The 60,948-nt window shown below is 40.7% G+C and overlaps 1 pseudogene; it reads left to right on the forward strand.

The window, feature by feature from the left end:
- Positions 1-43,777: 43,777 nt before the first annotated feature.
- On the forward strand, positions 43,778-59,539 carry LOC136126455 (pre-mRNA-splicing factor 38B pseudogene; annotated as a pseudogene).
- Positions 59,540-60,948: the final 1,409 nt, after the last annotated feature.

Below are 60,948 nucleotides of genomic sequence, written 5' to 3' on the forward strand. Positions count from 1 at the left end.
GTCTCCTTGACTTCGAGAAGGAGAAATATGTGGTCTCTTATCTTCTATCTGGGCAGGTCCCAGTCCCCCCTCTCTGTTGTCCTGCTATTCTCTAGGAGTATTGGTCCACAGGGAACGAATCTCCAACTGCTTACCCTGGGGGCGGGGGGGCGCCCATCTGCCTCCTGCCTCAGTCCCAAGGTCAGAACAGACTCCCTTTTAGCTGTCGACCCCACTGCTCCCTGTCTTGGTCCTCTTGTCTCTCTGCCCCTTGCTCTGGCCTCTGGCTTCCTCTTCAGGCTCCTTTGGCTGGCTTGTGATCCTTGCCTCTCTGTATCTGCATGCCGTCTCTGTTTGGCATTACTCACAATTCTCTGTGGAAGACTCCTTCCTTCATCCATTCTCCTTCCTGTGGATCTACCAGTGGTGTGACTACGTCCTCAATCCCTCGTCAGAGGAAGGGAATCCAGACCAACCACACTTTAAGCCCCAACTCTCTGTGAATTGACACAGAACAGTAGAAAACAATTGGAGTATTTGCTTAAAAATACTGACCTTCTAGAGCTAGAGCCTTTGGTCCTTACTCCATTTTATGAAAGCCTTTGTATTTCCTTTTAAACTCCATTCCACTCTTTTGCTTTTCAAAGCCGAAAAGTGGGTCTGTGCTGAGCCTTTTCAGGAAGGAAGGTAGGCTTGGTAGAGTGTGTGAGAACAATTAAAACAGCATTGTAAGCAAAACAGCTTCCAACCTAAGGAGGCGGTTATTAACTGCTCAAAGCTTGAAATGCTAACTACGTGTGGGTGGGTGGTGATGATCTCTTTCTCTTTTTCTTCTTATAATTGTGAAGCTTCAGCGATTGGGTACCCTTCCCAAGACAGCAGTATAGAAAAGAAACATCTCCAGCAAAGTTGTCCTTCCTCAATGGTTGAGTGAAAATCCAAACGATATAAAAGGAGCCTGAAGTACTAACGTCTTCATTGAATCTCAAAACCCCAACTGTAAATGAATTCATTCTTATGCCTTTGTGATGGAAGGAGTCAGAAAATATTTCTGTCCTTGGTGTCCAGGTGTGAGATGGAAGGAATGGAAGCATTCAGTCATTTCCCCAAGGTTGCCCTGTGAGTCTCTGGTGGAAAGAGAACTTTAGTAACAGCAGCAATTAGCACTTAAGTACCTGGCAGGCTTTGACATTGCTGACCCTCAGTCTCTGGAGATGGCCGCCACTTCTCATGAGAAATAACTCTTTCTCTTTCACACACACACACACACACACTCGCTCACACACAAACACACACAGTTGCACAGAAACAGGAAACTTCACTTCTCCTTAGGCTCTGCCTTTTACAGAGTAACCAGTATATTCTGATCACACACCTCAGAGACACACTGATTGGGACATGTGAATAAGAAGAACTATACCATCTCCGTGGGGATCAGAATGCACCAGTCCGGAATTCTGGAGATCACTGATCATAGTTCTGCTGCTTGGAAGTGAAATAAAAAGCGAGGTCTCGGGTTAATTCACTGACTATGCAGTAATGAAGACAGACTCTAAGGTAAATAGATTTACATTTGCAGAAAACCAATATAAGAAATATGAGAATAAAATTAATGAGTATCTGGATCAGGTATTAAGGGAATAAGCCAAGACTGAGTGCATTTCCTATACTAAACTAAATTTAGGTAGCAATTAGTACCAGATAGCATTAACTGTGTTACCAACTGCTCAAGGATTTTAGTCAATTAAAAAGTACAACCTGAGTGGACTTTGGAACTTTTCTGGTTTGATCAGTCAAAACTTGGGGCTAAGGCCTGAGCCAGGAACCCAGCTTTGAGGTCCTTCTCAGGAATTCCCAAAGAGAGGTTTAAGTTGGAAAGCGTTTAAGAAGCACCTCTCCTGGCACTCTCACTTTTTTTTTTAAATTGTATCTAAATTCATTTTTTTTAATTAATTTTTTTGGCTGTGTTGGGTCTTCATTGCTGTGCATGGGCTTTCTCTAGTTGCGGAGAGCGGGGGCTACTCTTCGTTGTGGTGCGAGGGCTTCTCATTGCAGTGGCTTCTTTTGTTGTGGAGCACGGGCTGTAGGTGTGTGGGCTTCAGCAGTTGTGGCGTGAGGGCTCAGTAGTCGTGGCTCACGGGCTCTAGAGCACAGGCTAAGTAGTTGTGGCGCATGGACGTAGTTGCTCCGTGGCATGTGGGATCTTCCCGGACCAGGGCTCGAACCTATGTCCCCAGCATTGCCAGGCATATTCTTAACCACTGCGCCACCAGGGAAGCCCCAGTCTCACTTTTTAGCTAGACAAAATCCTTAAGCCAATGGCAGAGGCACTGAGCATGGGATTCTAGGCATCAGCTAGTAGGTGAGGGAAGACTTCAGACTCTCATGGGTCCATGATGTGCACACACTTTTAACATCAAAGATGACCCATCAGCCACTGCCAGTTTAGAGCAAAGAATCACAACCCTAGAAATATCCAACAGCAAGAGAATCTTAGAGGAAGTAGGTTTTGGACAGATGATCATATAAAAACAATGTAGATAAATATTTATCAACATGGAAAGTGAAAAAACTTGTTAAAGAAAAAAGCAGATTGCACACATTATTTTCAATATGATCTGTTAAAATTTTTCTATATAGCCATGTTTATAAAGATATGTAAGAGAAATGTACCAAAATCTTAATAGGGAATATCTCTGAACTGAAGAATTATGGATTTTTCCATTTTTTCTTTTTAAAAATTAAAAAAAATTTTTTGGCTGCATTTGTTGCTGTGCACAGGCTTTCTCTAGTTGCGGTGAGTTATGGGCTAGTTGCGGCGAGCGGGGGCTACTCTTCATTGTGGTGCGCAGGCTTCTCATTGCGGTGGCCTCTTTTGTTGCGGAGCACGGGTTCTAGGTGCGTGGGCTTCAGTAGTTGTGGCTCACGGGCTCACTAGTTGTGGCTCGCGGGCTCTAGAGCTCAGGCTAAATAGTTGTGGCGCACGGGCTTAGTTGCTCCGCAGTGTGTGGGATCTTCCCAGACCAGGGCTTGAACCTGTGTCCCCTGCATTGGCAGGCAGATTCTTAACCACTGCGCCACCAGGAGAGTCCCTTCTGTTTTTTTCTGCCATTCTAATTTTTAAACAATGAGTTTGTATTGTTTTATCTTTTTAAAAAATCTTTGTTTTTTCAAATATAGGACACTCCCCAGAATGTTCCTGAATAACAATACCATTTTTATTTAAAATAAGCACCAAGGCCCATATTTCCTTTCGCCTCCTCAAGTAAGGAGAGATTCATGGGCAGCTTGGTAATCAATCATTCATGTCTCCATTCATGATCCAGGTGTCGAGTATAGGAATTCAGGCTAAATAAAACTGTGCTGCATCCCGAGTTCCTACCTAGAGAAGGCAGGAAATTTCCATGGTGTGGGCTAGCAGGCAGAGTCTCCAATGGCAGTAGGCTACGGTAGCTTCTTTAATTTCACCCCAGACACATCTAGAAGAGCAAGATATTCTTTGAGGTAGGACAGTTCAGGTCACCTCCTTGGGTTCCTGTTATTGCCCCATGAGGGTGGTCTCTGACTCTTTAAAGTGATTCCCTGACATAAACTCCTAGAAGCATAGTCTGCTATATAAAAGTAATTTCTGAGAAACAAAGTTCACTTCAGTCTGAAGACCCGGTTTAGAGGCTGTGCATCAGTGGACGACAGTTACATAACAGTTTGTCTTTGTTCCTCCGGCCATCTGTGACCTCTCCACTCCTTCCTGCTGACACGATCCCCAACAGAAAAATAAAATCTGTGTAGCCTAATGTACCTCCTTCCCTCCTGAGCCTTCACGGAGAATAATAACAGCAGCTGCATGACTTTTACTTAATGTAAATACTTTATTTACTTTTGTATTTAATTTATGCATCGGTCCAGTGTTTGCACAGCTGTTTGATGTCTGTGTGCCCATAGATTAGCCTTTGCTGATTTGATCCAGCTTAAACTCTAAGCATTGAGAAACGGAGAGGGCTCCCTGTTCACTTTTCTTTACCCAGCCTCCAGCATGATACCGTACAGATGAAAACTTAATTAAGAATTCCAAGATTTAGACATCTCCTTGAAGATATCTTTCTCCCTTGATAAAAAGAAAGACCAAAATTTCCTGATCTGCTCAGGGAAAACATGAAGGTTGACTTTGTTTTCCTTGTAAAAGGACACCATTGTCGTATCAAGGTGACATTGTGGAGGTCTTTTCTCTCCCCAAAAGTGTACCAAATGATTTGGGGAGGCGTGGGATGTGAGAGCCAGCCTGGATGCAGGGCTAGTAATTAAGGGATGGGTTGGGATGGAAAAATTGCTCTTACTGAGGTTTACTTGCCCATCAAAAAACCAAGAAAGGACTGGGTAGTGAAATGGCAATGGCTTGGTTAACCCATGTACTGGAACTTAGTTTGCACCCCAGTACCTGAATGCGGATTTGTTTTTGATGCTGTCTTCTGGGAAGAGCCATGGTCAGCTGCACCAGGTATGGTTACCAGAGCCAGTGGTGGGAATGCAAGGGCAAGGACCCCTCAGTCTTCTCCCCTCCGGTAGGAGAGAGGAGGATAAAGGGTGGACAGGGGTTTTTCTGTTTGGCTGGGCTCTCTCTTGTAACGTACAGATAACATTATCCTTCAATAACATTTTTGTCAGTTTTATGTGACCTGGGCATCATCAACTGTTTTTTTTAAAAAAGAGGAATAATAAAGATCAAGTACAGGGACTTCCCTGGCGGTCCAGTGGTTCAGACTCCACGCTTCCACTTCCACTGCAGAGGGCACAGGTTCGATCCCTGGTCAGGGAGCTAAGATCCTGCATGCTGCACGGCGTGGCCAAAAATAAGAGATCAAGTACAGGTTGAATTTTAGGCAGAGTTTGAATCTTTCTGTGCCTCAGTTTCTCTCAATATTAATAGTGCCTCATACCTGTTGATAATACCTTAGATCTTTTAATAAAAGGTGAATCGCACAGCACAGAAAACTCTGAATTACCTAAAGTATAACTTTCAGCTGCTTGACCTTCTCTGTCACTGTTGCCGTATTCTTTTTTTTTTTTTTTGGCTGTGTTGGGTCTCCATTGCTGTGGGCAGGCTTTCTCTCTAGTTGTGTTGATCGGGGGCTCCTCTTCATTGTGCTGTACGGGCTTCTCATTGCGGTGGCTTCTCTTGTTGTGGAGCACAGGCTCTAGGCGCGTGGGCTTCAGTGGTCGCGGCACGCGGACTCAGTAGTTGTGGCTCGCGCGCTCTAGAGCGCAGGCTCAGTAGTTGGGGCGCACGGGTTTAGTTGCTCCGCGGCACGTGGGGTCTTCCCGGACCAGGGCTCGAACCCGTGTCCCCTGCATTGGCAGGCGGATTCTTAACCAGTGCGTCACCAGGGAAGTCCCTGTAGTACTCCTTAACGAAGTATGTTTTTTTTTTTTGCCATGAGTAAGATGGTTGTCATTGCTTTTTTGTTAAAACTCATCAAGAACTAAAGAGAAATAGTTTTAAAATTAGATCATGACTCAGGAAAGAAGGAGTGAACTGGTAAGTTTGAGTCTGTTATCAGCTTTGCTTGAGACTGGCCTTTTTTATCACTCTGAGGAGTAACGCTGTTTGTTTTCAGCATGAAATCCCTAAGAGAAAAAATTGAGATGGGAACAGGGAAATAATATTTTGATAGGGTAGTTTTATTGTTTTGTCTGATGTATTAAGATCCCTAACCCCCAATGTATTTAGGGATGATTCATATTTAAATACAAAATACCTTCCAAAGCCAAGTGCAAGTGGTTTTATAAAAACAGTAAAATGGCATATTGGATGATTCTTCTCAAGTTGCCCAGGAAACTTAGCAATGACTGCATTAAGGTTCAGAAACATAGGTACATTCTCAGCCAACATGTATTTTGAATATAGCAGAGAAACACAGATGGTTTAGACCTTCTGAGATGCATTAAGCTCTGGAAACTGGAAGCCATAAAAGACAAAATCGTGGGAGGGGAATTGCAGGGAGCATCCTGGGGAAGAAGCAGCCCTGGAGTTGAATGACCTCCCTTTGAACTCTAGCTTTCCCAAGTCACTTTCCCATGCACTTCCTCAACACTGGCTTCAGTTCTTTAGATCTCACAAAAGCCTGTGGGCCTGGGAGCATCACCACACAGCTGAGAGGAGTGCTGATTCAGCCAGAACTGGGAGGGAGGGCTGGAGCACGCGGTGTGTTTACAGTGAAATATTGTGTGAGCTTGAGTGACATGTGTGAGTGTGTGTGACTGTGTGTGCGTGCATGTGTGTGTGTGTTTTCTCATGAGGAGTAGCGACATCTCACCACTGTCACAGCCGTCAATGGGAGATTTAATTTCCTCCAAGTCACCTCAATTAAACATACATTTTAAATAAAGCAGCATGTTTGCTTGAGAGATGCAGCTTCAAAAGCTCCCCGAGACCTGATTCCCCTTCCAAACATTTCACTGCCCCTTAAGGATCTCATATATAGAAATATTTGAGTTGCTTCTTTGTTCATTCTTTCATGAGCCGCCACGTAATTTTGCTTGATAAGAAGTGGAATTAATACTTCTACAAAAGCTTACATTTCAATGCAATTCCTTTCACTTCCGGGTCTAAGTTCACATCTGACTATAAAATGGATTCTGTAGAGCTCAGACAGTGGGTGATATACTCAGGTGACTGTATCTTGCTTTGCTACCTCAGAATGCTTTTTTTCTGATCAATTTAGAAATGTTGAGTGATTTTCATGAGTCTTTAGTTGTATTTTAAAAATACATTCATTTCTTCCTCATTTCAAAATATTAGACAAAGAAGTTTGGGAAACATAATAATCATGGATAATTTCCAAATTTCCTTTCTTCCAAAACTTTTCCATGATAATTAAATTATTCTACTTTTATGATACCCAACTAAAGAAGAAATCGAGTAGGCCCATTTTGCAGATGGAAAAAGAGATGTTAGTTGACTTGTTCAAGGTTACATAGTGGGACAAGATAAAAAATGAAAGGGACAACTAGCCTCTCCTTAAATTTACCACATTCCTTTTCAAAATGGTGATTATTTCAGTTGGAAGTGAAAAGGCACTTCATTTAATTTGCCTTTGATTTTCTGTGCCTCTTGATATGTAACTTCTACATTTCAAAACCTAATTGCAAGGTTAGACTATGATTTTGCCTTTTAGAAATTAGATTATTCATTAATGCCCCTCTCCATTGAATCTTTATATAATCTTAGATTTCCAGTATAATTTGTTTTGATTTTATTTGCAGTGAATTGAAAATGATATAATTTTATAATTTGCGCTTGTTCCCACTTGTAATAAAGATACATCCATAGCAATAAAGAATGGCAGAAAATAAGTGAGGATACAGATCCTGTATTCTGACAGTACCATTTATTCATGTATTAGGCAACATGGATACAATGGTGAATAAACAAAGTCCTGCCCTGTGGGATGTTCATTTTAGTGAAAGAGGCAAATAATAAATAATCAATTTCAAAACACAATCATGGGGACTCTCCTGGTGGTGCAGTGGTTAAGAATCCGCCTGCCAATGCAGGGGACACGGGTTCGAGCCCTGTCCGGGAAGTTCCCACATGCCACGGAGCAACAAAGCCCGTGCGCCACAACTACTGAGCCTGCACTCTAGAGCCTGTGCTCCACAACAAAGAGTAGCCCCCACTTGCTACAACTAGGGAAAGCCCGCACAAAGGAATGAAGACCCAATGCAGCCAAAAATAAATAAATAAATTAAAACAAACAAACAAACACAATCATTGATAAGTGCTGTTAAAAAAAAAAATAGCAGAGGAAGGGGACAGAGAAGGCAGAACTATTTTAGAAAGTAGTTGAGAAGGTTAATTTAAAAGCTAGGAAGAGGGACTTCCCTGGTGGTCCAGTGGTTAAGACTCCACCGTTCCAACGCAGGTGGCCCGGGTTCGATCCCTGGTAGGGGAATAAGATCCTACGTGCCGCCCGGCTCAGCCAAAAGATTAAAAAAAAAAAAGCCAGGAAGAGGTGGGTCTCCCTGGTTTAAAGACCACGTAGCTGGAACAGAGTGAATGGAGAGGTGAGTGTTGGCTGAAGGGATTTGCAAGGCTGGGGAAAGGACTTTGGGTTTTATTGTAGTGTTATTACACTGAAGAGCTTTGAGCAAAGAGAATGACTTCTTACTCATATTTTAAAAGAAATTCTCTGGTTGCTGAGTTGAGACTGGACCATGGAGGGGTAAGAATAGAGGTAGGAGACCACTTAGTCACCCAGAGGAGAGATTGTAGGGGGCAGACGTGGGTGTTAGCAGTTAGGAGGGAGGGAAGAGATTGGATTCAGAATATGTTTTGCAGGTAGAAGTGGAAGGATTTCCTGCTAAAATGAATGTGGTGTTTGAGAGAAACGGTTGTTTTTGTCCTGAGATGGGGAAGACTTGAAGGAAGCAATTTTGGGTGTTGGTTTTAATACAGAAAGTCCAGTGTTCTGCTTTGGACACATGAAGTTTGAGTTATTCAAATAGAGAGGTCATGGAGGCAGCTGGGTATAGGAGCCCAGAGTGCTGGAGAGAGGTCATGGTTAAAGATATACATCAGAGAATGGAGGCTATTAAAGGGCAATGGCTGGGAGAGACTGCCTTGGGAGGGCGGTGGAAAGAGAAGAGGAAAGGCCCAAGGTCAGAGCCGTGGGGGCAGTGGACATTTAGAATTCTGGAAGTGGAGAAGGACTCAGTGGAGGAGAAAGCAGTAGAGCTAGTATCTGGCTAAACATTCAAAAGCAGATATTAGATAGGTACAGCTGGTGTTAAGGTTTAGCATCTGGAAGAAAAAAAAACCTTTGTGGGAGAACAGCCAAAAGTTCTAAATTACTGTGATAGAGGTTAATGAACCAAAATGTGACCGGGAGAGGACAGAAGAGGGGAAGTTTATCATTTTAATGACGCCCTGGGGATTCAGCACTACTGACCACTTCCTAAGATGTTGCCCAATAGTAGTTTCTTGTGGTAAAGGGTTCAACGTTTAGAGAGGCTACTCCGTGTGCATCCAGCTTAGCTAGGAGGATGCTATACACAGACAACACACCTTTTTCAAAAATCTGTTTTGTTGTCCTGTTTAATGGGGACACAACATGGAGCTGGCCCTTTGGCCAGGAAGAAAATAAATAAACAAGGCAATGTCAAATGTCAGTTTGGGAAAATTCTCTCTTAAGCCTGGATGGCTTTCAGCAACTAATTTTTCTCAAGTCAGCTGTTGAGCCTTCAGTCTGGGGATGAGAATAAGCTTTCTCTCTCTCCCTTGCTCAAATTTCCAGGTTCTCTCTAAAATTCAAGGTTGGACAAGCAATGCGGTCGTCTCTGTGGCAGCCCTCTCTGTGGCAGCCCTCTGTGCTGGCTCGACTTGTCTGAACCATGACGCTGCTTCAGTGCCTGGAGGGGACTGCAGTGCAACAGAACTGAGATGCCAGGAGTGAGCCCAGATGCTACTGTCAGGAAGATGACAGTGTCAAGGCCGAGAAAGGAGGCCAGGAGGAGGCCTCTGACAGCTTCAGAGACAGAGGGAATTTGCCTTCTCCCTGGCTCCCCCCGACCACTCACCTTGAGAATACTGAATCAAACTATAACAAATGCAGTTATTTACCGTTTTACATCCAGACAGGCTTTTTCTGTTTTTAGGGAATGTTGCAATTATTGGAATACATGTATTGAATAACTAAAGGTGTTATTAGGACAGAGGCAATTGGATACAGACTCTGAAGCACCAAGTTCAGATGGCTGCAGAGTTGCCCAGAAATCACAGCCTTCTGTTTATCTGCAGGTATAGCAAGAATAACTACTTATCTGTAGGCTATCTGGATGCTTCCTTCCAAGGAGGGGAAGTGCTGGCTGAGAACGAGAGTAAGGAGCATAGCACCCTTGAGCTCGCTCAAACACCCTTGACATCGGGAATACACAGAAGGAATCCATTTCTTCTTTCTCTGAACTAGACAATACCAAAGGGGGGAAAGTTACCAAGATGTTTTGAGACCCTGGAATAGAGTATCTGTGTCATTCAATGTATGTAGAGATTCCAGTTCCTGTAGGTATTATTCACCTTTTCCACCAGTTGAGCATAAACCATTTAACATTCGGTCAGTACAGCTGAATTTGGCGGTGTGATGGCCAAACTCTGGGATGTGAAGTCTTTCTGAAAGAATACAGAATGTCATTATCTTAGCTGAGAGTAGCCAAGGGATGAAAGCCTTGGGCAAAACTCCATTCTCACGGTGACTTGGTTAAATGTCCCATCCTGACCTCCTTTGACATCACAGGAGATTTTATGTTTCATGCTCACCAATCCCTGGGAACAACACAAGTTATTAAATCCCTCTCTGCACACTCTTCTCTCTCTGGCAGAGATGGCTCTCTGTGGCCAAAAGGTGAACCCATGGAACTCCTGCAGTTTGGAGAAAGAGTAATTTTTAAGCTATGTGTTTGTGTGAAGCTGCAGGTCTCTAGTTTTCTTCATTCACCTGGCTGTTTCTCCAGCACTTAGGAAGTACCCATTAAGACCATTACAGATCCTAAGTGTACCAGTTTCAAGTAGATGGCTACCATACCGGGATACATTTCTTTAAAGTACACATCTTTAAAGTTTCCCGTCCAACCCTGTGCTTCTATGGGAACCTCATTCAATCCCTTCCCTCCTTCTCTGCTAGAAAACATCTAGAATTTTGGTCTTTAGAAAAAGACCAAAATTATACTGAAGTTGGCAAGAGTGAGATTATTATGCATGTTCACTCCCTAATTTCTCTCCAGGATGTGGTGAAATCCTGCTTCACGTCCATGCCCTTGAAATTCTGCTGTGGTCAAGGCCACGTTTTATATTCAGTGACGCCCACTGAAATGACTAAACGCTGAGTGGACCCGAATCTCTGCAGTGACATTAGATGATGCAGTATTTGGCAAGGGTGGGTTTGGGTACTGGGTTAAATTATGTAGGTTAACCCCGTCCCCAACATTTAGATTCCAAAGGCGTCAGAAGGAGGGTAAGGTACAAATATAAAAGAAAAAGATCGAAACAGAAAAGGGAGAATGTCAAGATCTGTTCTGTTACACAGACGCTTGTTGCAGGTCGAAGTGCTGCGCAGCCTTCAGAGGCTGAACAAAAGGAGCAGGGGGAGAAGCAAGGGCAGTGCCATCTACGGGCAGGGGTTCACTTGTCTCCTGGCCATGCACCTTCGGGGGTTGCTGCTCTTTCACCCTTTCTTGTCCTTCCTCTCCCCCGCCAGGTCACTTCCAATCTTCTGGTCCATAACTCTGAATGAAGAAGACAACCAAAGGAACTTTTAGGCCCAGATTCCAAATAATAACCGATGCGAGTTGATTTTACACCAAAATGCTTAAGAGATGGAGAGACGAGGAGCTTCCCGACTTGCGGCAACGCCCCCTCTCCTCCGCCGCGCGGTGACAGTACCCAGGGGTCAGCTGGCAGTGGAGAGGAGTCACTGCCATAGTCTCGGAGGAAGTCTCTTCCTGCTGCTGCTGCTGCTGCTGCTGCTGCGGCAGGTTCTGTGTTTTTGCACCGCAGCACAGTGCAGAAGCCGAGGCCGCAGACCTCGCCCAAACCCCCGAACCGGCGTCCGGGCCGCGTTCCCGCGCCCCGCCGGCCCCAGAGCCTCGGGGTGGGGGGGGGTGGGCCGAGCCGCGCGCCTCTCGCAGCACCCCCGCCGCGCACGTGCGCTCCTGGGACAACGGCAGGCGAGGCCCGGGCGCGCCCCCGCCGTCCTCGGCCGCGCGCGCGCTCCGCCCGCCCTCCTCGCGCGTGCTCGTGCCCGCGACCGCGGCGGCGCGCCTCTTCTCCCCGCTGCGGGCGTCGCGGGCGCTGGAGGAGGCGGAGCGCGGGAGGCGGAGGCCGGGCCAGCGGCGGGCCTCCGGCGGGCGCGCGCGCCGCGAGCGGGGCGGGGGCGCTGCGGGGGCGGCCCGAAGGCGGCGGGCGAGGGGCTTGGAGCCGGAGGACCGCGTCCCCGGGGCCGACTCGGCCGGGTGAGGGCGAGCGCGGTGCGTGTCGGAGGTGAGGACTCCGAGGCCGCGGCCCGGAGCCCGGCGTCCCCGCCCCCGAGCCTGACGGGGCGACGCGGCGGGATGAGGCGCTGGCGCGGGGGGCGCCCGGCCGAGCCCCCGCGGCTGCCCTGGGCGGCCAGGCGCTAGGCTCGGCGCGCGGGCGGTGCTCGGCAGCGGCGAGGACCGGGACGAGGAAGAGGACGAGGACGAGGAGGAGGAGGAGGAGGGCGTCGGGCCCGGCGCCCCGCAGGACAGACACGGAGCGGCGAGCGGGGCGCAGCGACGCCGCGGCGGCGCGGCGGGGCCGCGGGGCTCGGTGAGGCGGGGGCCGCGGGAGGGCCGGGGGCGCCGGTGACGTGGGCAGGCGCCGCAGGGGAAGGCTGCGGGGGCCTGAGTTTCCTTGTCGGGAGAAATTCTTTTTAAAGTAAAGGTTCGGGATCGAATGTTCTTAGAAGGCCATCTCGGGTTTCCCCCGTCCCCGCCGACTCCGTCTCTGGCCTCCCGAGGCGGACCGCGCTCGGGCCGCTGCCTCCCGCGCCTGCCGCTTCCCCGCGGCCTCGTCGGACCGGGCCGGGCGGTTCCTGGCCTGCTGCGGCGCTCCGGACCCGAGGCGAGGGCGGCGGGCCTGGGGGCTCCGGGGGCGTCCTCGCCGTGCCCGCCCCCTGCCGTGCTCGCCGGCTCACCCGTGGAGTTTTCCCTCTCATCTTTCTAATTGGCTGAAGTTGCCGCTGCACATTAGACGGTGCTGGTGACTTAGTGCCCTTTTCCCCCGCCATCACCCCCCACGCCCCCTTCTTGCCTTTCTCGATTTGTTGACTTGAGTAAATATTCATATTAAAACATTACCCAAACAGATGACGAGAAACGGTAGAGGGAGAAAGTCAAAGCTGATTTCTTAGCTGTAGTCTACTTTTGGACCCTTTATAACTCCACCGTCTGTTGCTGAAGCTTAAGGAAGGTGGGGGGGGGGGGGGAGGAGGAGACCCCCAGCAGGATGCTTGGGATGCAGTTTGATAGTTATCTTTTAGGAAATAGAATTTGGATCATTATAATTTTGATCCGCATGCAGAATTGCAGTCTGCTTTTAAACTGCTTGGGGCACTGCATGATGCTACATGGATAGCTGGCAGCTGGGCCACATTGCATTGTTGTCAGCATCTTTTATTTTCGATTCTTTCACAGTTTTGTTTGGCACAGATTTAGACCTTTTAAGTCAGTCTGAATGGGAATAACTTCTGATACATTGGTTGCTTTTGTAAACGTTGTCTGTATTTGTATTTCTGTTGGAAGAAAAAAAGCATATGGTGCTAGAGTACCGTGGCTCTTAGGGTCCAGAAAATGTGCTAGTTTGAATCAGTAATTGAATTTGTTGTAATATTTTTGGGTAGTGACGGTTGTGATTCATTAATATATTTTTCCTTATTGGGTAAATTGAAATCTAACTCGGAATCTTGACATTTGGTCCTTGAACTTGAGAGTGAAGGAAATAGAAGCTTTAATTGCTGCTACAACACGATGTCAAAGTTTTTCAAGCCCTCATTGGTGTGAATTATTTTTTAATAGGGCTGTTTGTGAAGATGGAATATTATGATGTTGTGATTACCATTTTCAGGAATATCTGGAGTCTACTTCATTCCTAAAATTGGGTGTGTGACGCTTTATAGAATAAGTATCCTAGAACGGTGTGAGGTTGGAACTGTGCTCAAGCTGGTTATCTTCATACCATCGTCCCTATAGCCGTCCGTGGAATAAAGCAGCACTTTGGACAGAGACTTGTCCAGGCCTAGCTGGGGTGGAAGCCCAGTTTTTTACTGTATGGTGATGCACACTGAGGTGGGTGATAGGGTGTAAGTGGGCCACAGAGGAAATGTTAGTTGGAAGAACCTTCGTTGGTTATATAACTTTTTGTTTTCTAGGGCGAGACCAAGAAGCAGACAGGCAGGCTCAACTGTCATTAGAGTCTTTGATGTTGGTTTGAATTCCAGTAGTTTCGTTCCTCTTATTTTCTTTTCCTAACCTCCACATGATTTTCTAATCACCAGAAGCTATTCCACAGTTGGGCCAAGACTTTAATGGCGGTTCATTCATCTCCATTTCTCTTTCTCTTACTCTGTGTTTAGATGACTTGTTCAGCAGTGTTTCCCCTTTCTAAGCTGGTCTGGGTGTATTGTCTGCACAGTACACATAGGTTCACTATTGACTGTAAATGCATTTAACAAATGTCAAGAATTAACAGCTGTTTTCTTCAGAAGACTGTGATAGCAGAATAAAAATCGAATGAAATGAGCTAAACGTTTTCATTGCATTTAAAGATTTTGACTAATATTCTTGAAAATCTTTAGGGTTTAACCCATTAATGTGAAATTTGATGTCCATGGAAGTAGTTAAGAGGCAGCAAGGACTTGAAATCAGGTCATAGTTGCAGTTAATGCTGCTTAGTAGCTGTGTGGCCTTGTCCCTGCTTTGGGCAAGTTATTTACATTTCTGAGCCTGTTTTCCTTAGGTGTAAAATGGGGATGAGAAGGCTTGCACTATCTTCCTTACAGAGGAGGGGTCAGATGAGAGAAAGGATGTGAAAATGCTTTGTAATACTTCTTATACGTGTAAGGTATTACTGTCATTACCTATAAACTTAGTATTGAGCTGTTTTAAATGTCTTACTATCAGTTTTAAAAAATGCACATAAGGAATTAGAATGTGTTAGATCTCTTTGAGTTCCAGAATCGTGTGATTCTCTCTCATTCTTAGGAGATCCATATGTGGTGTCTACAGTTTTGGACTCCAGAGTTTTGATTATTTTGGGACAGATGTCAAGTTTATTGAGACTTTGAGTTTCTTTTAAGTATCAGTTCAGAATATTAAAGGAGATTACAAGTTGGGAGTTAATGAAAAGAGCTGTTTAGCAAAAAATATTTTGTCTGCATTATTTAGGACAGACATTGGCAAAATTCAGCATGTAGGCCAGATCTGGCCTGCAGCTTGTATTTTGTATGGCCTGTGAACTAAGAATGAACATTTTTTAAATGGTTGAAAAAAATAAAAAATATTTCATGATGTTCAAGTTACATGTAGTTCAGATATCAGTACTCATAAATAAAGTTTTATTGGGATACGGTCATACTTGTTTATGTATTGTCTGTGGCTGCGTTGGCAGTACAGCAGCAGAGTTGATTTCTTGCAACAGAGACAGTATGGCCTACATAGCCCCCAAATTTTATTAGCTGGCCCTTTCCAGAAAAAGTTTGCCAATCTTTGATGTAGGACTTAAAAATTTTTGCTTTACTTAGCACAGAGTTATTTCCTATCATAGCATTATAGGGGTTAAGACCCCTGGAAAGGTACTAATTTTTGCTTTGGAGTCAGATAGACTTGTATTTGAGTACCAGCTGTGATGTAAACTTTGATCCTGGACAAACGAATTAACAACTTGGTGTTCACGTACCTCCTTTGTAATCAGAGAATATAGAATCTGTCTTAGAAGGTTGTGGTGATGATTAAATGAAATGTTACACGTCAAAGCTTAATACGATTTAGGCATACAGTAAGTACTTAGTAAGTTATACATGACAGTGATCATAAATTCTAGTGTAAACAATAAGCCTAAAATGTTGCACATCACCTTGCCCCAGTATTATAGAATTGTTCTCCTGAGTGGTATGCTACTTGGTATGGAATTTTCTCCTTTACTGAAACAATTAGTTTAGTTAACAACTGATAATTGGAATAGCTTGAGAAGTTTCCCGTATGTTGTACTGTATTCTTATTAATCACTTGCTTATTTAGATGATTAAGAATGGGTGAAATGCTCTTTTTTTCAGAGATCCTGGTTCTTGATAATTTCTTGGTATTAATATATGTTTGCAAGCTGAATTTAAATACCAGTTCTATGTTGGTTTTGGTGTTTCCTGTTTTTTATTTATTAATTTTATTTTTTTGCTGTACGTGGGCCTCTCACTGCTGTGGCCTCGCCCGCTGCGGAGCACAGGCTCCGGACACGCAGGCCCAGCGGCCATGGCTCACGGGCCCAGCCGCTCCGCGGCATGTGGGATCCTCCTGGACCGGGTCACGAACCTGTGTCCCCTAGCATCGGCAGGTGGACTCCCAACCACTGCGCCACCAGGGAAGCCCTGTTTTTTATCTTTTTGAGACAGATATTTGAGAAACAGCATTAAATAAGGCCAACGTTAGATAACTTTTTAAATGTATTTGACACTCTAAGTCTCCCTTATGATTTGCATTAGCATCTCTCTAATATCCTCTTCAGAATTGGAATAATAAAACTTAATTTTTTTCCCTAAAGATAAGACCTAGTGTACTATCTAGAAGCTTCGATGTTAAGCTGCTTTCTGAAGTATGTGGTTTAAATTATCTTACAATTGACAAATTGGATGTGCTTCCCAACTTCAAGTGCTGGTTTATTTAACATTAATCCTAAACTAAGAGTGAGCAAATAAACAGAGGCCATTGTTCTGACTGAGTCAAACAGAACAGAATTGGGGCCAGTGTGACTCTTGCCATCCTACAAATTGTGCAGTTTTACACCTCAGGTGTTGCTTACATGCAGTGGAATGATACAAGGGAGACATGGGAGGGCATTCATGCTGTCCCCATTCTGTCCTTGGTGGGGCAGAGGGCCTTTCATCAAACTGTAGAGCTGCAGCCCCTGGAAAACTACACTGCAGGGTTCTGATTGTAGCACCTCAAAAACAGTAGAGGCCTAAAGAAGACCCACCATCACGAGGAGACACTATTCTCTTTTGAGGTTAAAACATATAAACAACAAAACCAACCAGAGATTTCCTCTTTGAAGAGAGGCAGGTTGAGAGGGAATACTCCTCATGGTAGCAAAATGTAAAGATTTGGTAAAATAGATGTTCATAGTTTCATAGTATCCCTGGACAAGGGGACTTCCTTGGTATTTAAAGGAGATTGTTTTAGGAAGGTAAAAGGAGGTGAGAAACAAGGTGTTTGGTTTAATTTCTCATAAGAAATTTATGAATCAGAATGTTCAGAGTGGAAGTAGAATTCTGATTTTCAGGGAGATCCTTTTATTTGGCTTATGATCATATATTCATTTACTACTTTATTTTATGCCATGGATCATAGTATACATTAGTATTGGAGGCTGTGGAGATGGAAAGCACTGAGAGGAAAAGCATACGTGACCCATGTGGTATATGATATGTTTACGTTGTCTCTGTTAGGAAAGATAGGCACCACATTCTGGGGAAGAATTCTAAAATAAATATTCCATTCATTTTCCCTTAAAATAGTAAAATTTTTATTATCTGGGGTTCAGCCTTGTGGTCTTGGGCAGGCCATTTGATTGCGTTGTTTTTGTTCCCTTGTGTTCCGTTCCCTTGTGTGTAGGATGGAAACAGTAATTCCTTTTCCTCTTTTTATTGGTGAGGTATGTGGTGAAAGGACTCTTAAGATGAGTAGTATTTTCAACAGTTTTGAAGAACATATTATGTGTACTTTATAAATTACCTAGTATATTAAGGACAGACAAAGGAGATCTTTGTTTAACAGAGAAAGGAGATTTGAACTTGAAGTCAGGACCTGGGTTCTTCTCTTGGCTCTGCTGTAAATAATCTGTGACTTTGGACGAGTAATTCATTTCTCTAAACCTCATTTACCTTATATGTAAATTGAGGGGTCAGACTACAGGTCTCTAAGATCCTTTCTTGCTCCAAAATTCCATGATTCTTTGATTTTTTTTTTTTTTTAAAGTAGGGACCATCCTCTTGCACTTGCCCAGTTTCCATTGACCTTCTACCTGAGGAGAACCTGAAATCCAGTGGTCTTCCGGATTCGGTAACAATCCTGGCTCCGGTAGGATGCAGGAAACCAAATCTCTTTTATCAGTGAATTGAAAAGTATCCATTCAGTACAAGTGAGTATTTTGTACCATGCTAAATGCAGTGGAAGATAGATATGAAAGAAGGTGGCATTGAGTCTCTGCCCTTAGGAAGTGTTCATTCCACTGGGGAGATAAACTATATTATGAAAAAGAATATTTATAAAAGAGTAGACAAGGGGACAGTGGGATGATCCCTGATCTGGTGGTTCGAGGACTTGGGTGTACTATTGGAGAGGATACTTTGTGGCTTTGTGGCCATGTGGCCCTGAACATTTGTAACATGAGCTTTGTAGACTGTCTCCAGCTCTGAAATTTAGTCATATTCTCTTTGACAGAGAGGCAGCATCTTTGAATCAGCCTGTTAGGAGACAGCTCAAGTGAGAACTGCTCAATCCAGGCCAGAGTTTTATGCTCATTTTGCATAATTGCTTGATTTACTGGATAGAAGGAAAGGGTTACTTTAATTTGCTGGAAATGCATTCAAGGGGCAACTTTTCTTCTGGAAAAGTCAAGCATGTGAGAAGTGACAGGAGACCAAAGTGTCCCTGCTTCTGGGTCAATAACTCTGAGCCCTGGATCTCATTCATTTTTCCCTTCTTAAGGCTTTCACTCCTGCCATTATTTTTTTCCTTAAATTATTATTCTCTCCTTACTGGATCATCTCTTTTAGTATGCAGACATGCCCTATATTACTCGCAGCAGTGATTAATTGTTCACCAAATGCCATTCTCTGCAACTTCATTTCAGTAATATGGCCCTCAGGTTTTCTGTGGCACATGGATGCCCAACTAGACTACATTTCCTAGCCTCCCTCTTACAGCTCGATGTGACCACATGATGAAGTTTGGGTAAATGGATATGACCAGAAGTGATGCGAGTGATTTCTGTGTCATGGCCTTAGAAAGGAAAGCAGGTTGCTTTCTGCTTCCTTTCTGCCAGGAGAATGTAGTGCTGGTACATGTTATTCAACCTTGCAGGTGAGAGCAGCACTTTAGGGGGAGATGGATCAGTAAGATGGATCCTTGGATGGTCTCGTGGAGCAGAGCCACCCCTACTACTGCTCATTTATCTCTGGGTGGTTAAGTGAGAAAGGAATACAGTTTTGTCTTGTTGGAGCCCCTAATACCTTAACTGAATAAATCACGTCTGTCAAACCACCCTCTCCTCCACCTTAATGTTTCCCTTCAACTATTGCCCAATTTCTTTGTTCCCTTTTGCAACAGGAGAGGTTTATGTTTGCTGTGTCTACTTCCTTACCACTGGTTCTCTCTTTAGCCTGATCCGTTTGAGCTCTTGTTTCTCCACTCACTGACATTGTTTTTAATCAAGGCTGCAATGACCTGTGTCTTGTCAGAGCCAGTGATCAGCAGTGTCTATGTCTTATTGACCTCTCATCAGCATTTCACATTGGCCAACTACTTTCTCTGACCTCGTAGCTACTCATTCTCTATGTCTTTTTGCAGCTTATCTCTACCCACCCCCCACTCTAAAATTTGGAGTGTCCCCGGGCTCTCCTCGTGTGATTTCATCCATTTTCATGGTTTCAGATACCATTTATATGCTGAGGGAGCTCAGATTCCTTTTTTTTCCCTCTTGAGCTCTAGACTCATCTAACGCCATTCCTCCACTTGGATGTCTAATAGACATCTCAAATGTAATGTGAACAAAGCAGAACTATGAATTACTCTTTCTTTCATTTACTCTTCCCTCCACCTTTCCAAAGTCTTCATCTTCTCAAGTGAAGTGACACCACTGTCTACCCAGTTGTGCAGGCCAAAACCCCTGGGGTTATCCTCCATTTTTTCTTCTTATCTCATATTAAAGTCCCGTTAGCTCCACCTACAGAATACAAACTGGACGTGACTACGTTTTTTCATAGTTTTTTCACTGTTAACACCTAGGCTGGCAGCCTTTCTCCTCTGGAAAACTGCCAGCAGACTTCGCTGCCTCTACTCTTGCCCTTACTCTCCTCACCCGTCCTATAACAGGAGCCAAAAATAATGTTAAATGTTAATCAGATTGTATCACCTGTTTACTGGCTTTCCAGTACACTTAACACTAAAACTAAAACTTAAAGGTTTATTATGGAAACAAAATCTCCACTGTGGCCATTTGTGAGGCCCTGTATCAGCGGTTTTTAATTGGGGAAGATCTTGTCCTTAGGGGACAGTTGGCAGTGTCTGGAGTCATTTTTGGTTGTCAGGACTGGGGGACGGGTGGTGGGGGGAGTGTGCTGCTGGCACCTAGTGGGTAGAAGCCAGGGATGTGGAGCATCCTGCATTGTACAGAACAGCCCCAACCACGATGAAAAATGTCCAGAATGCCTGCAGTGCATGGTCTGGCTCCTTGCTTCCTCTCCAACCTCGTCTTTCTCTGTCTTCTCCTTTGTTCACAGGGCTGCAATCACAATGATGTGATTCTTCCTTTTTTTTCCTTAATAGGCTTTTTTTTTTTTTTTTGAGCACCTTTAGGCTCACAGCAAAATCAAGCAGAGGGTACAGGTGTTTCCCACATCCTGCCGGCCCTCACACACACAGCCTCTTCCACTGTCAACGTTCCCCACCAGAGTGGGACGTTAGTTACAACTGATGAAGCTGTGGCAGCACACCATTACCACCCAAAGTCCGCAGTTTTATTAGGGTTCATTCTTGGTGTTGTACATTCTGTGGGTTTGGACAAATGTATAATGACATACATCCACCATTATAGTGTCATACAGAGTAGTTTTCACTGCCCTAAAATCCCCCTGTGCTCTGCCTGTTCATCCCTCACCTCCCCCCGCTCCCAACCCTTGGGTATCATGATCTGTTTAATGACTCCATAGTTTTGCCGTTTCCACAGTGTCTTATAGTTGGAATCGTACAGTATGTAGCTTTTTCACATTGGCTGCTTTCACTTAGTAATGTGTATCTAAGTTTCTTCCGTGTCTTTTCATGGTTTGATAGCTCATTTCTTTTTAGCACTGAATAATATTCCATTGTCTGGATGTACCACAGTTTATCCATTCACCTGCTAAAGGACATGTTGGTTGCTTCCAAGTTGTGGCAGTTATGAATAAAATTGCTATAAACAATCCGTGTGCAGTTTTTTTGTGGACATAAGTTTTCAGCTCCTTCGGATAAGTACCAAGGACTGTGATTGTGGGATTGTATGGTAAACGTATGTTTTGTTTTATAAGAAACTGCCCAGCTGTTTTCCAAAGTGGCTGCGTTGCCACCAGCAGTGGACGAGCGTTCCTTTTGTCCCACATCCTTGCTGGCACTCGGTGGTGTGAGCATTGTGGATTTAGGCCGTTCTAATAGGTGTATAGTGGATGATGCTCTTTTTTTATCCCTTGAAGAAGCTAAGCATGTACCTTTTCAGGGATTTACAGTTGCTGTTCCTTTTGCTTGGAATGTACTTCCTTCTGATCTTTGTGTGACTGCCTTCTCCTACCCCAGAGAGGCCTTTGTGATTACTGTGTACATGCAGTACCCCAGTCTTTCTCTTCTATATTACCCCATTTTATTTTCTTCATTTTAGTTTATTTGCTTATGTTTTACATTTATAATCCCTTGTTCTGCAGGCTGTTTGAGGGGCATGGGCTCTGTCTAGATATGTACTGTATCCCTAGCTTTCCTATTAAAACATATTTGTTGATGCCAGAGAGGTGCCATCCATCGTGGGGATGGGAGACAAGGTTTTCAATGATAATGATAAATCAGAGCATCCTGAGAGCAGCAGGGAAGGTTATGATTTTCTGGAGGATGGAAAAAAATCCCTTGAGACAAGGCTGCTTTAGTCTTAAGTAATTAATTTTGTAGGATGGAGGAATTTACCTCGATTTTTGTGAGGAGGCAAATGACAAGAGTAAGCTGACAGCAGGGAATTTTTAAGAGAGAAAGGTTACTTCAGGGTTTAACTTCCATTTTGCCTTGTGTCTCATACCACTTGTCTCTGCATATAGAGCTACACGTTCATACTGCAGTTACATAGGCCTCCCGGTTATACATAGTTTTACCTTTTCCCAGTATCAGAGTTTCTTCTACATTTTCCTTGGAAGAGAAGCACATACCCTCTGCCTCTGTATTTTCAGTGACTGAAAACTCAGTTACTCACCTGACAGCCCAGTTCTTTTTTCTTCTAATTGAAGTATAGTTGATTTACAGTGTTGTGTTAATTACTGCTGTAGAGCAAAGTGGCTCAGTTATACATATGTATACACGTTCTTTTTCGTATTCTTTTCCATTACGGTTTATCACAGGATACTGAATATAGTTCCCTGTGCTATGCAGTAGGACCTTGTTGTTGCCCAGTTCTTTTTAAAAGGAGTTCTTATTTTTAAAAATTCCTCATTATATTAGAGTGGAATGTACCTGCCTGCATTTCCAACACCACACAGATCTGCTCTGTTTTTCACATGATGGCCTTCAGCTGTCATGGAAAAATGGCTGGTTCTTTGATCTTCCCACCAACTTTTTCTCTTTCCAGGCTAAATGTACTTATTTTCTTCAACTGTTCCTCATATGCCTAAGATTTTTAGCTCCTTTTCCAGGAGCTATTTACAAGTTATTAATCAAGCTAACTGATACAGATGTTCCATTGCCTACCTTAACAAAGAAAACTTCATAATGACCTAACTCAGGGTCAAACAGGGAATTTTCAGATTCCTCTGAGTTCTGCTCCAGAACATGGTAAAGGGCAAAGATCCAAACTTCAACCCAAGATTCCATTCTCCCTCCAGGTTCCTTGCATGAGGGACTTTTTGCATGTGCACATATGTGGACACTCGAATCCGTGCATCCCCGTTCACCTTTCAGACAGCAGCTCTTTGATCATCCCTTGGACCCAGCGATATAAATACCGATGGTGGGGTCATCTGCCGTTGGGAGGATCAACTCACTCAGGGAAGAGACCTGAGCAAAGCCTAGAAGTAGACAGGAAATTCTGGGGTCCTTGCAAAATGAGGGCTGGGTGTGTAGGCTGCAGTTGGGCATACCTTTTAGGTCCTGAGATCAGCTGGCCCCACGCATGGTCAAGGGTGTGGTCAGAGGGAGGCCAGTGCATGGCCCTTCAACGGTCCAGGCCTAGGACAGGGGTTTATTGCTTAGGTCCAAGGTATTACTGTTCTGTCATCGTCAGACTCTACTCTTGATTCTGTTTCCCAGAGCCAGTTATTGTAGAAAAAGTTAAATTCCCTTTTACAAGTGTTCCAAATTAGACATCGTATTTTAATTAGTGCTTCCTAACCAGTGTGCCAGACAGCACTCTGAATGTGTTACAGATAGGGCAGAAATACTGATGTCCTTGCTCCTCAGAGAGGATTATCAGTGACAGAGTGGAAGAGCTTCTGCTGATCACTGTTGGCCAACAGCAGCATGGCTTACTGCTGTGTGCCTGTATCTGTACTGTCATTTTCTGTATGTGTCCTCAGTGCAAAAGGCTGAGAAACCCTGCTCTAGACTGCTGTGTGGTGACTAAGCAGGTCTCATGGTATAACGTGTTTACATACAGCTTTGAGAGCATTTTTAGCAACATTAATATTTGGTCTGCCTGATGATGTTGGAGGTGTCAAAGTAGGTTTGTGCCCTTCTTATTAATGAGGATATAGGTCCAGGTTAAGTGGCTTAATCTAGCTACACGTTCTCACTCAAGTAGGGCAGTCGAAACTAGAACTACATTCTTCTGACTCATTCTGGTATATTCTCTCTACTAACCCAAATTCTTTTTCTTGCACTTTTTTTTTTTTTTTTGGACAGCCTATCACTTCTGGTTTATTTAGGGCATGCAGGCAATTACATTTTTTTAGAGTTTTTCTGTCCCAGCTTCTGTTATGTTGTTTCCCTTTATTGTTACTTTTTGACCTGAAGACTCAGCTTGATATTTAATCTCTATTAAATGGTATCATTTGTATCAGATTCAAACAATTCATCCAGTGTCTTGCAACTTAATTGCGTGCTATGCATTTTGAAAGCTCTCTTCCCTAAATTAGTGTCCTATTCAGTTGTTACAGTGACGTTTGTCTGAAATGGTCACCCCGCACTGTTTATAAAAGGTTAGATTACGTTAAAGCAGGAAAATGTGCAACACATTTTAGAAATCTTTCTTTCCTAAACCAGTTACGATTAAAAAAAAGTTCTGGCATGTAAGTGTAAATTCACTTCCCTTTTTATTTAGTGCCCATTTTGTACTGATCTTTACAAAAGTTACTTTATTTAAACCTCAGTAACCTCACTTACTCATGTTACCTAAGTGCTGGATTGATTCATAATTCAAATCTAGGTCTGTTTAACCTCAAAGTACCTGTGCTTTTCCTCAGTACTAGTCTATAAATAATGTGAAATGATTTCTAAACATTTAACTTGAGCTGAGAAAGGGATGTTTCCCAGATTTATATTCTTACATTTGGAATAAGTAATTCTCTGTTACTCATGCACAGGACAGGCCCCCTCACCACACCCCCCGGGCCCCCATTATCTGGTCTAAATGTCAGTAGTGCCAAGTTGAGAAACCCTGCTCTAAAGGTTTTAAGTAGTCAAGGTTTTACTTTCAATGTGTGTGTGTGTATTTAGCCAACAGCATCATGGTGATAGGTGCTAGACTGGATCGGAGATAGTTTGTCCTACTCCCTGCTTGGGAACAGGTTGTCAGTGACATTAGAGCATGATTTTTTTTTTTTTTTTTTTTTTCGGTACGCAGGCCTCTCACTTTTGTGGCCTCTTCCGTTGCGGAGCACAGGCTCCAGACGCGCAGGCTCAGTGGCCATGGCTTACGGGCCCAGCCGCTCCGTGGCATGTGGGATCTTCCCGGACCGGGGCACAAACCTGTGTCCTCTGCATCGGCAGGCGGACTCTCAACCACTGCGCCACCAGGGAAGCCCCTCTTTGTCCATGTTTAAGTTTTATTTTTTTGGCTGCACCATGCGGCCTGTTGGATCTTAGTGCCCCGACCGGGGATCGAATGCCTCCTGCAGTGGAAGTGCAGAGTCTTAACCACCGGACCGCTAGGGAAGTCCCTGTCCATTTTTTTAAAATCAGGATATTTGTTGTTGTTGACTTGTTGGAGTTCTTTATATATTCTGGATACCAATCTCTTACCAGATATGTGGTTTCAAATATTTTCTTCCATTCTGTGGGTGGCCTTTTCACTCTGTCGATGGTGTCCTGTGATGCACAGCAGTGTTTAATTTTGATGAAGTCCAGCTTATCTCTTTTGTCTTTTGTTGCCTTTGCTTTTGGTGTCATATCCAATAAATCATTGCCAAATCCAGTGTCCTGAGGTTTTTCCCTTACGTTTTCTTCTAAGAGTTTTATAGTTTTAGCTCTTTTATTTGGATCTTTACTCCAGTTTGAGTTAAATTTTCTGTATCTTATAAGGGTCCAATTTTATTTTATTTTTTTTTGCATGTGGATATCCAGTTTTCCCCAATACCATTGTTGAAAAGACTATCCTTTTTCAATTGAATGGTCTTGGTACCCTTGTTGGAAATCATTTGCCTATATATGCAAGTACTCCTACTGATTTTATAGATGAGGTGATACTGAGATGTGACTGATAGATAATACTAATACATGAAAAAAAATGTTTACCGCAAAGTAATCTATATTTGGTACAGTAAGATGAAGGAGGTTTTTAGGGTTGTGAGGTTTTTTTTTTGTGTTGTAGTCTTCTCCCAGGAGAATTAAGTGTCAGTAACCCAGTTACTGTGTTTGCATCCCAGTTCTGATAGGTTGCCAACTCCATGCACTAAGTCAGTGAATGTTTTCCAACTTTTCTAGCAACAAAACCCTTTCTTTTTTCCCCCTCAAACAAAATCATAGGTGGACCTCCAGGGTTTTAATGATAATTAGTATTTTGTTATTATATATTCATCTAAAAAAATCAGTGTATAATATTTACCTATTTTTGCTAATTGATTATAGCGCAAATTCATGAATTTGTGGTTTCCCCTGTGTTGAAAACATGTGCATATTATGGTTTTAAAATTTCTGCCTGTTATCGTTTTAAGAATAGGTAATGATGTATGGGAACACCTTCAAATCAAATGTTTGCAAAACATCTGAAGCTCTTCCATGGATGTCAGTGTGAAAAATACTATCTTACTAAGGTATCTTTGAGGTTCAGCTTGTGATTATGGAGAACCATTTTTCTCTATGCTAAGTTGGCTAGAGAGTTAATATGAGAAAGTCTTGACTTCCTTAGTGCTGAGATGCGGGGCTAATTTAATAGCCTAACAGCTGGCTCAGACTGACTTCATTTTTATACTCAGGATCTAAGGGTTAGTGTCAAAAGATATCTCATTTTTCTGTGTGTCCTACGGTGGTTTAAACTTAAGGCCAATTCAGATCTTGTATTTTAAGATACTGACATTGATAAGGATACCAGAATTTGTGTAGCTAGCTGTAAGAATTTTATTCTTTGAGATTTGATTTTAAGTGTGTCAGCAGCATTTGTTAAGTTTGGAAGATAGTAATTTTGGGTTTCAGCATTCTTATTAGATAAAGTAAGGTCTTCAAAAAACGAATCACTCTTTTTTTTAAAAAGTTCTTTTTCCTGATGGAGTGTCTCCCATGAATTAACTGTATGTATAATGAAATCTACTCTTTTCTAAAGCTGTAATCATTACTTAATTACTGTGCAATGGCATTAAGTAATTTTGCAAAGCCCAAGATGCTTGAAACTTGGTATAGCTGGTGATATTTTAAATTTAGCAACAATAAGAAATACTCCTATTCGGGCTATATAATACAAGTGTTGGAAAAGGTTTTGTTTGATTTCTTGCATACTCTTTTTTTTAAAGCTTTCGCAGCTTTATTGAAATGTTGACATGTAACGTAAAAGTTTAAGATGTACAAGCTGATAATTTGATACAGTATATATTGCAAAATGATTACCACAATAAGATTAGTTAATATCTCCATCCCCACAGGCTATTACCATTTTTTTTTTTTTGGTGTGGTGATAACATTTAAGATCTACTCTCTTAATATCTTTTAAGTGTATAATACAGTATTGTTAAATGTAATCACCAGCTGTACATTAGATCCCCAGAAAACATACTCATTTTATAGCTGGGTGTTTGTACCCTTTGACCAACATCTCTCAGTTTCCTCCACCCCAGCGCCCGGCAACCACCATCCTACTCTCTATTTCTATGAATTCAGCTTTTTTTTGGTTCCACATAGAAGTGAGCACATACAGTATTTGTCAAGGGCCATTCATATTGTTACATATTGTTTCCTTCTTTTTTTTTTCTTGGCTGAATAATCTTCTGTTGTACATACACCACATTTTCTTTATTCATTCATCCATTGATGGACACTTAGGTTCTTCCCATGTCTTGGCTATTGTGAATAGTGCTGCTCTTCAAGATAGTGATTTCATTTCCTTTGGATATATACCCAAGTGGGATGGCTGGATCAGGTGGGAGTTCTGTTTTTAACTTTTTGAGAAATCTCCATATTGTTTTCTATCGTGGCTGTACCAAATGATATTCCACCAGCAGTGCACAAGGGCTCCTTTTTCTTTACATCTTTGCCAACACTCGTTGTCTCTTGTCTTTTTGAGGACAGCCATTCTAACAGGTGTGGGGTGATTATTTCATTGTGGTTTTGATTTGCATTTTCCTAATGATTAGTGATGTTGAGCACCTTTTCATGTACCTGTTGGCCACTTGTGTGTCATCTTTGGAAAAATGTCTATTCAGTCCTCTGCCCATTTTTTAATCAGATTTTTAAAAATGCTCTTTTTCTTTTTTGGTGTATTTAAAAGGTAGCGTTTAAGAGTTGACTTTGTTGTTGATACGTTTGGGAAAACAAACAGGTTCCCGTATGCATGTTCAACTGTTCTGTCCTGTAGGGATACATTCTGACCTGATGTTTTAAAAACTTCCCTAAGTGTGTAAACTGTATTTTGAAATGGTTTTAAAATAGAAGATTTAGCCAGATTTTACAGCTGTTTATTTGTAAATTTGGTTAAACTAATAACTCAGCATTCATTCAGTAGATATTTACTATCTATTAGAAGTGGATTTGTAGGGGATTAAAAAGTAGGGATTTTCTTTTGCTATCTATATTGTTAGAAATTAAAAAAAAGAAGACAGCTAGAATAATATTGAATATAGTACAGTATAAACTTTTTTTGAAATTGAAGAAAAATTAAAAGCTCAAAAAGTATATTTTAATTCTGTTTAGTTTTCGTGGCATGCTCGATTTATTCTGTCATAAGTAAATATTGTTTGTGAACATTTTGTTAGATTTCCATATTTTCTCTTAATTTGTGTGTGAAAGGCAGACATTTCCCTGTTTCTTTTTTAAGTAAATAAATTTATTTATTTAGTTATTTTTGGCTGCATCTGGTCTTCGTTGCTGCTCACGGGCTTTCTCTAGTTGCGGTGAGCGGGGGCTGTTCTTCGTTGCGGTGCGCAGGCTTCTCGTTGCGGTGCGCAGGCTTCTCATTGCAGTGGCTTCTCGTTGTGGAGCACGGGCTCTAGGTTCACGGGCTTCAGTAGTTGTGGCTCACGGGCTCAGTAGTTGTGGCTCACAGGCTGTAGAGCGCAGGCTCAGTAGTTGTGGCTCGCGGGCTTAGCTGCTCCGTGGCATGTGGGATCTTCCCGGACCAGGGCTTGAACCATGTCCCCTGCATTGGAAGGCGGATTCTTAACTACTGCACCACCAGGGAAGTCCCCATTTCCCTGTTTATATGAAGCTCCATCTTCATTTATCATACGGTGATATGGCAACGGCTAGCCATAAACATCAATACGTTTAGTTATAAAAATCCTCAGAATTTGAATATTTTTTCTATAGGAATTTTTATATATCATTGCTAGTAGCATATTAATTTCCTGCTAAATAAGATTTTAATATAATCAGTTTTCCCTTTTTTTCTTTGCACCATTAATATTCTAGGAATCATTTTAGATTCCTAGACATGTTTAGAGTCTAAGTTACTTCGATAAACAGAACAAGTTGCTTATCAGCTCTTTGCTCCTCGTAGGAAGCAGTTTTCATACATTTATTTGCTTAAGAGTATGTCTTGAAAGCTATTTGGTGAATTCCTCATTACCTGCTTGCTTAGCATAGGAAGAGGTGGAAACAGAAAAAAATGCTTGGTTTTTACTGGTTTTCCTTCTTTTAGCATTACTGTCTAATCAAAACAGGGGCCTGGGCTTCAGCATATCGAGAACTGAGTTCACGTAACTGGAGCTGATCTGTTTATATAGGCTAACCTCTTGGAAGGTAGAAAGGGAAGGTCTGAAACAGGAGAAGAGGTTTAGAAAATCCTTTAGCTTAGTCTTAGCTAGATTAGTGTTAGGAAAAATATTATGATATTCATAGTGTTTAGGATTAAGGACTTCAGTAGAAGTAGAAAAAAAGAAATGCTTGGTTAAATGAGCTGATAAAGGCCCTAGTGGTTTAGAAGTATTTCTGAGTCACTGAAGTTCATGCAACAAGATCTGGAATAACTTTTCCTTTACTTTAGACCCTCTTCCTTTGTTTAGCCCTGTCCAGAGCCACCTTATACTCCATCTCGACAATATTTCTGTGATCTTTGTTATAGGCAGTTCGTTCTTTTTGCTTCTCTCAGCTGTATTCCTTTCCATTGCATGCTCATTAAAATTAAAAACATTGTGATCTTGGACCCATTTGCTCTGAGGAGTAGGGTGCTTAGCACACTGTTGGAGGCTCAGTAAGTTTTCAGAAGTATTTTCAGCCTTCCACAGTGTTTGCCTTAGTTAGAAACAGTTCTGGAAAGTCTTCTTTGTGGAGGAAACTGCCTCTTATCTTTGTACTGGCAGAGTCCTTGCAGCATCACGCTTCAGTTGACTTGTGTTCATTTAGCAGCTCTGCTGCTAAAACTTTTTTTTTTTCCAGAGATGCTTATGTAATTCCTTTTTGGATTACTTACTGGTTAATGTTTTGGGTAATTATATTTTGATTAATTATTCAGCTATAATAAAAGTATTGTATGAGAATAGATTTTGGAGGTTGCTGTTAGCACATGAAAGTAGTAGGAATTTATTTAAAAATTGGTTTAAATGGACAGTTTTAACAATGAAATGTTTGACTTCTGTGCTTAAAGAGTTGTTAAAGTATATGCATAAAGGTAAAATTACTTGTATTCTAAATTATAATAGTGTATTTATACTATTTTTCAAACATATATTCTTTAGACTCTTTTATTTTAAAATAAATTTTATAACTTTGAGATTTCTTATTTAGATATATTTATTGGCACATTTTAAGAGAGAACTTTTAGATTTATAACTCTGTATAAAAGCCCATAATAAATTTCTTTACTTTTTATCATGTGGGTATGATTTAAAATCGAGAAAGGCAACAAGGATGGGAAAAACCCTGAAAAAGTCTTTAACAAAAGCTTTATTAAATCATGTTATAAGAAGTGTGATAATTATGACAAGAACTTGTAAGACCATTACTGTCAGTGATGTTCTTTGTGTTTGGCTAGAATCAACATTCATTTATGCCCAGGTAAATACATTATTTTATTTCACAAAAGAGATTTAATAATTTACGGCTGAAGCGTAAATGAAATACTATGGCCCTTCAGTTAAGTAATGCACATGCAGGCCTCAGATGTAAAAGTTCAGTCAGTGTAGTTGTTGCAGCCCATGTCATTGAAGGAATGGGGACAAAAGTTTGTTTGTAACTACCATGGGACTGAGTACAAAGACGCCAGTGACCTTTGAACTTCTGTGGCTGTGCATCTGAACAAGGAATTGTTTGAGGATGGGAAAAGCTGCCAGTAGACTTGGGATGTGCTTTTCCCTTGCTTTCTATGGAATTGTTGAGTGACCCTCCTCCAGAAAGACAAGCACAAACCCAAAAAACAAAAAGCTTAATTGGAAGAAATTCTTACTAGTCCCAGAGCAATCTCATGTCCACACAGCTAAATCTAAGTAGATATTCATATCCCAAAGTGATAGTCTCTATAAAAATATTGTCTCCGCATACAAAAATGGCAGTGTTAATTACTACCGCTTTATGCATTGACTAATCTGGTAGATGCTCGTGGTTTCTTCCTCTGCAGTTCTTGTTATCTTCTTCGTAAAAGCTATCCTGCAGCTCTTCTGGTTGAAAAGTCCTTCTGTATCTGGGTCACACTAATTCCTTAGCTTGCTTTTTTACATCGTTTAAAGGTTGGGCATTAGTCAGTGAAACCTATAAATATTTGTGAAATAAATGAGTGGGCACAGGAAAAGTGTTATTTTTTTGTGTGAGAAAGTAGGAATAATGGTATTTGCAGTAGTGTTTTTTTTCCTTTATCCCAAGGTGGTTAATAAAAATCTGGTAATATCTCTCAATATGAGAATACCATAAATGCAGCATCTCTTTTGCAAATATAGAGTAGCTCTGCCTTTGAGTCTTGGTTGCACTAGCCAGTCAGTGTTCAAACTGGGCTCAGATAACAAGGTTTTATTTCAAGTCTGTTGTCCTTGGAAAGACTAAGGAATCAATACTAGTATTACCATTTCGGTGAAAAGCTGCCTCTGGCTTATGTTGTTGCCTATCTCTCACCCATGATTAATAAAGCAGGAAGTTTGTATTTGAAACTAATGCACTGATTCACCATTGAATAGTGCATGTGCTTTGAGGTAGTTCCTCTTTCCCATCAGTAATGCATTTGTGTATTTCTTTTCGTATACTTTTGGGTAGTTCTCTTTCTGATCAGTGGTCAGCACCATGGTTTGGTTTATAGGTTATGATATATGTGGTCATATTGCTTAACCGGGGCCACTGGGATTGAGTCTCTGACTTTAGGAGGAGCTTTGTCTCCGTAGGTGGTAAGAGTTAAGGTGGGAAAAATGAGTATGGTAGTTATGATAACTCTTCTAAATGTCTTTATGTATATATTAAAATCCTGATTTACCAGAAGTTTAACATAAATTCTTATTGCTACTTGGAGAATTTTGTTCATCACACTCTTATGGAAAGTTACTTAGGAGGTTTAGCCTTGAGTCTTGATTTATCAGCTACTGTTATGAAATACAACAATTTTTTAAAATAAATGTATTTGTTTTATTTATTTCTGGCTGCATTGGGTCTTCATTGCTGCGTGCGGGTTTTCTCTCATTGCGGTGAGCGAGGGCTACTCTTCATTGTGGTGCACGGGCCTCTCATTGCAGTGTCTTCTCTTGTTGTGGAGCACGGGCTCTAGGTGCGTGGGCTTCAGTAGTTTTGGCACATGGGCTCAGTAGTCGTGGCTCGCAGGCTCTAGAGCACAGACTCAGTAGTTGTGGCACAAGGGCTTAGTTGCTCTGCGGCATGTGGGATCTTCCCAGACCAGGGCTTGAACCCGTGTTCCTGGCATTGGCAGGCAGATTCTTAACCACTGCGCTACCAGGGAAGCCGGAAATAGAACAGTTTGCTGCCAGAAGTTCTTCAGACTCTTGTTAGGTACTCTTTAAATTGCCTAAGATGAGCACGGCCTCCAGATGTTTATCCTGGAGACCAGCTCCTCTGGAGGCAGAGATGTAGCACGGAGAAGACTGTGGCTGAGACCCGAAGGAAGGTAGGTGAAGAGTGGGTGCTAGGAAACGGGCGGGACTGAAAAGAGAGCAGAGGAGGTACAGACAGCTGCAGGTAAGAGCCTCTCAGATCCCAGCTAAAGGAAATAGGAGAAACTGGGGGCATCCTGTAGAGGAGAAAATCCTTAAATGTTGCGAAGAGTACACAAAATTAAATTCAACTTCCTTGGGTTAATTGATGTATATCTTTTATTCAGTTTTGCTTTGTTTTAAAGTCTTTCCTGTGATATGTATTGAACTTAGTTTAAACTTTAATGTGATAGTTGTTTGAGAGAACAAGCAAACCTTTGCACAAAATAGAGAATATATTTGATAGACTGCTCGAAAATTGCAACGTAACATTTAGTGAATTGAATATTCCCCTTTAAAAATCTTCCAGTAAATGTATTGTTACTGATTTGGATGAAAATAATTTTTTGAATAGTCCACTTTATTTTATTAAAATGGATGGTTTATGGGAAGGATAAAGAGGAGGACTAAAGAATATGGGAAATACTGGTTGAATATAGCATTATTCACATCTGTTACATCGAGAGGAAATGTTTGTGTTCTGATAACTGTATTTCAGCAGAAAAGTGCCATGTTTATGAGATGGCAGATGCTAATTAAAGTTAATTTGGTTGAATCGTGAATAATGCTTTAGGTCAGAAAAGGGCAGAATGAGAATTCACTGTTCATTCTGAAAAAAATTTGTCAGGAAATAAATACTCTCTTTAGAATTTAAGAAGTTCTGTGTTTTTTTTTTTTTTTCGGATTCCTTTTTACTACATCTAAGAACTGAGTATTTCAGAAAACGTCATTCAACTTTTTTGTAATTTCTGGTTTAAAAGATTAAAATTGAAATATGAAAGGAAAACAATCCGGACATTGATCTTTAGCTGCTAGCTGGAGAAATGGTGGGTGTGCCTGGCCTTGTGATGTTACAGGGCCTGAGCTTTAAGATTTCTTCCTGTGGGAAATAGTATGAAAAATGCTTCGGAAAAAGAGTTGCCAGAGTTGTACCGCAGAACATTGCCGCTAGTGCCATGAGCCACAAACTTGTAAATTGCTAGATTAAAAAAGTATATTCAGTATTAGTAAAAACATCAAGTGCTCATCATAGCTATGGCAGAGATTCCTCATTGCCTATCTGATATCCACTTCCCCATGTTTGCTTTCTAATAGAACTTATAAAGTTTTGCTAGAAGTAGAAGTAGGCCTAGCTAAAAAAACGATACATTTCTTGGCCTCCTTTCCAGCCCGAGCAGCCATGTAACATAGTTCTGGTCAGTGAGATGTAGGCAGAAATTTCTGGATAGGCAGAAATTTCTGGATGAAGTTCTTTAGAAAGCCCTTTTACCTGTTTTTTTTCCTCCTGCGTAGAAATCAGTCACCATGCCTGGGGCTAGACCAGTATTCTGGAGGCCTTTAGAGGAAAGCCAGGAGATTTACAGAGATCTTCCCCCATGTATTCCTAAGCTGCCAAACCAGTGTCAGCAAGTGCCTCTGTGCACTTCCGTTTGATGAGAAGGGTAAACCCCTGTCTTGCTTAAAACAGTATAATTTAGGCTTCCTGATACATGCACCAGAACATTATTCCTAACTGATAGAATTATTTACATGCCCGTTATAATCTGCTTCCTGGAGATTTGAAATCATCTCATTATAATTTAACAAGGGATTTTATCTAACTTCAAATCCGGAAGACCTTGGGAGTTTTGGAATTATTTCTGTCTTTTAGACTTGATTGGACCAGCTGGATATCCAGCTGGATGGATATTGGTTACCAAGGAGGTCTGAGGAAATGTGAGGAAGTATTCATAAATAGTCTAGCATCACCCACTGTCACTTCATCCTCTCTTTCATTTTAGTTCCTGGCTTCATTTGGCTACATAATCTATAGTGAAACTACTGGAGCTCCCTCTGAATGGAGAGGATTTCAGGTAGTTATAGCACAGTCAGGAATCTGACTGATGACCTGATCTCCCTCCATACCAAGGTTGACTGTGGAGACCGTTTCCCTTTAAAAAAAAAAAAAACTTATTCAGGTGTAATGTACATACAGGGAAGGTACACAGATCATACATTTACAGCCTTATGACTTTTCACAAACTGAACATATCTGTGTAACCAGCATTTTGATCAAGAAACAAAGAAGTTCCTCTATTGCCCTCGTGGATTATCAGTATCCTTCTAACAGCATACATTAGTTTTTGCCTGTATTTGTATTGTATATACATGGAATCATACAGAATGTACTCTTTTGTGTCTGGCTTCTTTTGCTCAGCATTTCTGTGAGAGTTGTCCATATTGTTACATATAATTATAGGTCATTCATTCTCATTGCTGTGTAGCATCCATTGTGTGACTATATCCCAGCTTATTTATCTCATCAACTGTTGGTGGGCATTTGGAGTGTTTCCAGTCTTGACTTTATGAATACTGCTGCTAAGAACATTCTTTTGGTAAACATATGTAAATATTCTGTTGGGTATGTACTTTGGAATGGAATTGCTGGATCATAGGGTATCAGTGCTTGAGAGTTTTAGCTCCTCTGCCTTCTCATCCGCACTTGATTTGTCATTGCTTTTAACCTAGTCATTTCTGGTGGGTGTGTATTTTGTGAAGTGCCTGTTTGTCTTTTGCCCATGTTCTATTGAGTTGTAGGTCTTTTCTTACTGTTTGTGGGAGTCCTTTTTATATTCTGGATACTAGTCCTTTGTCAGATATTTGTATTGTGAATACCTTTTCCTATTCTGTGATTTGCTCTTTCACTCTTTAATTGTCTTTTGAGGAATAGGTCTTTATATAATCCAATTTATCAGATTTTCTTTTATGGTTAGTGCTTTTTGGGTAATGTTAAAAAATATCTTTGCCTACTCCAGCGTCACAAAGATGATGATCTATATTTTCTTCTGAAAAACTTCATTATTTTACCTCTTATATGTAGATCTTCCCTCCCTCTAGAATTGACTTTTGTCTAGATATGAGGAAGGGGGTCACAAAACATTTTTCTCCATATGGTTATGTAGTGGAGTCAGCACCATTTGTTAAAAAGATTATCCTTTCTCCTCCACTACAGCGTTAGGTTTGTCTTAAATCAGGTAACCAGATGTGTGGCTTGTTTCTGGACATGATTCTATTCTGTTCCATCAGTCAGTTTTTCTACCCTTGTGCAAGTGGCATACTGTTTTAATTATTATAGCTTTATAGTGGGTTTTGTTAACTGTTAGTGTTAAGTTCTTTACCATCTTTGTCCTTCTTTAAGCTGGCCTTAGCTAACTGGTGATTGTCAACCGGTTATACGGAGTTAATATTCATTCTGTATGCCTTCTACCCTCTACCATACACATCCCTCAACCAGCTGACTAAAATACTGGCTTAATCTACTTAGCTGTCAAGAGGACCCAGTTAGGACCTCTAACCTCTTAGTGGATTTTCAGATTTATTGAGTAAACAGAAAACAATTTCTTTTCTGTTTATTGAGTAAACAGAAAATGTGATGAATTAAATTATTCATCACATTTAAACTCAGTGCTCGCTTTTAGCATAAATCACTGCTGTGTGCAGTAATCAAATATTTAGTTCAAATGTGTATATTTAATTGCACTGAGGCTTAATTTTCTCATTTGTAAGTAATCAGCTGTTTTGTTTATTATGACCAACTCTGTAGATACTGTGTTTGGGATTTTTGAAGCAAAAAGATGAAACAGGAATAGTAAAATAAAAATAAGACGAATCCATCTGGAAGACTGAATCATCTGTGCCTGACATTTAAAGGCAGTAATCTTTGTTAGTCACAATGTTATATTGTCACAGTTGGAAGAAATTTCTCCTCAGTATCCTGCCTTCTTTTCCCCTTCCATTTCATGTTGAATCAATTGGGGGAAATCATAAGTTTTTAAACTAAAATATTAGTTATTTTTCTTCAAAATGAATCATTCGTAACTTACTTTCTTTGGGGGTTGGAGAATGGGAAGGAGTCAGGGAAGTAGGGGCCTCCTGGTGACAGTGACTGTGCATTCCACATTCCCATATGACACACGTCATCATGTATGGTACGTCAGAGTTGACTCTTGAACAGTGCAGGTGTGAACTGTGTGTGTCCACTTACATGTGGATATTTTCCAGTAGTAAATACTACATCACTACATGGTCTGTGATTGGTTGAATCTGCGGATGCGGAGGTGGGAGGCGCCTATAAATTATATGCTGATTAACCCTTGCATTGTTCAAGGTCCAACTGTATTTGAGATTGAGACTGTCTTGGGAAATTGAAAATATATGAATTATTACAGTACCTTTGGAGAACTTTCTTTCTAGTTTTTAAACTCGGGGGCCAGACGATCAGAGATCTGTATACATGTGTGCTGCATGAGTTTTTAATTCCTCTCTCGATTAATAAATGGTGAGTTACAAGGGTTCATGTTTGCTTCAGAAGTTGGAATTGAACTGAATGTGAGTTAGGCACCTAAGGCTCTAACCCCACCTACTTGCTTTTAATTACAAATAAAGAATATACCATTTCATTTATAATGTAATTTTAATATAATTAAGCTTGAATAGTTAAAACTTGCATAATTATATCCTTCCTGAGTTAGAATAACTAACCAACCCAAATCTGCTCAGATCCCTGGCAGCAGTCCATTTGTACAACCATGTGGTAGGCAGTTCACCTGTGTTAGCAGGTCTGATACAGATTTTTGCCTAAAGATCTCGGTGGCAGCATTTTTGAACAGGTACTTACTGAGTGCATATTGATTTCCAAATACTTTGTAAGCTCTGGCAATACAAAGATGAGCAAAATAGGTGTGTTACCTGCCGTCACAGAAGTTTCCAGCTAGAGTTGTATAACTCTGGGTTATAATGTGGTGTGTTTGCCTACTGGTAACAAGAAATAATTTTTTTCCAGCTTTATTGAGATATAATTGACACATAATATTGTGTAAGTTTAATGTGATGATTTGACGCACATATACATTGCAAAATGTTTACCACGTAAGGTTAGTTAGCACATCCTTTACCTCTCAAAATTACATGTTTGTTGTTGTTGTTATGGTGAGAATATTTAAGATCTACTCTCTTAGCAACTTGCAAGTGTACAGTGCGGTACTGTTGACTGGAGTCAGCATGCTGCACATTAGATCCTCAGAACTAACTCATCTTATAACTGGAAGTTTGTACTGTTTGAGTAACATCTCCCCATTTCCTCTACCCCCCAGCCCCTGGCAACCACCAATCTACTCTGTTTTTATGAGTAAGTGATTTTTGATTGCCCTGTGAGTTTTCAGGCCTTCTGCTCCAGTTAAGGATAAAGTTTCTAGAACAGTAGATTAGTATCAGACTTTTACATATTGTGGACTATTTTTCCTCAACATGTAATTAGTTAATAGTGTGTAACGTAGCTGGATTTAGCCGTTGGCACTCTGTGCAGACCATATTCTGTCTGAAAATATTAAGGCTCTGTTTCTGAGCGCTCCTGGAAACAGGCACTCAAAATTAACGTGCACTGCACGTTCTTTATGTATCACGTTTCCTTATCTACTGCTCTTTTTGCTTGGGTTGGGAAATAATGAGAATGTGTATAGTTACCTATCCATAGACTGTGGCCATATTTGGTATCAAGTGTATGTCCTTATTCATAGATAAGATCTGTCTCCATATATCACAAGTTCCTGTTTAAGAAGCAAAGTGAGGTAATGAACAGGGAGAGGGATGGATCCCTATCTGACAGAATTTAGGTGGCCACTCCCTAGGTGTCCAGGAGGAGGAGGGCAAGATTAGGACCAGTCTTTTTCAGAGGTATGTAGGTTTGGTGCCCCTTCCTTTCCTTGTTGTCTTCCTAAGATCCTCCCTCTGTCTTCTTAACTTACCCTCTGGCTCTCCAGTTCCTTCCCGCAAAGCACACCTGGATTTGATTTATCTATGTAGTTCTACTTTTACACCTTTTAAACCAATGTCAGGTTTGTCTGCCTCTTGCCACCTCCACTGCTACATCTGATATTCTCTTTCAGTTACTGCAGCAGCCTCCTTACTGCTTTCTCTACCTGAAACTTTTCCATTCCAGCTCATTCTTCCTTCATTTTGGAGCCAGAATAATTTTACTGAGATGCCCCTATGGGTATTCAGGGAGTTTCCCTAGGTGCTTTTCCCTGGTTGGGCTTAGAGTTTGGCCTAGCGAGAGGCTAAAGCATGCTGTGTAGAGGGAGTAGCATTTACAAAGCTTTGATGTTTTAACTGATGGCAGCATCATTACATCAAGGAGACAGCCTCCAAGAAAGACTGCAGTTCTTTCAGACCTGATAGTCATTTACCTCTAGGCATGCTGGCAAAGTCAGTTATATTACTTACTGGTGGTATATCCTTACTTTAATTCAGGCACAGATACACTTGAACCTTGTTTCTCTTACACAGTTGGATTTGGAAGACCTGTTCTGCCATCTATGTCTAAGAGCTTGTTCCTATTGTTTTCCTGGAGTATTTGACTGACTCTACTGTGTTTGTTTGGTTAAGAAGAATAACTAATTTGCAATGGTGATCAATATTTTGCCCAGTTCAGCAAACATCTTTGATGAGTTGGAATCCCCTGTCGAGGAGAGAAGTTGCCAGTTAAACTGTTAATGGAAAGCAGTGTATTAGCATAGACAGCATCCTGAAAATGCACAGGCACCATCTACTAATTAGCTGACCATTGTTGCCTCTTAACCAGTTTGGTGACAGTATATCCTAGGGGAGTTTGTTGTTTTCCTCCATTGATAATCAAAGATTAGACATGACTACAGTTGAGAGTAAAGCTGTTAAGCTGGAAGTAGACCAATTAGTGTAAGTGATGGTAAAGGTGTTAGAGAAGATAAAAGTATACTGTAGTTGTAAAGGTAATGTCAGTTTAGAACTTCTAAACTATAAATTATCTCCCTTTTCTGTGGTGGAGATAATACAAGGGTGAGGCATGTAATCACACTGGCATGTTTGAGGTAAATGTCCTTTGTTGTTGTCTTCAACCCTCCGTATTTTTTGCTCTATTTCTTCCATAATATTTTAGTTATAAATATGTGTAATTAATATATTGTTGATGTGTTTCATTCAGTAAGTTCCTGTCAAATATAATTTTAAAGTATAGTTGCATTTAAACATTGAGCTTAAGCAAATTAGATGTTTTCTGTGTTTTTATGAATACATTTACATGCATTCATATAGTCCACTTACTTTTAAAAGTTTACTGTTTTCTGCCATGTGTTTTTTACATTCAAAGGCACATTTTCCTCTTATTGAAACTGTTTCAAGATGTTGTGATGTAGGCTGGTGGAAAAATGATTCATTTGACAGTATTATATTCTACAGTCAGGGTTATTGGAGTACATCATATTTCATTAAGGGAGAAAAGCTTGAGAAAAGGAGAGTCTGTAAACCAGATAAAAGTAACAGTGTCTGTTAACTTCATTATCTTATCACCATCACCTTGGGAGTTAATTAGTGGTGCCTCATCAAGATAGGACCAGTCTACTTATTGTCTACTGGTTTAGAATTCTCTTAACCAATATCTAAGAAATCACAACTTGTTGGTTCAAATTATAAGGTATTTTTTGGATCTAAGCCAAATTCGAAGATGGATTTTATAGCATTCGGTGTAATTTTTTTTTTTTTTTTTACACTTATTTATTTATTTATTTTTGGCTGTGTTGGGTCTTCGTTGCTAAGCGCAGGCTTTCTCTAGCTGCGGCGAGCAGGGGCTACTCTTCGTTGCGGTGCGCAGGCTTCTCATTGCGGTGGCTTCTCTTTGTTGCGGAGCATGGGCTTTAGGCTCATGGGCTTCAGTATTTGTGGCTTGCGGGCTCTAGAGCGCAGGCTCAGTAGTTGTGGCTCATGGGCTTAGTTGCTCCGCGGGATGTGGGATCTTCCCGAACCAGGGCTTGAACCCGTGTCCCCTGCATCGGCAGGCAAATTCTTAACCACTGAGCCACCAGGGAAGTCCCCAGTGTAATTTTGTTTTTGTTTTTGTTTTGCGGTACGCGGGCCTCTCACCGCTGTGGCCTCTCCCGTTGCGGAGCACGGGCTCCGGACGCGCAGGCTCAGCGCCCATGGCTCACGGGCCCAGCCGCTCCGCGGCATGTGGGATCTTCCCGGACCGGGGCACGAACCCGTGTCCCCTGCATCGGCAGGCAGACTCCTAACCACTGCGCCACCAGGGAAGCCCCCCAGTGTAATTTTTAAACATCTGTTCCTTGAATAAATAATTCTTTAAAAGGCAAAAATAATGTAATGGAATTCATACACTGCTGTGGGTGTGTTAAATGGTGTGATTTTTCTGAAGGGCAATGTAGGAATATGTATCAAGAGCCTTGAAGTGTTACCTTTGACCTAGTAATTCCATTTCGAGGATCTTAAAGATTTAACCAAAGATACTCATTGTAGTATTATATCTAATGATGAAAATTTGGTAAATCATAATGTCCAACAAAATATAGTTATGATATATCCATATAGAAGAATGTTACTTAGCCATTATAAACTTTATTACTTAAGACTATTTAATAACAAGGGAAAATCATGATATAAAAGTGAAAAAGGTATGAAGAACTCTGTAAGAAGTTGAGCTCTATCAAACAAAAGCTAGCATTTAAAAGCATGAGTCAGGGGACTTCCCTGGTGGCGTAGTGGTTAAGAATCCACCTGCCAATGCAGGGGACATGGGTTCAAGCCCTGGTCTGGGAAGATCCCACATGCTGCAGAGCAACTAAGCCCGTGTGCCACAACTACAGAGCCTGCGCTCTAGAGCCCACGAGCCGCAACTACTGAGCCTGTGTGCCACAGGTACTGAAGCCTGCGCGCCTAGAGCCCGTGCTCCGCAACAAGAGAAGCCACTGCAATGAGAAGCCTGTGCACTGCAACGAAGAGTAGCCCGTGCTCGCCGCAACTAGAGAAAGCCTGCGCATAGCAACGAAGACCCAACGCAGTGGAAAAAAAAAAATTAATTAAAAAGCATGAGTCAGCTCTGTATATAAAAGGTCTGGAAAGATCATCAAGCCACATAAGATGCAGAAAAGCAAGGTATAGAATAATACACACACATGCACAGAAAATAAGATGTTTATGAAAATACACTCAATGAACCATTTTTAATTTGAATATAAGCATGTACAGGCATAAAGAAAAGTCTTTTTAGTAAAACTGTTAATAATGACTGGAACTGGAGATAATAAAGGGCTTACTTTGACTCCTACTTGACTTTTAACAATGAGAGTGTATCTATATATTAATTTGTAATTTAACGTAATAATAAAACCCTGCAACTTTTCTATTTTATAAAGAAAAAAATTCACTAAGATATAAGCATGGTAGGAGTTCAGATAGTTCTTAATATTCTTTGTATTTTTTTTATAGTTCGCAGAATTTTGGCAGTGAACAGGTATTATTTTTATAATCTGAAAAAGCAGTAAGATTTTTTAAAAAGCTGAAATCACAGGTAATAGTGTGGTCTGGAGTAAGGATTGCTGTTATTCAGATCCTGGCTGTAGCATTCTAGAGCCTTGTGACCTTGGGGCTGGGGCAGGGGGAGCTGTTTTACTTTTCTCACAGGATTTTTTGAAGAATAAATTAGGTATGACATATGTAGGTTAATTTTTATAGTGTCTGGCACGCATTTGGTGCTTAATGAACCTTAATTTCCTTCCTTCTTGTTTTTTTCTCATTAATGACATAATAAACTCTTCAAAAGAGATGGAAAATACCATAAAGCTATTAACAAAAGCACAATGTATTCAATAACTAGACAGTTGAAGAGCTTACAGTGTGATAGTTTCAGAAATAATCCTGCTACGGTATACAAAGTGAGAATATTCCTTAGAGCAAAACAAAGAACTATGGTATTTCACTTCTGATGATAGGAAGAGGTGGGTATCAATCCTCACTGTTCTGTATGAACCAGTTGTTAGTCAGCAGTAACATTGTTGTCTAAGTATAGTTTAGAAAATTCTCCACAGGTTCAACCTGAATAGTTTTTTTAAAGCTTTGTTATAGATAAATTGCTGTGTTTTTTTGTTTGTTTGTTTGTTTTGTTTTTGCGGTACACGGGCCTTTCACTGCTGTGGCCTCTCCCGTTGCGGAGCACAGGCTTCGACGCGTAGGCTCAGCGGCCATGGCTCACGGGCCCAGCCGCTCCACGGCATGTGGGATCTTCCCGGACCGGTGCACGAACCCGTGTCCCCTGAATTGGCAGGTGGACTCTCAACCACTGTGCCACCAGGGAAGCCCAAATTGCTGTTTTTATTCATCATAGCTGTCAATATTAAGAAATAAAATTAGGATTTCAGGATAAGTCTTGTATTAGGAAATTAATATGTAAAATGAGATACCTTAATTTCAGAGGCTATATTTCAGTGACATAAGATAATTAGGGAAAATAGACATCAACATAAAATTCTCAGAGCAGTTAATAATTGTATTCTTCTTACACGTTTGTTAGACATACAATAGAAAATACAGACATCTGCTTTTCCCTGTTTTACAGAGGAGGTATCACAAGCTTAAAGAGGAAGATTGATTGATATCAGCTGGTGAGGTGGCAAAGTAGGGTCTCGTCCTAAATACATTGGACTTGAGAAGCACAAACATTGCTGTCTCTGGTAATGCTGCATCTGATGTTTTCATACAAGGAAGCAATTTTTAAAAACACAAATTCAAAAATATACATGCACCCCAGTGTTCACAATAGCGTTATGTATAATAGTCAAGGTACGGAGGCAACCCAAGTGTCCATCAACAGATGATGAATGGATAAAGAAGCTGTGGAATGTATATACAATGGAATACTACTCAGCCATAAAAAACAATAAAATTCTGCCATTTGCAGCAACTCAGATGGACCTAGAGAGTATTATGCTTAGTGAAATAAGTCAGACAGAGGAAGACAGATACTATATGTTATCACTTACGTGTGGAATCTAAAAAATAAATAAATGTCTATAACAAAACAAACAGACTCACAGGTATAGAAGACAAATTAGTGGTTACTGGTGGGGAGAGGGAAAAGGGGAGGGGCAAGATAGGGTTATGGGATTAAGAGGTATAAACTACTGTGTATAAAATAGATGAGCAGCAAGGATAGATTGTACAGCACAGGGAAATGTAGCCATTATTTTATAATAACTAGGTGGAGTATAATCTATAAAAATACTGAACCGTGATGCTGTACACCTGAAACTAATATAATACTATAAATCAATTATGCTTCAATACAAAAAAAGGAAACAATTTCTTTGAAGGGCTGAGAGGTTTGGATAGGTATCAAATGTTCCTGTTAGTTCATTTGTTTCCTTATTTAGTCATATTTCTCAAAGGAATACATTTGATACCATGTATAGCTGGCTATGTTTCTTATAGTCTTTCTCTTGAGTCACAACCCTTCAAGAATGCCACATAGTGAAAAACAGTTTGGGATAGATTTTCGTGTGGTAGAAAATGAGTGTGCTTTGGGAAACCACTCTGCTCGTGTGACTCTGAGTCAGCAGCAGGCTCTCAGCTGGGAGCCTGCACTTACGGTTTGGCATGAGCACCTCTTTTCTTGAGTATCTACTAGTAATAAAAATTTCAATATTAATGCCATTTCAGTGCTTTTTATAAATGTATGAAATCCCTTAAAATTAAGCCCTCTGAGTTCATTTCCACCCTGATATACATATTTTCCTTTATTCTATATGATCTTTTTTCTAAAAAGCTAAAAAAATATGTTGGAATATGTTGTTCTTTCATACCCGTATCCGATTTTTTACCTTGTAGATTGGTCAGTGGTCAGTGTTTTTTTTTGTCTCAGTAGTGTCTATATTTTTAACCTTGTAGTTGTTTGACTTATTATAGGTTTTCTAGGAAATTTTTTGTTGTTTTAAATGAATTTCAGAATGGTTCTCTTTTGACTTTGTCCCTTATCTTAATGGCATCCTATTATTTTCCTTATCTAATTTAGTGTATTATTGTCATCCTTGCACTACAGCATTTGTTGTAAGAGGTAATCTGAGCGGCATTGTGTTTCCCTATTCTCTTGCTTGGCTAAATGACTGTGAGAGAGGCAGTGGACTCCAGGCTCCAGGAGGGCAGAGACCATGTCAGCTTTACTCACTGTACACTGTGTCTTGCACAGCAGGTGATACATAGTAGGCACGCAGTACAGAAGTACACGAGGGTGTGTCTAAGCACAGATAGAGCAGAAGGAACCTTGGGGTCATAGGTCACTGTAGCCTGAGTCATCAGCGTATTGTTTGGGGTGTGGAGCACAAGAAAAGGAGGAGAGGGAAGATTCAGCCAGGATTTTAGAAGTATGTGGAGAAACGAGTAATAGTGATAACAGTATTTTTTTTCTTTTTTAGCATTTTAACCTTTTATTTTTAATTTTTATTTTTTTATACAGCAGGTTCTTATTAGTCATCAGTTTTGTACACATCTCAGTGTATACATGTCAATCCCAATCTCCCAATTCATTCCACCCCCACCTCCACCCCACGCCACTTTCCCCCTCTTGGTGTCCATACATTTGTTCTTTACATCTGTGTCTCTACTTCTGCCCTGCAAACTGGTTCATCTGTACCATTTTTCTAGGTTCCACATACATGCGTTAATATACGTTATTTGTTTATCTCTTTCTGACTTACTTCACTCTGTATGACAGTCTCTAGATCCATCCACGTCTCTACAAATGACCCAATTTCATTCTTTTTCACGGCTGAGTAACATTCCATTGTATATATGTACCATATCTTCTTTATCCATTAGTCTGTTGATGGACACTTAGGTTGCTTCCATGAACTGACTATTGTAAATAGTGCTGCAGTGAACATTGGGGTGCATGTGTCTTCTTGAGTTATGGTTTTCTCTGGGTATATGCCCAGTAGTGTGATTGCTGGATCATATGGTAATTCTATTTTTAGTTTTTTAAGAAACCTCCATACTGTTCTCCATAGTGGCTGTATCAATTTACATTCCCACCAACAGTGCAAGAGGCTTCCCTTTTCTCCACACCCTCTTGAGTATTTGTTGTTTGTAGATTTTCTATTGATACCCATTCTAACTGGTGTGAGGTGATACCTCATTGTAGTTTTGATTTGCATTTCTCTAATAATTAGTGATGTTGAACATCTTTTCATGTGCTTCTTGGCCATTTGTATGTCTTCTTTGGAGAAATGTCTATTTAGGTCTTCTGCCCATTTTTGGATTGGGATTTTTTTTTTTTTAATCTTGAGCTGCATGAGCTGTTTATGTATTTTGGAGATTAATCCTTTGTCCGTTGATTTGTTTGAAAATATTTTCTCCCATTCTGAGGGTTGTCTTTTCGTCTTGTTTATGGTTTCCTTTGCTGTGCAAAAGCTTTGAAGTTTCATTAGGTCCCATTTGTTTATTTTTGTTTTTATTTCCATTACTCTAGGAGGTGTCTCAGAAAGGATCTTGCTGTGATTTATGTCAAAGAGTGTTCTTCCTATGTTTTTCTGTAAGAGTTTTATAGTGTCTGGTCTTACATTTAGGTCTCTAATCCATTTTGAGTTTATTTTTGTGTATGGTGTTAGGGAGGGTTCTAATTTCATTCTTTTACATGTAGCTGTCCAGTTTTCCCAGTACCACTTACTGAAGAGACTGTCTTTTCTCTATTGTATATCCTTGCCTCCTTTGTCATAGATTAGTTGACCATAGGTGTGTGGGTTTATCTCTGGGCTTTCTATCCTGTTCCATTGATCTATGTTTCTGTTTTTGTGCCAGTACCATATTGTCTTGGTTACTGTAGCTTTGTAGTACAGTCTGAAGTCTGGGAGTCTGATTCTTCCAGCTCCATTTTTTTTCCCTCAAGACTGCTTTGGCTATTCGGGGTCTTTTGTGTCTCCATACAAATTTTAAGATTTTTTGTTCTAGTTCCGTAAAAAATGCCATTGGTAATTTGATAGCGATAGCATTGCATCTGTAGATTGCTTTGGGTAGTATAGTCATTTTCACAATATTGATTCTTCCAATTCAGGAACATGGTATATCACTCCATCTGTTGATATCATCTTTAATTTCTTTCATCAGTGTCTTCTTATAGTTTTCTGAGTACAGGTCTTTTACCTCCTTAGGTAGGTTTATTCCTAGGTATTTTATTCTTTTTGTTGCAGTGGTAAATGGGAGAGTTCCCTTAATTTCTTTTTCAGATTTTTCATCATTAGTGTATAGGAATGCAAGAGATTTCTGTGCATTAATTTTGTATCCTGCAACTTTACCAAATTCGTTGATTAGCTCTAGTAGTTTTCTGGTGGCATCTTTAGGATTCTGTTTTTTTTTTTTTTTACGGTACGCGGGTCTCTCACTGCTGTGGCCTCTCCCGCTGTGGAGTACAGGCTCCAGACACGCAGGCTCAGCAGCCACGGCTCACCGGCCCAGCTCTGCGGCATGTGGGATCTTCCCGGACCGGGGCACGAACCCGTGTCCCCTGCATCGGCAGGCGGACTCTTAACCACTGTGCCACCAGGGAAGCCCAGGATTCTTTATGTATAGTATCATGTCATCTGCAGTGACAGTTTTACTTCTTCTTTTCCAATTTGTATTCCTCTTATTTCTTTTTCTTCTCTGATTGCCATGGCTAGGACTTCCAAAACTTCGTTGAATAATAGTGGCTAGAGTGGACATCCTTGTCTTGTTCCTGATCTTAGAGGAAATGCTTTCAGTTTTTCACCATTGAGAATGATGTTTGCTGTGGGTTTGTTGTATATGGCCTTTATTATGTTGAGGTAGGTTTCCTCTATGCCCACTTTCTGGCGAGTTTTTATCATAAATAGGTGTTGAATTTTGTCAAAAACTTTTTCTGCATCTATTGAGATGATCATATGGTTTTTATCCTTCAGTTTGTTAATATGGTGTATCACATTGATTGATCTGCGTACACTGAAGAATCCTTGCATCCCTGGAATAAATCCCACTTCATCATGATGTTTTAATGTGTTGTTGGATTCCGTTTGCTAGTATTTTCTTCAGGATTTTTGCATCTGTATTCATCAGTTATATTGGTCTGTAATTTTCTTTATTCTTTTTTTTTTCTTTTTGATGGTATGTGGGCCTCTCACTGTTGTGGCCTCGCCTGTTGCGGAGCACAGGCTCTGGACTTGCAGGCTCAGCGGCCATGGCTCATGGGCCCAGCCGCTCCGCGGCATGCGGGATATTCCCGGACCGGGGCACGAACCTGTGTCCCCCGCATTGGCAGGCGGACTCTCAACCACTGCGCCACCAGGGAAGCCCTGTAATTTTCTTTTTGTGTAGTATCTTTGTCTGGTTTTGGTATCAGGGTGATGGTGGCCTCATAGAATGAGTTTGGGAGTGTTCCTTCCTCTGCAATTTTTTGGAAGAGTTTGAGAAGGATGGTGTTAGCTCTTCTCTAAATGTTTGATACAATTCACCTTTGAAGCCATCTGGTCCTGGACTTTTGTTTGTTGGAAGATTTTTAATCACAGTTTCAATTTCATTACTTGTGATTGGCGTGTTCATATATTCTGTTTCTTCCTGGTTCAGTCTTGGAAGGTTATACCTTTCTAAGAATTTGTTTGTTTCTTCCAGGTTGTCCATTTTATTGGCATAGAGTTGCTTGTAGTACTCTCTTAGGATGCTTTGTATTTCTGTGGTGTCTGTTGTAACTTCTCCTTTTCCATTTCTAATTTTATTGATTTGAGTCCTCTCCCTCTTTTTCTTGATGAGTCTGGCTAATGGTTTATCAATTTTGTTTATCTTCTCAAAGCACCAGTTTTTAATTGTATAGATCTTTGCTGTTGTTTTCATTGTTTCTGTTTCATTTATTTCTGCTCTGCTTTTTATGATTTCTTTCCTTCTGCTAACTTTGGGTTTTGTTTGTTCTTCCTTCTCTAGTTCCTTTAGGTGTAAGTTTAGATTGTTTATTTGAGATTTTTCTTGTGTCTTGAGGTAGGCTTGTATTGCTCTAAATTTCCCTCTTAGAACTGCTTTTGCTGCATCCCATAGGTTTTGGATTGTCGTGTGTTCATTGTCATTTGTCTCTACGTATTTTTTGATTTCCTCTTTGATTTCTAGAGTGAACTCTTGGTTGTTTAGTAACATATTGTTTAGCCTCCATGTGTTTGTGTTTCTTATGTTTTTTTTCCCTGTAATTCATTTCTAATCTCATAGTGTTGTGGTCAGAAGAGATGCTTGATATGATTTCACTTTTCTTAAATTTACTGACGCTTGATTTTGTGACCCAAGATGTGATCTATCCTGGAGAATGTTCCGTGCACACTTGAGAAGAAAGTGTAATCTGCTGTTTTTGGATGGAATGTCGTATAAATATCAATTAAATCTCACTGGTCTAGTGTATCATTTAAAACTTGTGTTTCCTTATTAATTTGATGATCTGTCCATTGGTGTAAATGAGGTGTTAAAGTCCCCCACTATTATTGTGTTACTGTCGATTTCATGTTTTATAGCTGTTAGCAGTTTCTTTATGTATTGAGGTGCTTCTATGTTGGGTGTATATATATTTATAATTGTTAAGTCTTCTTCTTGGATTAATCCCTTGATCATTATGTAGTGTCATTCCTTGTCTCTTGTAACATTCTTTATTTTAAAGTTTATTTTATCTGTATGAGTATTGCTACTCCAGCTTTCTTGATTTCCATTTGCACGGAATATCTTTTTCCGTCCCCTCACTTTCAGTCTGTATGTGTCCCTAGGTCTGAAGTGGGTCTCTTGTAGACAGCATATATATGGGTCTTTTTTTTGTATCTATTCAGCAAGCCTGTGTCTTTTGGTTGGAGCATTTAATCCCTTCATGTTTAAGGTAATTATCGATATGTATGTTCCTATGACCATTTTCTTAATTGTTTCGGGTTTTTTTTTTTTTGCGGTACGCGGGCCTCTCACTGTTGTGGCCTCTTCTGTTGTGGAGCAACAGGCTCTGGACGCGCAGGCTCAGTGGCCACGGCTTACGGGTGCAGCCGCTCTGCAGCATGTGGGATCTTCCTGGACCGGGGCACGAACCCGTGTCCCCTGCATTGGCAGGCGGACTCTCAACCACTGCGCCACCAGGGAAGCCCTGGGTTTGTTTTTGTAGGTCCTTTTCTTTTCTTGTGTTTCCCACTAAGAGAAGTTCCTTTAGCATTTGTTGTATAGCTGGTTTGGTGGTGCTGAATTCTCTTAGCTTTTGCTTGTCTGTAAAGCTTTTGATTTCTCCATCGAATCTGAATGAGATCCTTGCAGGGTAGAGTAATCTTGCTTGTAGGTTCTTCCCTTTATTCACTTTAAGTATATCATGCCACTCCCTTCTGGCTTGTAGAGTTTCTGCTGAGAAATCAGTTGTTAACCTTATGGGAGTTCCCTTGTATGTTATTTGTCGTTTTTCCCTTGCTGCTTTCAATTATTTTTCTTTGTCTTTAATTTTTACCAATTTGATTACTATGTGTCTCGGCGTGTTTCTCCTTGGGTTTATCCTGTATGCGACTTGCTGCGCATCCTGGACTTGCGTGGCTATTTCCTTTCCCATGTTAGGGAAGTTTTCGACTATAATCTCTTAAAATATTTTCTTGGGTCCTTTCTCTCTCTTTTCTCCTTCTGGGACCCCTATAATGTGAGTGTTGTTGCGTTTAATATTTTTCCAGAGGTCTCTTAGGATGTCTTCATTTCTTTTCATTCTTTTTTCTTTATTCTGTTCCGCAGCAGTGAATTCCACCATTCCATCTTCCAGGTCACTTATCTGTTCTTCTGCCTCAGTTATTCTGCTATTGATTCCTTCTAGTGTAGTTTTCATTTCAGTTATTGTATTTCTCATCTCTGTTTGTTTGTTCTTTAATTCTTCTAGGTCTTTGTTAAACATTTCTTGCATCTTCTCTATCTTTGCCTCCATTCTTTTTCCGAGGTCCTGCATCATCTTCATTATCATTATTCTGATTTCTTTTTCTGGAAGGTTGCCTGTCTCCACTTTATTTAGTTGTTTTTCTGGGGTTTTATCTTTTTCCTGCATCTGGTACATAGCCCTCTGCCTTTTCATCTTGTCTATCTTTCTGTGAATGTAGTTTTTGTTCCACAGCCTGCAGGATTGTAGTTCTTCTTGCTTCTGCCGTCTGCCCTCTGGCGGATAGGCTGTCTCAGAGGCTTGTGCAAGTTTCCTGATGGGAGGGACTGGTGGTGGATAGAGCTGGTTGTTTTCTGGTGGGTAGAGCTCAGTAAAACTTTAATCCACTTGACTGTTGATGGGTGGGGCTGGGTCCCTCCCTGTTGGTTATTTGGCCTGAGGCGACCCAACACTGGAGCCTAGCCGGGCTCTTTGGTGGAGCTAATGGCGGACTCTGGTAGGGCTCATGCCAAGGAGTACTTTCCAGAACTTCTGCTGCCAGTGTCCTTGTCCTCACAGCCACCCCTGCCTCTGCAGGAGACCCTTCCAACACTAGCAGGTATGTCTGGTTCAGTCTCGTATGGGGTCACTGCTCCTTCCCCTGGGTCCCGATGAGCACACTACTTTGTGTGTGCCCTCCAAGAATGGAGTCTCTGTTTCCCCCAGTTCTCTCGAAGTCTTGCAGTCAAATCCTGCTAGCCTTCAAAGTCTGATTCTCTTGGAATTCCTCCTCTGTTCCAGACCCCCAGGTTGGGAAGCCTGATGTGGGGCTCAGAACCTTCACTCCAGTGGATGGACTTCTGTGGTATGAGTGTTCTCCAGTTTGTGAGTCACCCACCCAGCAGCGATGGGATTTGATTTTATTGTGATTGCGCCCCTCCTCCCATCTCATTGTGGCTACTCCTTTGTCTCTGGATGTGGGGTATCTCTTTTGGTGAGTTCCAGTGTCTTCCTGTCGATGATTGTTCAGCAGTTAGTCGTGATTCCTGTGCTCTCACAAGAGGGAGTGAGAGCACGTCCTTCTACTCTGCCATCTTGAACTCTGTGTGAAATTGAAATACTTCCAGTTGGAATCAGTTCTAAAACTGACTTGAGAGCGACCCCTCTTTAAGTCAGTTTCTGATTCATGAACCAACTCACCCAAGCTCAAGTTGACTTTGATGTTTAAAGAACTGTGATCCTTTTGAAGGTAGGGATTGTATTTTATTGATTTGACCAGGGACTAGTATCATACCTGATCCTGGTGAGCTGTCAGTAAAGTTCTGTTGAATACATGAATGAACAGAATATTATCAGAGGTTTAAAGAATATTTGAATAGGTTCAGAGCTCGATTCCCTTTTGTCTGTGTAAATACTATGAGATAAGTCCCAGAAAATTATTCAGGCAGAGTATCTCTTAAAACATCGTTTATGACAATAGCAATAACTACCCCGAAACACTCGTCATGAGCCTTAAGTGTACTGTTGTTTAACATAAGAATTATGCACGTCATGCTTTGCCAGTTTGAACTAAGACAGTGGGAAAATGATAGTGACATACTGGGCTGACAAGGAGGCAGTAAAATTGTTATCCTCATACATTGTTGGGGGTTTATAAAATGGTTAATCCTTTTAGAAAGCATTTAAAAGTATAAGAACCATCAAAACGTGTATAGTTTTGACTCAGTGTTATAATTTTTAGAATCTGATGAAGTAGTCCAAAGTAAGGCACTAGCTATACATAGAAAGATGTTAATTGTAGAATTATTTATCCAATTGAAGAATATTATAGTGTTAAACCTCAAGTAAGTTAATTATCTCTCTGCCTCAGTTTTCTTTTCTGTAAAATGGAGATAAAACAGTACCTTTCTCAAGTTGTTGTGAGAAATAAATGAAATTATATGTATATTAAAGTAGTATCTGGCATATATAAAGCACGCAAATTTAGCTGCTACTGCTGTTGTGTTTTATTATTATTGATGAGTAGTTCTGTCATTTCTTGGAGTCCTTTATGTCATTATGCTAGGCATTATGTTGGGTGAATGAGAGATAAGTAAATAAAAGTTGTGGTTCTTGTTTACAGGAAACTTAAAGTTCATCTGGTGGTGAATGTAATATATTTATAAATATTTTAATTACAGATCAGTATGTGTTAAGTGACACAAGAAAGTTACAAAGTACTGTGAGTGCTCTAATACAAGGAAGATTGCAGATTGCTTTGGCTTTGTTGCGATGGAGAAGTGACATTTTCACTGAGCTTTGAAGGATAAATAGGATTTTGAGAAGTAAAACTATGAGATGGTATTTCATGGGGTACATGAGCAAAGACAGAGATTGGAAAATAGATCATCTATGTGTGTAGTGGAATAGAATTTGGAGTAATAAAGCAGAGGAGAGAGGAAGAGTCCCCATGTTGGAATGGTTTGAATGCCAAGTTGAGTTTTTATTTTATTCATGTGACATTGCTAAGTGATGGCTTTTGTGACCTGATTAGAGCTATGTTTTAGGAAGATTGAATAACTGCAGAATGATTTGCTGGAGGAAGAAGAAATGGGAAGTGGGAAGACTATTTTTTCCTCCCCTCCCCTCCCCTCCCATCTCCTCCCCTCCCCTCCCCTCCCCTCCCATCTCCTCCCCTCCCCTCCCATCTCCTTCCCTCTCCCTCCCCTCCCCCTCCCCTCCCCTCCCCTCCCTTCCCTCCCTTCCCTTCCCTCCCTTCCCTTCCCTTCCCCTCCCTTCCTCTCCCCTCCCTTCCCCTCCCCTCCCTCCTTCCTTCCTTCCTTCCATCAAAAAATATTTGTTGTTCACTCCTGTGCGGTGTGTTATGTTTTGTATTGAGGATAGTAAACTTTATCATATTTATTGCTTGACCTGTGATTGTTAGTGGTGTTTCAGAACGTAGATGATGAAGATTGAAACTAGTGTGGTGTTTGTAGGAATGAAATATTAGATGTCAAATGCTTACAGAGGTGGCATGGCAGGCTTGATAATTTTGTATGTGGGGTAAGGGAGAGAGGTCCAAGTTAAAGACAACTTTTAGGTTTTAAACTTGAGTGACTTGGGGACTTACTGCACTTCTTGTTCCTAATGCACATTGGGAAATAAAGAGGGTGTGCTAGTGTATGTGGACAAGTGGGATTTTATATATGATTTATTTCGTTTGCATTGCCAGTGGAAAACTCAGTTGATTCCTTTTAGGAAGCAGTTAACAATGGGGAACTGGGACTTGAGGAGTAGGGAATAGGGGTGGCCAGAGATGTTAAGAATATAGATTTGTAATCATGTCTACAGAAGTGGTAGATAAAGCCTGAAGTGAATGAAACTGTCATGGGAGAATGTGGGTTTGTGTGTGCTCTTAGTAGGGGTGGGTCTGGAGCTGAATACTCTTCATTTTAAAAGAGTCACTTTATTCCTTAAAAAAATTATATATGCCCATTATAAAAAACCTGGTGGTATGGAGGGTATATCCAAAATCTTACTACTCAAAAGTAACTCATTAATATTCAGGAAGATCAGTCTAGACTTCTTTTTACGCATATTTGTAGGTAGTTAGAAATAATTTTGGAAATTACTATTTATTGAACAGTGTATTTTATTTCATACCATGACTGTCTTTAACAGTCCAAATCTCTCAGTTGTTTGTTTGTGATATGGAGTTCCTACAGCTGTAGCCCTGTATAGGGCTGGGAGGAGGTACACTCTTGGTGTGTTGCAAGAGCTTGCCTTGAGGGGCAGTGATCAAGGGAGGTGACAGGAATGTGACACATGGTGGAACTAGTTGGCCTCAGGGTTCCAAGTAGAGCTGTGGTATGGTAGATTAAAGATGACTGCACATTCTTTGCTGCTCTTTAAAGGAGGCATTTAAATTATACTAAGAAAAACTTTTTTCTGTCACATCATTAAAAACAGTTACTTCTGGTAGCACTTAGTGAATTTAAGTGGTATTTCAGGGTTAATTTGTATTATTAATATTATAAAAGCTAGATTGCTACTATTGCAATTCCTGTCTTTAAGGTATATCGCATAGATATATTTTCAAGAATATATTATTCATATATAGAAAATGTAAAATTAAAATCTGTAAAGAAATATTTTATGAACTTAATGGTGTCCAGTTATTTCCACTTGTATCATGCTGTTATATGCTCCCTTCTGAGTAGGGAAGAGTTTGATCTTGTTGACTAGCTATAAATGGGGAGAATGTGCCTACAAGAATTAAACAACTTGGTTTAGGTATTGATATTTGATGGGGTTGGTAATCTGAAAGTCATATCTTAAGATAGTAATCTCAATTAGTATAACTGGCAAGTGGGACCTGCATCTTTAAAAACTTAAGTTTTATGCCCAGAATTAATTCTACAAACATTTTATGTGCAGGTGATATGTAGGAAATGAAGATTACAAAAAACAGTCCCTGCCCTGGAATTTATATAGTCTGAGAGGTGAGAGAAGAAATTTGTACGAACAAGGCAGAATGATTGTTGCCTGAAAAACTATAAAATGCTGTGGAGTCTCCAAGAGGGAAAAATCTATTTTAAAAAAAATTGTGTATGTCTTGTAAGTTTTTGGGAAAAAAATTTCAGGAAGAGTGGCATTTGAGTTGGATTTTAGAGAGATGGCTTGGTGTCAACAGGCTGAGCCTGGTTTGATGGATTAATGTGAGAACAACACAGGTGGAATAGTATGGAACATATTTGGAAAATGGCCAGTAGTGTGTGTTGGCAGTAATGTGGGGAATGAGGAGGATTAATTGGAGATGATGTTAAGGCTGATGTGCTAAGGAGTTTGTACTCTATTTTGTAGGCATTTGAAAACACTTGGAGGTATTTTATTTGAGCAGGAACTGATATCATTCAATTTGTATTTTAGGAAGGTTTCCTAGAGGGACTAAGAGATAATTAATGGTAGGTAGGAGCATGAAATGTGGAGCCTTCAGTACAGGGACACCTCCTGGCTCTGTCACTCTTGGTAATCTGATCAATCATGGGTTTACTCATCTGCAAAGTGGTGGTAATGATAGTACTTAGAGAGCTGTCGTGAGGCATAAATGACATTATGCAGTGGAGTGCTTACTACAGGGTTAACACAGTAAATGCTCACAAAAAATATTTGCTACAGAAGACTATGATTTTGGAAAAGGGCAAAAGCTAGAGGTAGAAAGAACACACAGGAAAGAGGAAAGTCAGTCTGTACTAACCAACAAGGTAGTATAATATGCTGGGGCTTTTAAAAATTATGGAGATAACATTTTATTGCACTATTGAAAAGTCTTAATTGTGTTTGTTAGCTATATGTGTGCATGTGTTTAAAATAAGTTCTCTGAAAAGGCAGCTGGTTATATTAAATCTCGCCTGTCTTTGTATCAGAGTGACCTTAAGCCTGCATGAACGCACGGGTTAGTGACTTTTGTAGGTACGTGGTGTTGGCGGAACAGGAGATGATTAGTAAACCCAGCTGCCTGGGAAGTCATTGACTGAAGAAAGACCATCGCTGAAGTTTTCACTCAGTGCTTCCTCACTGTGCAACTTTTTTTCTTACTGGGTCATGAGAAATGAGAAGAGGGTGGAAAAGAAAGGACACGAAAGGGCAAAGGCTCCATTACTTGGCTTTGTTGTTAGGAGTTATTCCTGAGAGGGTATAAAAGTTAGAAGGAAGAATCCTTTAACATAAAGGTGCTCTGTGTCCTCAAAGGGACTGTGAATAAATTCCGTGATTGTTTGGCCTTAAGATGAGAGATTCAGGGTGAATTGATTTTACCTAAGCTTATGGGAAGAGTTAGGATTAGTCAGAACTGTGATTGAGAAAATTGAAAGTTACCTTGAAACATCAAAGTCTTTGGGGTCAAATGCGACTCTGCTTTTTCTCCAGCTCATACCCACTGTATCAGCAAACTCTGTTGTCCCTACCCTCAAAATGGATCTTGGCTTGGGGCATTTCTCACTTCCTCCATTGCTCCCACCCTAGCTCAAAATCACCATTACCTCCTTGACTAGACCAAGGCAACAGCCCTAAACTGGTCTCCTTGTTTGATTTGTGTCCAGCTCAGTACTAGTCTTTATATGGCAGCTGGGTTAAACCTCTATAATATAAGCAAGGCCATATTCCTCTTTCACAGAAACCTCAGTAGATTCCTATTTCAGGTGTTCTTAGTACAACTTGGAGAGCCCTGCAATGTCTGGCCCTATTTCTGAAGCCCTTTCTCCTGTCGCTCCACTGATACTCTATTGCTTGGAAAGCCCTGCAAGGTCTGGCCCTATTTCTGAGGCCCTTTCTCCTGTCGCTCCACCGATACTCTATTGCTTGGAAAGCCCTGCAAGGTCTGGCCCTATTTCTGAGGCCCTTTCTCCTGTCGCTCCACCGATACTCTATTGCACACCCTAGCCATCAAGCTGCTCTTGCCCCAGGGTCTTTGCACTTGTGGATCCCCCTGCCCAGATGGGCTTTCCACAGGTACCCACGTAATTCACTCAGTTTATTCAGGTCTCTGTTCACAGGTCACCTCCTCACGGAGGCTTCTCTGGTTACCTACTGTAAAGCAGGCGTTCTCCGTTCCCTTTAACAGGCTTTATGCACTTATCACTACCCAGCAAATACATCTTTTAAGAACATTTGTCTTCCCCATTAGGATATAAACTCCAAGAGAGCAGGGATTTTGTTTTTTGGAGTATTCCTACCAGCTAGGACTTAGTAAAATGGCCAGTAAATATTTGTTTAATGGATGAATGATTTATAAGCAAAAGGGGATTTATATTTCTTTAAATCTGAAATTTACTATTTTCATCAACATTTACTTATTATCAGCTATGTACTGGAGCAGGCAAAATGAAAATATGAAATATTTAAGAAAAGGAACAACTAGGGAACCATAGGATTATAATAGGATATCCACGCAGCTTTTGTTTAAGATCATACTTGGTGGTATAGAGGATATAGTCTTTAGAAGTTTCTTTCCCTCTAGCTGTAAATTATCTTTCTTATGACATTGTGTATGCTAAACTTGAGGGCTGACAAAAATTGTTTGATTCTTACAAGTTATTTAGTAGCTGACTGATTTTGTAACTCTCTGGTTAACAGTGTGGTCTTCATCGTGTGTGATTCTTTTCAGACATACAATTTTTTAGGTCTTATAGTATGTAGAAGTTTTTAATCTTAAAGTGAACTTCAGCTCTAGATCTTTTTGACAAAGTTTCAAACTCTCAGTTCCAAATATCAGAGAACTATGTTGAATTTAAATGGCTATTTAAATTCCATTTAAAGTGAGGGACTTCCCTGGTGGGGCAGTGGTTAAGAATCCGCCTGCCAGTGCAGGGGACACGGGTCCGAGCCCTGGTCCGGGAAGATCCCACATGCCATGGAGCAACTAAGCCTGTGCGCCACAACTACTGAGCCTGTGCTCTAGAGCCCGCAAGCCACAACTACTGAGCCCACGTGCCACAACTACTGAAGCCTGCGTGCCTAGAGCCAATGCTCTGCGACAGGAGAAGCCCCCGCAATGAGAACTCTGCACACCACAACGAAGAGTAGCCCCTGCTCGCTGCAACTACAGAAAGGCTGTGCGCAGTAACGAAGACCCAGCGCAGCCAAAGATAATAAAATGCATAAACTTATAAAAAAAAAATAAATAAAGGGATGAATGAACGGCTAAGTGAAAAACAAACGTTGCAAACACCAGAACGCTCTTTGGGATCATTAGGAAACCCAGCATGCCTTAGTGTATAAAACTAATGTAAGTCATACTTAAATTTGAATTCTTTCTTACTAGTATTATAATTTTGCACAAATTTTTTAACCTTTCTTGAGCCTGTTTACCTAATGAGTAAAATGGGTATAAAATTATCTAGCTACCATACAGGGTTGATGTATGAATTAAGAAGGTATTTGTATCATATAGTTTGTACGTAATAAATGGTAGATAATATTATATAATAGTATATGCATGGGGTGCTGTGAGTGCATATGTTTTTGTATTTTGATAGTTGTGATGTTTCTAATTTTCCAAAGCTATTCGACAGTATTAACTAACATATTTTAAATCTATCCAGTTGTCATGAAATCCAGTCAGTTTGTTTTACGCTTTTTATTTTAAAAAGCAGGTATATTTTGAATTAATGCGTTATTTAAAATAATATTAGATAGGGAGGGTGGAAGAGAGATGCAAGAGGGAGTAGATATGGGGATATATGTATATGTATAGCTGATTCACTTTGTTATACAGCAGAAACTAACACACCATTGTAAAGCAATTAGATTCCAATAAAGATGTTAAAGAAAAATAAAAAATAATATAGTATTAGAAGTTATGAACATGAGAAAGTGACATAATTTCTGCTTTTAGAGATTAAAACATATTTAGGATCAATATTTTTGAAGCTCTGTAACTGTTTTTTAGTATATTTATTTATTTATTTACTTGGCACAACCAATTCCGGTTCCAGGTCAGAAGAATATTGATCAACAGATTAAAACGCGGCCAAGAAAAAACAAGAAAGATGGAAAGGAAAGCGCTGAGGAAATAGACAGACATGTTGAATGCAGGCGTTCAGGGCCTCCAAGGAGATCACTGAGTCCATGGAGGTCCCCAAGAAGATCCAGAAGTAGAAACCATCATCGGGAGGGCCATGGGTCTTCTAGTTTTGACCGAGAATTAGAAAGAGAGAAAGAACGCCGGCGACCAGAGCGTGAAGCCAAAGAAAGGGAAAAAGAAAGGCGAAGATCCCGAAATATTGATCGGGGGCTGGAAGGCAGGCACAGCAGGAGTAGGGAAAGACATAGAAGCCGTAGTCGAAGTTGTGATAAGAAAGGGGATAGAAGGGACAGGGATCGGGAAAGAGAGAAAGAAAATGAGAGAGGTAGAAGATGAGATCGTGACTGTGATAAGGAAAGAGGTAATGACTGTGAAAAGGAGAGGTCAAGAGAGCGGTCCAAGGAACGGAGAAGTAGCAGTGAGGTAGAAGAAAAGAAATATAAAGAAGACAAAGCTGATAGGCGGCATAGAGATGACAAAAAAGATTTCAAGAAAGAAAGCATTGGAGTAGAAGTAGAAATGTGGGGAAACGAAGTAGAATCAGTAGCAAAGAGAAATCAAGTAAACATAAAAATGAAAGTAAAGAAAAATCAAACGGAGTAGAAGTGGCAGTCAAGGAAGAACTGACAGTGTTGAAAAATCAAGAAAACGGGAACATAGCCCCAGCAAAGAAAAATCTAGGAAGCGTAGCAGAAGCAAAGAACGTTCCCACAAACGAGATCACAGTGATAGTAAGGACCAGTCTGACAAACGTGATCACCGAAGGAGGCAAAGTACAGAACCAGAGAGCCAAGACAGCATCAAAGCAAAGAGGAGAGTGTGTGAAAATCTTTGGTAAAAGTGGATCACATTGAATCCTATAAATGTTGGATTAAATCTGCTTTTTTTTTTCCTCCCAAGTTGAGATGGTGCAGTAGTTACACATTCTTCAAGCTCCCTGTAGGCTGCATTTTCATTTCCTCTTTTGTGTAGGGAAGTGCCTTTGTAATCCCATTTATTGCATTGATGTTTTCACCCAACTGTTGAGTTTGATACATGATGCACAGATTATTCTTGCATTTTATTGTTTAATTGTTTTTGAGATGTACAGTCTGTACATATGTCCTGAAAATGTTTTAATTCCTTTGGCATGGTTGCCATGTTGGTCAAATTTGTATAAGGCAATAAACTGCCACTAATTCTATTTTTGTTTTGTAGGTGTGGGATTATGGTTTGGGTACTGAAGTTAACATGGCTGCGCTTTTCATAATAGAATGCTAAAAACTTTGAAAATGGATCTTGGATGTCTATTATAGGAGAATTACATGCTTTCAGTGTACATGAAGGCAGCAGTTGTAGGATTCACATTCTTGTCCACTGTATATTATCTTGAAAGGCTCTTGTTAATATGTCAAACCTAATATTCTCCACAGTTAACTTTAGAGAGAATTTAGGAGAAGTTAGTTTCTGATGCAAAGGTTTCAGTTAGGCTGTGATTTGATCAAAAGTCCTTTTGGCATTCTACCTCAAAGGGACACTGTTAGTATGACTAAAATTTATTCACTAAGTTTTCCTTTTTTATTTGAAAAAATACATGACATGTAATCCTTTTCTTGAATTTTTCAGATTTTAAAGTACTGTATAAAAGGAGAAATTAATGTCTAAAGCCTAGCATTCTTGCAGCAGCCCTATACTAACGTGAAATTAGGAGAGGGTGGGGCAGATGGATAGAGAAATAGATGTAAGCCTCAAGCTTCCAAAGCATTTTTATAAATGGAAAACTTAAATTATGAAACAGCTTGATATAGTGTCCTTTTTTAAATTGAAAGCTTTTTTTTATTGATAATGAAGATTGCTGTTTGAGGTTTTAAACTTAATCTAGAACAGAGAAGTATTTAAAGTAATGCTATGCTGCATTATTTAAGATTATCAGCAAATTATTTGATAGATTATTCTTATGACTTGTATTCTGATTACAGAGAAGGATCATGAGTGTGGAATAAATACTGGATTAAATCCTTAAAAAAAAATAAAATTATACTATGGTCATCTCATTGATGTTAGTGTAGGACCAGTAACAGTATGGCTCAGTAAAATAAAATTACGTATTGAAGTTTTCAAGTAGCAGATTCCAGCTTTATTAGATAATCTTTTGATGCTTCTACAAGCTTTTTATGGTTAACATTTTGTGGTGTAGTTTTATTCCTTAGATGCTTTTTTAGCCTTCCATCTCTCAAGTGAGATAATTAGCTTCA

This window comes from Phocoena phocoena, chromosome 8 (genome assembly GCF_963924675.1).
Source record: "Phocoena phocoena chromosome 8, mPhoPho1.1, whole genome shotgun sequence".
Lineage (NCBI taxonomy): Eukaryota > Metazoa > Chordata > Mammalia > Artiodactyla > Phocoenidae > Phocoena > Phocoena phocoena.